This window comes from Phyllobates terribilis, unplaced genomic scaffold (assembly GCF_046119375.1).
Source record: "Phyllobates terribilis strain yellow unplaced genomic scaffold, ASM4611937v1 Scaffold_4__5_contigs__length_816908805, whole genome shotgun sequence".
In the NCBI taxonomy this organism is placed as follows: Eukaryota; Metazoa; Chordata; class Amphibia; order Anura; family Dendrobatidae; genus Phyllobates; species Phyllobates terribilis.
The window spans coordinates 547,863,037-547,935,125 of NW_027362764.1; positions in this window are offsets into that span (position 1 = coordinate 547,863,037).

Below are 72,089 nucleotides of genomic sequence, written 5' to 3' on the forward strand. Positions count from 1 at the left end.
CATTGTAAATTTACTGTACTTGGCAGATGAAATGTTGGGTTTCCTATGAAACGGGTCCTTAAAAATTGCACAGCAATTTATGGGACCGAGGGCACCACCATGATAAAGGTAGGGATCAGCCAATAGCACACCAGAAAAATATTAGGAAAGGAAAAAGAAAGAAGCCGTGTGCAAAAAAAACTGGGATCGCCACAATAAACCATGATGTAATTTTATTGAAAAAAACGAGCATGAACAATTAAAAACATTTAAAAAACAGAACATGCTTTAGTCAATCCATTCCATAAGATGTGTCCATAATCGGACAAAACACTTCTCCTCCAACCTCAGACTAAAAAACTATATAAGTTTACCCAAAATGTCAGGTAAATTTACGTAGACAAAGGTAATCGGGTATGGATCATGACCTAAAGAGATATCAAAAAAGACCTTCCTAGAAAAGGAGAAAAAAAATCTTAGAAAATAAACACCACAAAGATAACAAAGAATTCTTCTAGTGGAAAACAATATGAACAATATGCCCAGATATACATTAAAATCAATACTTCATATTATTTTCAAATGCATCTCTCTCTTTCTAGATGGAATGATAAGTATTATTTTTTACTTTTCATTTTACTTAAAGAATATTATTATAGGATGTATAGAATAAAATGTGTATTATTCTACTCAATTTTCAAATAGGTCTCCAATAATGTTTAAATCTAGTGATATTTTTCCAAATTACTTTCTTTCTTCAAGAATTTTTCATACTGTTTTTTTTCCATCTTATCTTTCTTTGGGGATTATATTCGCAATCCAATTTCTGCCAAGTAAATAAAGTGCCTAAATAATGTTTTAAATAAATCCTTGACATTTTCTGCAATTGTATTAATCTATTTTCCAACCAGTTTATAAATTGATGATGCTTATTAGGTGTAACTTGCGCACAGATGTGCACCAAAACATAACTGACCACATCAATCTTTGTGACCATGAATGATTTAGGTGATGACTACCAAGATGATCACTTTGGATCATGATTATTTCTATGGTGAAAGGGAAATAAGCTGCTGCCAGACTGATTGAAACATTTGATTTCAGTATACAGTCATCAGGTCGTTATGCTTCAGCTAGTCGTTCGATTTTGCCGATATTGCTTCCTAAGACTTTTTTCTCATGTGCATGGCTATTTTAATGTCTATTTTTAGTAGCATTAAAATTTTATTGGGTGAGAATTTATGGAAATAGGTCAAATTCTCCCCCTGCTTGTTTGCTTTAGAATAGTAAATGTGCTTGTTGACTAACTTTAATATAACAAACAATATTGCAAAATCTTATTATAAACTACCAGATACCATGTAGTAAATACAGTACTAATATATGTCATAATTGCGAATGTGATTGCACATCAGTTGAAAGAATCTTTCTTATACTGTACTTCTATTCTTTGACTTATATATGACACAGTATCTATTAACATCTCGAAGCAGCCTAGCACTTATACACAGTATACAAAGGTCGGCTATTTTGTCTGCTAATGGCAAATCTCCAATGCTGTGAAACAACATGATTCCTATTATCATAGAACATTTAGATGGTGGAGTTGTAATGATTTCCAGAGAGCAAGCTAAGTCAGGAACATTACATTCCCGCTGTTAATTCATTAATTCTTCTATAAATAATAATGAAGCTTTGTCATTTCTTTAATTCTGGCCCTCTTCTATCCAATGAAGTTAACCTGTAATTGGAATTTATGGCATGTTTTACATTTTCATAATTTTAGTTATAATGCATTATTTTTATACGAGCGCACGTTTTTACAAGGTATTGCGAGTTCATTTATTGTGCTGATAATGAGTTTCAAAGTTTTTAACTTAGTATTTTTTTTCTTTTCATACTTTATACATCAAGGAATAAAGCTCTGTATATTATATTACGACAACTGTTACAAAATATTAAGTATATAAACAGGGCTTAACATAAACGAGTACACCCCAACAGATTTGTCAGAAAATCTTTATCTTCATTTCAAAATCAACTTTTTCTATGGGATACCATACTATTATGGTACTACATTCAGCCTTCAGCCTTGCTCAATGGTCTTCCCCAGCCACTCACAAAGATGGCCACACACTGGACCTCATCTTCACCCGCCTCTGTTCCCTATCTAACCTCTCCAACTAACCTCTCCCGCTATCTGACCACAACCTACTCACATTCTCTTCCCTCTCCTCCCCAGGTGCAAAATCATCACTCCACAAACTTGCATACCCTCGCAGAAATCTCAAATACCTCGACCTACACACACTCTCCGAATTCCTTCTCCCTCTTACAGACATAAACTCTTTGCATGATACAGATGTTGCTGCCACTTTAAATTACACCACAACAGCTGCAGCCCTCAATTCGGTCACCCCACCACACATATCAAAGCTCGCACAATCAACAGGCAACCCTGGCACACCAGCCTGACTAAAGAACTGAGAAGGACCTCCAAGGTTGCTGAGCGGAGATGGAAAAAGTCTGACTCCAATGAGCACTTCATCGCATTCAAACAGTTAATCACTACTTTCAAGTCCACACTCACTGCAGCAAAACAAACCTACTTCTCATCTCTCATTTCCTCCCTGTCACAGCCCTAAACAGCTATTCAACACTTTCAATTCTCTCCTCCCTCTCCTCTCAGCTCAGCCAAGGACTTTGCCTCATTCTTCAAGCAGAAGATTGATACGATCAGACAAAGCTTTTGTCTAAAGTCTCCACAGCCCCTTCTCATATGTACTCAATCCTCCTCCTCCAAAACCAGCTTCTCCGCCATAATGGAAGATCAACTTTCCTCCTTACTCTCCAAGTCACACCTCACCACCTGTGAACTTGACCCTATCTTGTCCCACCTCATCCCTAACCTTACTACAGTCTTCATCCCAACCCTTACCCACCTCTTCAACCTGTCACTAACAACTGGTGTCTTCCCCTCATGCGTCAAACAGGCCTCGATTACACCCATCCTCAAAAAACCCTCCTTTGACCCATTCTCTCTGACTAGCTATCGCCCCATATCACTTCTCTCCTATGCCTCAAAACTACTCAAACAACACGTCCATTTTGAACTGTCCTCCCACCTCTCCTCCTGCTCCCTCTTTGACCACTTACAATCTGGCTTTCAACCACACAATTCTACTGAAACTGCCTTTAATAAAGTAAACAACGACCTACTAACTGCTAAATCCAAGCAACACTATTCCGTCCTTATCCTCCTGGATCTGTCATCAGCCTTTGACACAGTGGATCATTCTCTTTTACTACAGATTCTCTCATCTCTTGGCATCAAAGAATTGGCCCTATCTTGGATCTCCTCATACTTAACAGACAGGACCTTCAGTGTTTCTCACTCACACACATCTTCCTCTCACCCCCTCTCTGTCGGTGTCTCCAAAGATTCAGTCCTACGACCTCTGCTCTTCTCAATCTACACCCTCAGCCTGGGACAGGTCCTAGAGTCCCACAGCTTTCATTATCATCTCTATATGGACGACACACAGATTTATCTCTCTGGACCTGATATCACCACTAGTGTTGAGCCACCCCCGTAGTGTTCGAGTTCGGTTCGGTTCGTCGAACACCCGTGTGTTCGCCGAACAGTTCATCGAACTGTTCGTCGAACACCTTCGAACACCGTTAAAACCAATGGCAGGCAAACAAAAACACATAGAAACACATAGAAAACACCTTCAAAGGTGTCCAAAAGCTGACAAACTGCTCAGAAGACACAACTAACACATGGAAAAGTGACAAGTACATATAGTCATGCGAAAAGAAAAGAGGTGGAGGAGTAAAAGGAGGGGGAGACACAGATATAGGCATGTCATGCCCTTCTAAAATCCAAAAAGTGAGAAGCCGAGACGGCCAGTCCGCTCCTGCCCGTGCCACCTCCGTGTCGCCGGGTTTGTGCCAGAGCCGCGGTGAACCCTGACGGCCAGCCCCCCTCTCCCAATACTGGTGCCTGTCCGCTGGTGGGTCGAGAGAGCCCCCCTGTGGTGGAGGCAGCTCTAAGCTTTTTAATTTAAATTGTCCCTCTAATTTGAATGAATACACTTTAAATCCATTTACAAGGATCTATTGGAGGGCAAGTCTCATGCCAGCAGCCGCGTAATTCCAGCTCCAGTAGCGTCCACTAAAGCTGCTGCAGTTAAAAAGCTTTTATAAGGATCGAGCTCGGCTGTCCACCGCAAGGCATCCTAGTGCCAGTCCCAGCCCCTATGCCTTGGGGTGCCTCCTGATGCTCTTCACTAAGTATCCCGTGGTCCCGAAGCATTTCCTTTGAAAAAATTAAGTGTCCAAACTACAGGTGGTGTAGCTTGCTTAACAGCCGGGATAATCCGCTGACTAGCAGACACTGCTACTAGGCACAAAGTATTTCCTGGGCTAGATGCAGTTAAAAATTTGTAAGTAGATACTCTCGTTGGATGCTGAGAAAGCATTCCATAGAGTCTCCTGGCACGCCATATATGATTCTCTTAAAAAGCTTGGGGTAGGGGTCTAGGGGACCCTTTTATAGCCAAAATCACGGCCCTGTATCACAATACGTCACCTAGGCTGAAGATAAATGGAACTGTAGCACCGAGGGCTCGGTTGCTACAGACGTATTGCACCTCACCCAGAGGTGTGATATCTCACTCTCAGATAAGGATGGAGTGTGGATCAGGACCCGACACCTGCATGCATTACACCACATTGCCGTGGGGCAGGGCGACCAATATGCCCCTGAGATGGGCACGACAGTCCCTGTCCCTGGCTGGAGTGGGGGGAGGGAACACTGAGGAAGGGGAACCCTGCAGTGCAGGAGCAGGGAGGAAGCAGTTCCTGGGTGCATTGAGAAGGGAGTATAAAAGGTGGGCACCATCTTAGTTCAGTGCAGAGAAGTCTGAGCAGAAGTGGCAGGGAGCAGGGGCTCTGCATGAGCTCTGCTCCGGAGGCGGGCCTAGTAACAGAGGCCCAGGCCTGCAAGAGGGAGAAGGAAGGAAGAGGAGCGGAGAAGGCTCCAGGAACGAGGAATGAAGGGATCCCAGGGGTGCGGACGGGCGAGTCGCCACCGCACGCCCGAATCCACCTGCGTGGAGGGGTCAGGCCAAAGGGGGAGACCGGTCCCCGAACTAGTGGAGGCAGGAAACGACCCTCAGCTAGAAACCGGAGGCTCTGACATTTTATGTGGCGCAGCCCCTTGCTCCACCCGCTAGGAAGGCACCACATAGGGTCAGGGAAACTGGCGCCAAGTTTACCAAGAGGAGGCCCGAGGCAGCCGGACAGAAGTGTTGGTAAGAAAGGCCAGACAAAGGACACACAAAGGGGGTCCTGTGAAGCGCTCCAAAGTTATCTGGGAGTTGTCTGAGCCCCTCACCTGGTGAGCACAGTACGACGTGGGCAGCCGTTACCTGCAGACGTGGTCTGGATAATAAGAACTGTGAGTAAAGGCCCTGAACTGCATCACTGAATCCGTGTCGTTACTGCTGCTGCCCTGCACCATCACCCCCATCCTCCGCATACACTGCCCTGAGGCTATACTCCTCCCGTGGGGAGTTATGCTACGCTCTGCTGCACCCACAACACCAGCCTTAGCGGTCTGCCCTGTAGCGGCGGTTCACTCTGACCGCATTCCACGGGTGGCGTAGTCGGACATTTAAACATCAAAACCACATAAATAGTTCCGCCACTGGTTTGACCGCCCTGAGCCACGGAACCGGATCGCCGCCACGAAGACTACAACCACCAGCATCCACCAAAAAGGGTCCGGCTCCGGGTGTCCCAAGGCCCAGGGGGTGCGTCAGAACATTTTCATCACCTTTCACAATCACCAATGGGACAAGGCAGGGATGTCCTCTGTCCCCTCTCTTGTACATCCTAGTGACGGAGCACCTGCTCTCATCAATTCGCCATAACCCCAATATTAGGTGGATTGAGGTGGTAGGCACCGAGTACAAGTGTTCTCTATTTGCTGATGATGTCCTAGTATATATCACTCAATCACATATATCCATCCCTGCTGTTATGGCTGAAATAGATCACTTTGTTACATGGTAAAATTTTAAAATCAATGCAGCGAAGTCTGAGGCCCTCGATGTCTCCCTCCCTAAATCCATATAGGATTCCATCCAGTCCAACTTTCCCTTTGCCTGGCCCTCACAGGGTATCAAATACTTAGGAATTCCTATTCATAGAGACCTCTCCCATCTATGTTATCTTAATTTTGGGCCCTTTATTGAACAATTCCATACAGACCACGGTTGGCAAGTTAGAACTGTAAGATTCACTACGTGAACCACAGGTGTTTTGTGGAAAAGCACATGTACACCGCGTTCCAAATTATTATGCAAAAAGTGTTTAGGAGTGATAAGGGAAGAATTTGTTTGTTTGTCAGTTAAACTCATTGATGGTGATGTGTGTCAGGGCTCTTTATATCACTGTAAGCAATTGCAGACACCTGTGCTAATTAGTTTGGCAGGTGTGTCCAATGAAAGGCAAGACTACTTAAGAAGGCTCTCTCACATTATTAAGCAGCCTACATTTTCTGCCAAAATGGGAAAGAAAAAGGATGTGTCAGCTGCTGAGAAGCAACAAATTGTGGAGTGTTTAGGTCAAGGCATGACTACAATCAACATTGTGCGATGATCAGGATGAAGTGTCTTGGCAATCAAGAAGTATGTAGCTGATTCACAGTACACACGTGTGCGTGCTGATAAGGGCAAATTGAGGACTCTTTCCTACAGGCAATTACGTCAGGTTGAAAGAGCAGCGGCAAAAAAGCCTTGTCATAGCAGCAGACAAGTTTTTGAAGCTGCTTGTGCCTCCAACGTCCCCCGAACAACAAGATGCAGGGTCCTTCAGAGGTTTGCAGCTGTGCATACGCCATCCTGTCGACCTCCTCTATCCACTTCACACAAGCAGAAACGGCTCCAGTGGGCCAAACATTACATGAAGACTGATTTCAAAACTGTTTTGTTCACGGATGAGTGCCGTGCAGCGCTCGATGGTCCAGATGAATGGAGTGGAGGATGGCTGGTTGATGGACACCCCACGCAAACACGGCTACAGCGCCAACAAGGAGGAGGTGGAGTAATGTTTTGGGCTGGAATCATGGGGAGAGAGATTGTCGGCCCCTTTAGGATCCCTGAAGGCGCTAAAGATGAACTCCATAATGTATGTGGATTTTCTCAAACAGCACTTCCTGCCATGGTTCAAGAAGAAGAACCGTGTATTTCACAGCAAGATCATTTTTCTGCATGATAATGCACCATCTCATGCTGCACATAAAACATCTGCATCTCTGGCTGATATGGGCATAAAAGGGGACAAACTTATGGTGTGACCCCCATGCTCCCCTGACCTCTACCCCATTCAGAACCTTTGGAGCATCATTAAAAGGAGTGTCTATGATGGCGGGAGGCAGTTCACATCTAAGCAACAGCTCTGGGAGGGTATTCTGTCCTCATGCAAAACAATTGAAGCAGAAACCATCCAAAACCTGACAAATTCAATGGACGAGAGAGTTCAGAAGCTCCTTTCGAACAAGGGGTCCTATGTGAAAATGTAACATCACCTAGAATAAAGTTTTGAGTTGAAAACTGTTTGATTTCAGTTTCTAACAACCTGCTAATGCTTATAATTTCAAAAATGACCATTTTTTTGGTCTTTATTAAAATGAAAAGGTTGATCGAAAAGTTTGGGGGATCTAAGAGTGTGGCAACCCAGTAGTCATGATTACTTCGAATTCTGACAATATGAGGGTCATGCTGCAGGTAGTGCAGCAAGAAGGCACTTATGTGTCTTGCGCATCTCGGAGCCCCAAAATTATTTTCCGGGCTAGATGCAGCTAAAAATTATTTTTAATTTTAAATCTGGTGAAGCTTATTATAGATGGCCTAATAGGATCAGTGCTGCACACTGCTACAAAGCCCAAATTATTTTCCAGTCAAGATACAGATAAACATGATTAGTAATTTGAAAGCTTAAAACGGTTGGTAGGGTGATTTTAACCAATCATCAAGCTTTTACTCTCCCCAGGATGACACAGGGGTAGAAAAGTCATTTCGGATCCATGATTTGTTCATCTTTATGAACGTGAGTCTGTCTACACACCACCAGCAGCGCTGAACACACGTTCAGACAGAACGCTGGCTGCGGGGCATGACAAGATCTCCAAGGCGTAAGTGGCTAGCTCCGGCCATTTATCCAGATTGGAATCCCAAAAAGAGCAAGGGTCCAGTGACACAGTCGTGGCTTCAATGTTTACTTGGAGATACTCCTGTACCATCGTCTCTAGGCGTTGACTATGTGTCAGACTTCTTGTCTCCTGTGGCCTTGCAAAGGATGGGCTAAAAAAGTGGTGAAATGATTCCGCAAAATTGATGTTACCAGCAGATACTGTGGTTCTGTTACGGTTTGAGTGCTGAACACTTGACGGTCCCACGGTTGGCAAGTTGGAACTGTGAGATTCACTACGTGCACCACTGGTATTTTGTGGAAAAGCACATGTAAGATTCTGCAACAGTCTCTGCTGATACTCCTGCATGCGTGCATCCCTTTCTATGGCAGGAATAATTTCTGCAAATTTACTTTTGTACCGGGGATCTAACAGTGTGGCAACCCAGTAGTCAGGATTATTTCTAATTCTCACAATTCGAGGGTCATGTTGCAGGTAGTGCAGCAAGAAGGCACTCATGTGTGTTGCGCATCCAGGAGCACCAAGTCCCTGTTGTGTTGGTGGCGAGGTAACAATCATGCTTCCTTCCTCTGTCCTCTCCCCCCAACATCGCACAACAGAAATGTGATCAAGGTCTCCCTCATCTGATGAGTCTTCCATCAGTTCGTCCTCCACTTCTTCCTGGGCTCCTGCACCTTCCTCACTAGTTTGGCTGCTACCATGCGCCCTGGTTAAACCATCTCCCCCACCCTCACATGCCTGCCGCCTTGGTGCTGCCGACCGTCTGGACCTTGCAGATGTTAGCCCTTCCGCATACAACTCCTCCTCCTCTACTTCCTCCACCTCCTCTTGTGCCACCACCTGACTCCGAATTCTGTTTAACATGTGCTCCAGCATGTAAATCACCGGAATAGTCATGCTGATAATGGCATCGTCAGCACTAAACATCTTCGTCGCCATTTCAAAACTGTGCAGAAGGGTGCATAGGTCCCTGATCTGAGACCACTCCTCCAGCGTGATTTGCCCCACCTCTGAATCTCGTTGGCCCAGGCTATACGTCAGAACGTATTGCACCAGGGCTTGTCGGTGCTGCCACAGTCGCTGCAACATGTGCAGAGTTGAATTCCACCGGGTAGGCACATCGCATTTTAGCCGGTGAAGTGGCAGGCCCAACGACTTCTGTAGAGATGTAAGTCGCTGAGCTGCGGGATGCGAACGGCGGAAGTGAGCACACAGCGACCATGCCCTCTGCAGAAGGCCATCTAGTCTGGGATAGTGGGCTAAAAATTGCTGGACAACCAGGTTCAACACGTGAGCCATACAAGGCACGTGTGTGACATTGCCCCGGCGAAGGGCCGCACCCAGGTTTGCAGCATTGTCGCACACGGCCTTCCCTGGTTTCAGGTCCAGTGGAGACAACCATTCATGAAATTGGTTCTCCAGAGCTGACCACAACTCCTCAGCTGTGTGACTCACATTTCCCAGACATTTCAATGTAAAAACCGCCTGATGACGTTGAGCCCTACTGCCAGCATAGTAAGGAGGTGTGCAGGATCCCTTCTGCGCAGTTAGAAAGCTTGTGGCATGACCAGACAGGCTTTGGGTGCAGGTGGAAGACCGAGAGGAGGTTGAGGAGGCAGAAGCAGTGGAGGAAAAATGACATAAAGAGGATTGACGCACAACTCGTGGGGACGGCAAGACTTGGACAGCAGCCCCTTGTCCTGCTGTCACCATAGTTACCCAGTGCCCAGTCAGCGACATGTAACGCCCCTGTCCATGCCTACTCGTCCAAGTGTCTGTGGTGAAATGCACCCTGTCACACACAGAGTTTCTCAAAGAAGCGGTGATGTTGTGTGCGACATGCTGGTGGAGCGCAGGCACACCTTTCTTTGAGAAGTAGTGCCGACTAGGCATCTGGTACTGGGGCACTGCGACCGACATAAGGTCTCGAAAATCCTCTGTGTCCACCAGGCGGAAAGGCAGCATTTCTGTAGCCAAGAGCTTGCAGATGGTGAAATTCAACCTCTTAGCTTTCTCATGGCTAGGAGGAAATGGTCTTTTACTTGTCCACATCTGAGGGACCGAGGGCTGTCTATTGTGCTTAGACGGGGTTGATAAGGGTTTCCCCGGCAAACTGCCGGTCTGTGAGGAAGATGCAGGCGGACATGTTAGGTTGCCTTGATCCAAAGGTGGTGCTATCGATGTCGGACAGCGCTCAAGACCAGCTGGTGTTACCACCTCCAAAGAAAATGATGACCTGCCAATCACGCTGGCTGTTGCGGGTAAAGAGGTGGCAGGTCTGCGCCCCAAAACAGGTGTGACTGCTGTCCCCCCAGTCACAGAGGATGAAGAGGCCGCGGATGCACAAGATATGGCAGACGGTGGTTGGCCCGGCCGGCTAGACCGCATTGTAGCACACTGAGCTTCCCACTGCAACTTATGCTTCATGTCCATGTGCCGGTTCATGCATGAAGTACTCAAACTATGTATTTTTTGGCCTCTACTTAGCTTTTGCTGACAAATGTTACAGATAACACGAGTTGGGTCATCTTTATCGATCTGAAAAAATGCCCAGGCTATGCAAGGCTTAGCACCCATGCGACCTGAAGAGCCACCACGACTTGTGGTGAGAGGCAGAGTTGTGTTTGAGGATGCAGTTGTTGACGTGCTTCCAGTACTACGTCTCTGTCCAGGAAGGCGCAACCTGACCTCGTCGTCACTAGCATCTTCCTCCACCTCCTCTGCTGACCTCATCTCTTGGCTGACTGTGGGTTGACAGTAAGTGGGATCTCCGACCTCATCATCATCACCCTGTGCGTTATCACACCCGTCGTCCTCAGAACCAACCTGTTCCTGCCCTGACAAAAAACTAAAGTTGTCGCTCCAATCAGGTATTTGAGTCTTATCATTGTCTTCCTCATTGTCTCCACCAACAGGAGTTACAGTTTGGGAATGAGGGTCTACATTATGGTCAGAACCTTCTGCGTCTGGTCCTGGATCCGACTCATAAAGATTCTGGGCATCAGTGCAGATCATTTCCTCGTCTGGATTCACAGAAGCGCTGGAGTCGACCTCTGATTCCCAGGCTATAGTATGAGTAAACAGCTCTGCAGACTCAACCATCTGTTCTACCTCATACTCAGACGGGCAGCTGGAGATTTGGGAGCTGTGAGGAAGCAAGTGCGATTTGGGTGACACCTTTGAGGACTGGAGTATTTGTGATGTTGAAGTTGATGTGGAGGAGAGCCCACTTAAAGGAGCACTTGATATCCGTTGAAGCACCTGCTGTTTTTGTGCCTCATCTGGAATTTGTAGCGATTGGCGTGGCCGTAAGAAAGGGATCTTATCACATTGTCCGCTAAAGATAGTAGACATTTTAGTTTGGCTGGAAGATGGTCTTTCTTCTGCACCTACCCCACGGACACAACCTTTTTTCCCCTTCCCAACACGCCTATTCCCCTTTCCACCAGCAGCAGGCCTTTTTCCACTCATTTTGGTGGTTAACTAATTCACTACTCTGGAGTTATTCGCACAAAAAAACAATGGATGGTAACCGAGCAGAGCTGAGTGGCCAAACTGTGGTATTAGGCCAAAACTATTGGCTGGGTTAGATTCAGAAAAAAATTATTTTTAATTTGCAACCTGATGGAGGTCAGTATAGATGGACTAATAGACCAAGTCCCACACACCGCTAGAAGCCCAAATATTTTTTCAGAGCTAGATGCAGAAATTTTTTTTATTCAATTTGCAACCTGATGGAGGTCAGTATAGATGGACTAATAGACCAAGTCCCACACACTGCTAGAAGCCCAAATATTTTTTCAGAGCTAGATGCAGAAAAAAATTATTTTTAATTTGCAACCTGATGGAGGTCAGTATAGATGGACTAATAGACCATGTCCCACACACTGCTAGAAGCCCAAATATTTTTTCAGAGCTAGATGCAGAAAAAAATTATTTTTAATTTGCAACCTGATGGAGGTCAGTATAGATGGACTAATAGACCAAGTCCCACACACTGCTAGAAGCCCAAATATTTTTTCAGAGCTAGATGCAGAAAAAAATTATTTTCAATTTGCAACCTGATGGAGGTCAGTATAGATGGACTAATAGACCAAGTCCCACACACTGCTAGAAGCCCAAATATTTTTTCAGAGCTAGATGCAGAAAAAAATTATTTTTAATTTGCAACCTGATGGAGGTCAGTATAGATGGACTAATAGACCAAGTCCCACACACTGCTAGAAGCCCAAATATTTTTTCAGAGCTAGATGCAGAAAAAAATTATTTTTAATTTGCAACCTGATGGAGGTCAGTATAGATGGACTAATAGACCAAGTCCCACACACCGCTAGAAGCCCAAATATTTTTTCAGAGCTAGATGCAGAAAATTTTTTTATTCAATTTGCAACCTGATGGAGGTCAGTATAGATGGACTAATAGACCAAGTCACACACACTGCTAGAAGCCCAAATATTTTTTCAGAGCTAGATGCAGAAAAAAATTATTTTTAATTTGCAACCTGATGGAGGTCAGTATAGATGGACTAATAGACAAAGTCCCACACACCGCTAGAAGCCCAAATATTTTTTCAGAGCTAGATGCAGAAAAAAATTATATTCAATTTGCAACCTGCTGGACGTCAGTATAGAAGGACTAATAGAACAAGTCCCACACACTGCTAGAAGCCCAAATATTTTTTCAGAGCTAAATGAAGAAAAAAAATATTTTTAATTTGCAACCTGATGGAGGTCAGTAGAGATGGACTAATAGACCAAGTCCCACACAATGCTAGAAGCCCAAATATTTTTTCAGAGCTAGATGCAGAAAAAAATTATTTTTAATTTGCAACCTGATGGAGGTCAGTATAGATGGACTAATAGACCAAGTCCCACACACTGCTAGAAGCCCAAATATTTTTTCAGAGCTAGATGCAGAAAAAAATTATTTTTAATTTGCAACCTGATGGAGGTCAGTATAGATGGACTAATAGAACAAGTCCCACACGCTGCTAGAAGCCCAAATATTTTTTCAGAGATAAATGAAGAAAAAAATTATTTTTAATTTGCAACCTGATGGAGGTCAGTATAGATGGACTAATAGACCAAGTCCCACACACTGCTAGAAGCCCAAATATTTTTTCAGAGCTAGATGCAGAAAAAAATTATTTTTAATTTGCAACCTGATGGAGGTCAGTATAGATGGACTAATAGACCAAGTCCCACACACCGCTAGAAGCCCAAATATTTTTTCAGAGCTAGATGCAGAAAATTTTTTTATTCAATTTGCAACCTGATGGAGGTCAGTATAGATGGACTAATAGACCAAGTCACACACACTGCTAGAAGCCCAAATATTTTTTCAGAGCTAGATGCAGAAAAAAAATATTTTTAATTTGCAACCTGATGGAGGTCAGTATAGATGGACTAATAGACCAAGTCCCACACACCGCTAGAAGCCCAAATATTTTTTCAGAGCTAGATGCAGAAAAAAATTATATTCAATTTGCAACCTGCTGGACGTCAGTATAGAAGGACTAATAGAACAAGTCCCACACACTGCTAGAAGCCCAAATATTTTTTCAGAGCTAAATGAAGAAAAAAATTATTTTTAATTTGCAACCTGATGGAGGTCAGTATAGATGGACTAAAAGACCAAGTCCCACACACTGCTAGAAGCCCAAATATTTTTTCAGAGCTAGATGCAGAAAAAAATTATTTTTAATTTGCAACCTGATGGAGGTCAGTATAGATTTACTAATAGACCAAGTCCCACACACTGCTAGAAGCCCAAATATTTTTTCACAGATAGATGCAGAAAAAAATTATTTTTAATTTGCAACCTGATGGAGGTCAGTATAGATGGACTAATAGAACAAGTCCCACACGCTGCTAGAAGCCCAAATATTTTTTCAGAGATAAATGAAGAAAAAAATTATTTTTAATTTGCAACCTGATGGAGGTCAGTATAGATGGACTAATAGACCAAGTCCCACACACTGCTAGAAGCCCAAATATTTTTTCAGAGCTAGATGCAGAAAAAAATTATTTTTAATTTGCAACCTGATGGAGGTCAGTATAGATGGACTAATAGACCAAGTCCCACACACCGCTAGAAGCCCAAATATTTTTTCAGAGCTAGATGCAGAAAAAAATTATATTCAGTTTGCAACCTGATGGAGGTCAGTATAGATGGACTAATAGAATGATGCTATGCCCAAAAGATTTTACTTCACTAGGTGCAGTAAAAAAATTGGTATTCTATACACAGGTGGTATATCTTGCAACACAGATAGGCTACTCCACTGACTAACACACTCTGCAATAGGCCAAAAAGGATTAGCTTTGCTAGATTCAGCCAAATGCTGTGAAAAAAACTTGCACAGCACTGGCACAGACCTGCCTGGCAAAAACTGATAGGAACTGATGTAACCTAGTCCTGAAAAGGACTCCAATTACAATTAGTCTTTACTCCCACAATCTATCTATTTAAGAGCACAGACCTGCCTGATAAAAGTCGTAGGAAATGCTGTAACCTAGTCCTTAAAAGGACTGCAATCACAACTATTCCCTACTCCCAAGCTATCTGTATATTTGTGCGAAAATTGGCTTGAAATTAACAAGGTATAGCGCACACAGCAACAGCGGTGCCGTCTAACACGCAGCTGCAGCAGTGAGAAAATGGTGGCGACGGGGAAAATGGCTTGGTCTTATAGGGCAAGGACATGTGACATACACTGCCAATCACACATGCCCTTGCTTGTGTGAAAAAAAGCACTTCGCTCCGTGTGTGCGCTGCTGATAGGCTGACAGATTGCACCTCCCCACTGCAAATGCGGGAAAGAGAAAAAAAAATGGAGATCTTCATTGTTCCTGCAGAGATCCATCCCCTGCCCCTCCCCCCGCCCCGCTGTACACTCAAACTGCGTATTAACATTAATTTTCATCATTACTGAGAAAAAATCCAGTTATGATTTTGGTGCACGAACAGTTATCGAACATAACCTCGAACAGCCGAATTTTTCTCAAATTGTTCGTGTTCGCCGACCGGCTCGAACACCGCCCAAAACAGCTCGAATTTGAGATTGGCGAACAGTTCGAGTAGAACAACGCTCATCTCTAGTCTGCATCTAGCTCTGAAAAAATATTTGGCCTTCTAGCAGTGTGTGGGACTTTCTCTATTAGTCCATCTATACTGACCTCCATCAGGCTGCAAATTAAAAATAATTTTTATCTGCATCTACCTCTGAAATAATATTTGGCCTTCTAGCTGTGTGTGGGACTTGTTCTATTAGTCCATCTATACTGACCTCCATCAGGTTGCAAACTGAATATAATTTTTTTCTGCATCTAGCTCTGAAAAAATATTTGGCCTTCTAGCAGTGTGTTGGACTTTCTCTATTAGTCCATCTATACTGACCTCCATCAGGTTGCAAATTAAAAATAATTTATATCTGCATCTAGCTCTGAAAAAATATTTGACCTTCTATCAGTGTGTGGGACTTTCTCTATTAGTCCATCTATACTGACCTCCATCAGGTTGCAAACTGAATATATTTTTTTTCTGCATCTACCTCTGAAAAAATATTGGGCTTCTAGCTGTGTGTGGGACTTGTTCTATTAATCCATCTATACAGACCTCCATCAGGTTGCAAACTGAATATAATTTTTTTCTGCATCTAGCTCTGAAAAAATATTTGGGCTTCTAGCTGTGTGTGGGACTTGTTCTATTAGACCAACTATACTGACCTCCATCAGGTTGCAAACTGAATATAATTTTTTTCTGCATCTAGCTCTGAAAAAATATTTGGCCTTCTAGCAGTGTGTGGGACTTGTTCTATTAGTTCACCTATACTGACCTCCATCTGGTTGCAAATTCAAAATAATTTTTTGTCTGCATCTAGCTCTGAAAAAATATTTGGCCTTCTAGCAGTGTGTGGGACTTTCTCTATTAGTCCATCTATACTGACCTCCATCAGGTTGCAAACTGAATATATTTTTTTCTGCATCTACCTCTGAAAAAATATTTGGGCTTCTAGCTGTGTGTGGGACTTGTTCTATTAGTCCATCTATACTGACCTCCATCAGGTTGCAAACTGAATATAATTTTTTTCTGCATCTACCTCTGAAAAATTATTTGGGCTTCTAGCTGTGTGTGGGACTTGTTCTATTAGTCCATCTATACTGACCTCCATCAGGTGGCAAACTGAATATAATTTTTTTCTGCATCTAACCCAGCCAATAGTTTTGGCCTAATACCACAGTTTGGCCACTCAGCTCTGCTCGGTTCCCATCCATTGTTTTTTTGTGCAAACAACTCCAGAGTTGTGAATTAGTTAACCACCAAAATGAGTGGAAAAAGGCCTGCTGCTGGTGGAAAGGGGAATAGGCATGTTGGGAAGGGGAAAAAAGGTTGTATCCGTGGGGTAGGTGTTAAAGCAACAGTAACATCTGCAGAAGAAAGACCATCTTCCAGCCAAACTAAAATGTCTACTTCTTTTAGCGGACAATGTGATAAGATCCCTTTCTTACGGCCACGCCAATCGCTACAAATTCCAGATGAGGCACAAAAGCAGCAGGTGCTTCAACGGATATCAAGTGCTCCTTTAAGTGGGCTCTCCTCCACATCAACTTCAACATCACAAATACTCCAGTCCTCAAAGGTGTCACCCCAATCGCACTTGCTTCCTCACAGCTCCCAAATCTCCAGCTGCCCGTCTGAGTATGAGGTAGAACAGATGGTTGAGTCTGCAGAGCTGTTTACTCATACTATAGCCTGGGAATCAGAGGTCGACTCCAGCGCTTCTGTGAATCCAGACGAGGAAATGATCTGCACTGATGCCTAGAATCTTTATGAGTCGGATCCAGGACCAGACGCAGAAGGTTCTGACCATAATGTAGACCCTCATTCCCAAACTGTAACTCCTGTTGGTGGAGACAATGAGGAAGACGATGATGAAACTCAAATACCCGATTGGAGCAACAACTTTAGTTTTTTGTCAGGGCAGGAACAGGTTGGCTCTGAGGACGACGGGTGTGATAACGCACAGGGTGATGATGATGAGGTTGGAGATCCCACTTACTGTCAACCCACAGTCAGCCAAGAGATGAGGTCAGCAGAGGAGGTGGAGGAAGATGCTAGTGACGACGAGGTCAGGTTGCGCCTTCCTGGACAGAGACGTAGTACTGGAAGCACCTCAACAACTGCATCATCAAACACAACTCTGCCTCTCACCACAAGTCGTGGTGGCTCTTCAGGTCGCATGGGTGCTAAGCCTTGCATAGCCTGGGCATTTTTTCAGATCGATAAAGATGACCCAACTCGTGTTATCTGTAACATTTGTCAGCAAAAGCTAAGTAAAGGCCAAAAAATACATAGTTTGAGTACTTCATGCATGAACCGGCACATGGACATGAAGCATAAGATGCAGTGGGAAGCTCAGTGTGCTACAATGCGGCCTAGCCGGCCGGGCCAACCACCGTCTGCCATATCTTGTGCATCCGCGGCCTCTTCATCCTCTGTGACTGGGGGGACAGCAGTCACACCTGTTATGGGGCGCAGACCTGCCACCTCTTTACCCGCAACAGCCAGTGTGATTGGCAGGTCATCATTTTCTTTGGAGGTGGTAACACCAGCTGGTGTTGAGCGCTGTCCGACATCGATAGCACCACCTTTGGATCAAGGCAACCTAACATGTCCGCCTGCATCACCCTCACAGACCGGCAGTTTGCTGGGGACACCCTTATCAACCCCGTCTAAGCACAATAGCCAGCCCTCGGTCCCTCAGATGTGAACAAGTAAAAGACCATTTCCTCCTAGCCATGAGAAAGCTAAGAGGTTGAATTTCACCATCTGCAAGCTCTTGGCTACAGAAATGCTGCCTTTCCGCCTGGTGGACACAGAGGATTTTCGAGACCTTATGTCCGTCTCAGTGCCCCAGTACCAGATGCCCAGTTGGCACTACTTCTCAAAGAAAGGTGTGCCTGCGCTCCACCAGCATGTCGCACACAACATCACTGCTTCTTTGAGAAACTCTGTGTGTGACAGGGTGCATTTCACCACAGACACTTGGACGAGTAGGCATGGACAGGGGCGTTACATGTCGCTGACTGGGCACTGGGTAACTATGGTGACAGCAGGACAAGGGGCTGCTGTCCAAGTCTTTCCGTCCCCACGAGTTGTGCGTCAATCCTCTTTATGTCAAAGTTCCTCCACTGCTTCTGCCTCCTCAACCTCCTCTCGGTCTTCCACCTGCACCCAAAGCCTGTCTGGTCATGCCACAAGCTTTCTAACTGCGCAGAAGGGATCCTGCACACCTCCTTACTATGCTGGCAGTAGGGCTCAACGTCATCAAGCGGCTTTTACTTTGAAATGTCTGGGAAATGTGAGTCACACAGCTGAGGAGTTGTGGTCAGCTCTGGAGAACCAATTTCATGAATGGCTGTCTCCACTGGACCTGAAACCTGGGAAGGCCGTGTGGGACAATGCTACAAACCTGGGTGCGGCCCTTCGCCGGGGCAATGTCACACACGTGCCTTGTATGGCTCACGTGTTGAACCTGGTTGTCCAGCAATTTTTAGCCCACTATCCCAGACTAGATGGCCTTCTGCAGAGGGCACGGTCGCTGTGTGCTCACTTCCGCCGTTCACATCCCGCAGCTCAGCGACTTACATCTCTACAGAAGTTGTTGGGCCTGCCACTTCACTGGCTAAAATGCGATGTGCCTACCCGGTGGAATTCAACTCTGCACATGTTGCAGCGACTGTGTTAGCACCGACAAGCCCTGGTGCAATACGTTCTGACGTATAGCCTGGGCCAACGAGATCCAGAGGTGGGGCAAATCACGCTGGAGGGGTGGTCTCAGATCAGGGACCTATGCACCCTTCTGCACAGTTTTGAAATGGCGACGAAGATGTTTAGTGCTGACGATGCCATTATCAGCATGACTATTCCGGTGATTTACATGCTGGAGCACATGTTAAACAGAATTCGGAGTCAGGTGGTGGCACAAGAGGAGGTGGAGGAAGTAGAGGAGGAGGAGTTGTATGCGGAAGGGCTAACATCTGCAAGGTCCAGACGGTCGGCAGCACCAAGGCGGCAGGCATGAGAGGGTGGGGGAGATGGTTTTACCAGGGCGCATGGTAGCAGCCAAACTAGTGAGGAAGGTGCAGGAGCCCAGGAAGAAGTGGAGGACGAACTGATGGAAGACTCATCAGTAGTGTTGAGCCACCCCCGTAGTGTTCGAGTTCGGTTCGGTTCGTCGAACACCCGTGTGTTCGCCGAACTGTTCGTCGAACTGTTCGTCGAACACCTTCGAACACCGTTAAAACCAATGGCAGGCAAACAAAAACACATAGAAACACATAGAAAACACCTTCAAAGGTGTCCAAAAGCTGACAAACTGCTCAGAAGACACAACTAACACATGGAAAAGTGACAAGTACATATAGTCATGCGAAAAGAAAAGAGGTGGAGGAGTAAAAGGAGGGGGAGACACAGATATAGGCATGTCATGCCCTTCTAAAATCCAAAAAGTGAGAAGCCGAGACGGCCAGTCCGCTCCTGCCCGTGCCACCTCCGTGTCGCCGGGTTTGTGCCAGAGCCGCGGTGAACCCTGACGGCCAGCCCCCCTCTCCCAATACTGGTGCCTGTCCGCTGGTGGGTCGAGAGAGCCCCCCTGTGGTGGAGGCAGCTCTAAGCTTTTTAATTTAAATTGTTCCTCTAATTTGAATGAATACACTTTAAATCCATTTACAAGGATCTATTGGAGGGCAAGTCTCATGCCAGAAGCCGCGTAATTCCAGCTCCAGTAGCGTCCACTAAAGCTGCTGCAGTTAAAAAGCTTTTATAAGGATCGAGCTCGGCTGTCCACCGCAAGGCATCCTAGTGCCAGTCCCAGCCCCTATGCCTTGGGGTGCCTCCTGATGCTCTTCACTAAGTATCCCGTGGTCCCGAAGCATTTCCTTTGAAAAAATTAAGTGTCCAAACTACAGGTGGTGTAGCTTGCTTAACAGCCGGGATAATCCGCTGACTAGCAGACACTGCTACTAGGCACAAAGTATTTCCTGGGCTAGATGCAGTTAAAAATTTGTAAGTAGATACTCTCGTTGGATGCTGAGAAAGCATTCCATATAGTCTCCTGGCACGCCATATATGATTCTCTTAAAAAGCTTGGGGTAGGGGTCTAGGGGACCCTTTTATAGCCAAAATCACGGCCCTGTATCACAATACGTCACCTAGGCTGAAGATAAATGGAACTGTAGCACCGAGGGCTCGGTTGCTACAGACGTATTGCACCTCACCCAGAGGTGTGATATCTCACTCTCAGATAAGGATGGAGTGTGGATCAGGACCCGACACCTGCATGCATTACACCACATTGCCGTGGGGCAGGGCGACCAATATGCCCCTGAGATGGGCACGACAGTCCCTGTCCCTGGCTGGAGTGGGGGGAGGGAACACTGAGGAAGGGGAACCCTGCAGTGCAGGAGCAGGGAGGAAGCAGTTCCTGGGTGCATTGAGACGGGAGTATAAAAGGTGGGCACCATCTTAGTTCATTGCAGAGAAGTCTGAGCAGAAGTGGCAGGGAGCAGGGGCTCTGCATGAGCTCTGCTCCGGAGGCGGGCCTAGTAACAGAGGCCCAGGCCTGCAAGAGGGAGAAGGAAGGAAGAGGAGCGGAGAAGGCTCCAGGAACGAGGAATGAAGGGATCCCAGGGGTGCGGACGGGCGAGTCGCCACCGCACGCCCGAATCCACCTGCGTGGAGGGGTCAGGCCAAAGGGGGAGACCGGTCCCCGAACTAGTGGAGGCAGGAAACGACCCTCAGCTAGAAACCGGAGGCTCTGACATTTTATGTGGCGCAGCCCCTTGCTCCATCCACTAGGAAGGCACCACATAGGGTCAGGGAAACTGGCGCCAAGTTTACCAAGAGGAGGCCCGAGGCAGCCGGACAGAAGTGTTGGTAAGAAAGGCCAGACAAAGGACACACAAAGGGGGTCCTGTGAAGCGCTCCAAAGTTATCTGGGAGTTGTCTGAGCCCCTCACCTGGTGAGCACAGTACGACGTGGGCAGCCGTTACCTGCAGACGTGGTCTGGATAATAAGAACTGTGAGTAAAGGCCCTGAACTGCATCACTGACTCCGTGTCATTACTGCTGCTGCCCTGCACCATCACCCCCATCCTCCGCATACACTGCCCTGAGGCTATACTCCTCCCGTGGGGAGTTATGCTACGCTCTGCTGCACCCACAACACCAGCCTTAGCGGTCTGCCCTGTAGCGGCGGTTCACTCTGACCGCAATCCACGGGTGGCGTAGTCGGACATTTAAACATCAAAACCACATAAATAGTTCCGCCACTGGTTTGACCGCCCTGAGCCACGGAACCGGATCGCCGCCACGAAGACTACAACCACCAGCATCCACCAAAAAGGGTCCGGCTCCGGGTGTCCCAAGGCCCAGGGGGTGCGTCAGAACATTTTCATCATCTTTCACAATCACCAATGGGACAAGGCAGGGATGTCCTCTGTCCCCTCTCTTATACATCCTAGTGACGGAGCACCTGCTCTCATCAATTCGCCATAACCCCAATATTAGGTGGATTGAGGTGGGAGGCACCGAGTACAAGTGCTCTCTATTTGCTGATGATGTCCTAGTATATATCACTCAATCACATATATCCATCCCTGCTGTTATGGCTGAAATAGATCACTTTGTTACATGGTAAAATTTTAAAATCAATGCAGCGAAGTCTGAGGCCCTCGATGTCTCCCTCCATAAAATCCATATAGGATTCCATCCAGTCCAACTTTCCCTTTGCCTGGCCCTCACAGGGTATCAAATACTTAGGAATTCCTATTCATAGAGACCTCTCCCATCTATGTTATCTTAATTTTGGGCCCTTTATTGAACAATTCCATACAGACCACGGTTGGCAAGTTAGAACTGTAAGATTCACTACGTGAACCACTGGTGTTTTGTGGAAAAGCACATGTAAGATTCTGCAACAGTCTCTGCTGATACTCCTGCATGCGTGCATCCCTTTCTATGGCAGGAATAATTTCTGCAAATTTACTTTTGTACCGGGGATCTAACAGTGTGGCAACCCAGTAGTCAGGATTATTTCTAATTCTCACAATTCGAGGGTCATGTTGCAGGTAGTGCAGCAAGAAGGCACTCATGTGTGTTGCGCATCCAGGAGCACCAAGTCCCTGTTGTGTTGGTGGCGAGGTAACAATCATGCTTCCTTCCTCTGTCCTCTCCCCCCAACCTCGCACAACAGAAATGTGATCAAGGTCTCCCTCATCTGATGAGTCTTCCATCAGTTCGTCCTCCACTTCTTCCTGGGCTCCTGCACCTTCCTCACTAGTTTGGCTGCTACCATGCGCCCTGGTAAAATCATCTCCCCCACCCTCACATGCCTGCCGCCCTGGTGCTGCCGACCGTCTGGACCTTGCAGATGTTAGCCCTTCCGCATACAACTCCTCCTCCTCTACTTCCTCCACCTCCTCTTGTGCCACCACCTGACTCCGAATTCTGTTTAACATGTGCTCCAGCATGTAAATCACCGGAATAGTCATGCTGATAATGGCATCGTCAGCACTAAACATCTTCGTCGCCATTTCAAAACTGTGCAGAAGGGTGCATAGGTCCCTGATCTGAGACCACTCCTCCAGCGTGATTTGCCCCACCTCTGAATCTCGTTGGCCCAGGCTATACGTCAGAACGTATTGCACCAGGGCTTGTCGGTGCTGCCACAGTCGCTGCAACATGTGCAGAGTTGAATTCCACCGGGTAGGCACATCGCATTTTAGCCGGTGAAGTGGCAGGCCCAACGACTTCTGTAGAGATGTAAGTCGCTGAGCTGCGGGATGCGAACGGCGGAAGTGAGCACACAGCGACCGTGCCCTCTGCAGAAGGCCATCTAGTCTGGGATAGTGGGCTAAAAATTGCTGGACAACCAGGTTCAACACGTGAGCCATACAAGGCACGTGTGTGACATTGCCCCGGCGAAGGGCCGCACCCAGGTTTGCAGCATTGTCGCACACGGCCTTCCCTGGTTTCAGGTCCAGTGGAGACAACCATTCATGAAATTGGTTCTCCAGAGCTGACCACAACTCCTCAGCTGTGTGACTCACATTTCCCAGACATTTCAATGTAAAAACCGCCTGATGACGTTGAGCCCTACTGCCAGCATAGTAAGGAGGTGTGCAGGATCCCTTCTGCGCAGTTAGAAAGCTTGTGGCATGACCAGACAGGCTTTGGGTGCAGGTGGAAGACCGAGAGGAGGTTGAGGAGGCTGAAGCAGTGGAGGAAAAATGACATAAAGAGGATTGACGCACAACTCGTGGGGACGGCAAGACTTGGACAGCAGCCCCTTGTCCTGCTGTCACCATAGTTACCCAGTGCCCAGTCAGCGACATGTAACGCCCCTGTCCATGCCTACTCGTCCAAGTGTCTGTGGTGAAATGCACCCTGTCACACACAGAGTTTCTCAAAGAAGCGGTGATGTTGTGTGCGACATGCTGGTGGAGCGCAGGCACACCTTTCTTTGAGAAGTAGTGCCGACTGGGCATCTGGTACTGGGGCACTGCGACGGACATAAGGTCTCGAAAATCCTCTGTGTCCACCAGGCGGAAAGGCAGCATTTCTGTAGCCAAGAGCTTGCAGATGGTGAAATTCAACCTCTTAGCTTTCTCATGGCTAGGAGGAAATGGTCTTTTACTTGTCCACATCTGAGGGACCGAGGGCTGGCTATTGTGCTTAGACGGGGTTGATAAGGGTGTCCCCGGCAAACTGCCGGTCTGTGAGGAAGATGCAGGCGGACATGTTAGGTTGCCTTGATCCAAAGGTGGTGCTATCGATGTCGGACAGCGCTCAAGACCAGCTGGTGTTACCACCTCCAAAGAAAATGATGACCTGCCAATCACGCTGGCTGTTGCGGGTAAAGAGGTAGCAGGTCTGCGCCCCAAAACAGGTGTGACTGCTGTCCCCCCAGTCACAGAGGATGAAGAGGCCGCGGATGCACAAGATATGGCAGACGGTGGTTGGCCCGGCCGGCTAGACCGCATTGTAGCACACTGAGCTTCCCACTGCAACTTATGCTTCATGTCCATGTGCCGGTTCATGCATGAAGTACTCAAACTATGTATTTTTTGGCCTCTACTTAGCTTTTGCTGACAAATGTTACAGATAACACGAGTTGGGTCATCTTTATCGATCTGAAAAAATGCCCAGGCTATGCAAGGCTTAGCACCCATGCGACCTGAAGAGCCACCACGACTTGTGGTGAGAGGCAGAGTTGTGTTTGAGGATGCAGTTGTTGACGTGCTTCCAGTACTACGTCTCTGTCCAGGAAGGCGCAACCTGACCTCGTCGTCACTAGCATCTTCCTCCACCTCCTCTGCTGACCTCATCTCTTGGCTGACTGTGGGTTGACAGTAAGTGGGATCTCCGACCTCATCATCATCACCCTGTGCGTTATCACACCCGTCGTCCTCAGAGCCAACCTGTTCCTGCCCTGACAAAAAACTAAAGTTGTCGCTCCAATCAGGTATTTGAGTCTTATCATCGTCTTCCTCATTGTCTCCACCAACAGGAGTTACAGTTTGGGAATGAGGGTCTACATTATGGTCAGAACCTTCTGCGTCTGGTCCTGGATCCGACTCATAAAGATTCTGGGCATCAGTGCAGATCATTTCCTCGTCTGGATTCACAGAAGCGCTGGAGTTGACCTCTGATTCCCAGGCTATAGTATGAGTAAACAGCTCTGCAGACTCAACCATCTGTTCTACCTCATACTCAGATGGGCAGCTGGAGATTTGGGAGCTGTGAGGAAGCAAGTGCGATTTGGGTGACACCTTTGAGGACTGGAGTATTTGTGATGTTGAAGTTGATGTGGAGGAGAGCCCACTTAAAGGAGCACTTGATATCCGTTGAAGCACCTGCTGTTTTTGTGCCTCATCTGGAATTTGTAGCGATTGGCGTGGCCGTAAGAAAGGGATCTTATCACATTGTCCGCTAAAAGAAGTAGACATTTTAGTTTGGCTGGAAGATGGTCTTTCTTCTGCACCTACCCCACGGACACAACCTTTTTTCCCCTTCCCAACATGCCTATTCCCCTTTCCACCAGCAGCAGGCCTTTTTCCACTCATTTTGGTGGTTAACTAATTCACAACTCTGGAGTTGTTTGCACAAAAAAACAATGGATGGTAACCGAGCAGAGCTGAGTGGCCAAACTGTGGTATTAGGCCAAAACTATTGGCTGGGTTAGATGCAGAAAAAACTTATTTTTAATTTGCAACCTGATGGAGGTCAGTATAGATGGACTAATAGACCAAGTCCCACACACCGCTAGAAGCCTAAATATTTTTTCAGAGCTAGATGCAGAAAAAAATTATATTCAATTTGCAACCTGCTGGACGTCAGTATAGAAGGACTAATAGAACAAGTCCCACACACTGCTAGAAGCCCAAATATTTTTTCAGAGCTAAATGAAGAAAAAAATTATTTTTAATTTGCAACCTGATGGAGGTCAGTATAGATGGACTAATAGACCAAGTCCCACACACTGCTAGAAGCCCAAATATTTTTTCAGAGCTAAATGAAGAAAAAAATTATTTTTAATTTGCAACCTGATGGAGGTCAGTATAGATGGACTAATAGACCAAGTCCCACACACTGCTAGAAGCCCAAATATTTTTTCAGAGCTAGATGCAGAAAAAAATTATTTTTAATTTGCAACCTGATGGAGGTCAGTATAGATGGACTAATAGACCAAGTCCCACACACTGCTAGAAGCCCAAATATTTTTTCAGAGCTAAATGAAGAAAAAAATTATTTTTAATTTGCAACCTGATGGAGGTCAGTATAGATGGACTAATAGACCAAGTCCCACACACTGCTAGAAGCCCAAATATTTTTTCAGAGCTAGATGCAGAAAAAAATTATTTTTAATTTGCAACCTGATGGAGGTCAGTATAGATGGACTAATAGACCAATTCCCACACACCGCTAGAAGCCCAAATATTTTTTCAGAGCTAGATGCAGAAAATTTTTTTATTCAATTTGCAACCTGATGGAGGTCAGTATAGATGGACTAATAGACCAAGTCCCACACACTGCTAGAAGCCCAAATATTTTTTCAGAGCTAGATGCAGAAAAAAATTATTTTTAATTTGCAACCTGATGGAGGTCAGTATAGATGGACTAATAGACCAAGTCCCACACACTGCTAGAAGCCCAAATATTTTTTCAGAGCTAGATGCAGAAAAAAATTATTTTTAATTTGCAACCTGATGGAGGTCAGTATAGATGGACTAATAGAACAAGTCCCACACGCTGCTAGAAGCCCAAATATTTTTTCAGAGATAAATGAAGAAAAAAATTATTTTTAATTTGCAACCTGATGGAGGTCAGTATAGATGGACTAATAGACCAAGTCCCACACACTGCTAGAAGCCCAAATATTTTTTCAGAGCTAGATGCAGAAAAAAATTATTTTTAATTTGCAACCTGATGGAGGTCAGTATAGATGGACTAATAGACCAAGTCCCACACACCGCTAGAAGCCCAAATATTTTTTCAGAGCTAGATGCAGAAAAAAATTATATTCAATTTGCAACCTGCTGGAGGTCAGTATAGAAGGACTAATAGAACAAGTCCCACACACTGCTAGAAGCCCAAATATTTTTTCAGAGCTAAATGAAGAAAAAAATTATTTTTAATTTGCAACCTGATGGAGGTCAGTATAGATGGACTAATAGACCAAGTCCCACACACTGCTAGAAGCCCAAATATTTTTTCAGAGCTAGATGCAGAAAAAAATTATATTCAGTTTGCAACCTGATGGAGGTCAGTATAGATGGACTAATAGAATGATGCTATGCCCAAAAGATTTTACTTCACTAGGTGCAGTAAAAAAATTGGTATTCTATACACAGGTGGTATATCTTGCAACACAGATAGGCTACTCCACTGACTAACACACTCTGCAATAGGCCAAAAAGGATTAGCTTTGCTAGATTCAGCCAAATGCTGTGAAAAAAACTTGCACAGCACTGGCACAGACCTGCCTGGCAAAAACTGATAGGAACTGATGTAACCTAGTCCTGAAAAGGACTCCAATTACAATTAGTCTTTACTCCCACAATCTATCTATTTAAGAGCACAGACCTGCCTGATAAAAGTCGTAGGAAATGCTGTAACCTAGTCCTTAAAAGGACTGCAATCACAACTATTCCCTACTCCCAAGCTATCTGTATATTTGTGCGAAAATTGGCTTGAAATTAACAAGGTATAGCGCACACAGCAACAGCGGTGCCGTCTAACACGCAGCTGCAGCAGTGAGAAAATGGTGGCGACGGGGAAAATGGCTTGGTCTTATAGGGCAAGGACATGTGACATACACTGCCAATCACACATGCCCTTGCTTGTGTGAAAAAAAGCACTTCGCTCCGTGTGTGCGCTGCTGATAGGCTGACAGATTGCACCTCCCCACTGCAAATGCGGGAAAGAGAAAAAAAAATGGAGATCTTCATTGTTCCTGCAGAGATCCATCCCCTGCCCCTCCCCCCGCCCCACTGTACACTCAAACTGCGTATTAACATTAATTTTCATCATTACTGAGAAAAAATCCAGTTATGATTTTGGTGCACGAACAGTTATCGAACATAACCTCGAACAGCCGAATTTTTCTCAAATTGTTCGTGTTCGCCGACCGGCTCGAACACCGCCCAAAACAGCTCGAATTTGAGATTGGCGAACAGTTCGAGTACAACAACGCTCATCTCTACTCATCAGATGAGGGAGACCTTGATCACATTTCTGTTGTGCGAGGTTGGGGGGAGAGGACAGAGGAAGGAAGCATGATTGTTACCTCGCCACCAACACAACAGGGACTTGGTGCTCCTGGATGCGCAACACACATGAGTGCCTTCTTGCTGCACTACCTGCAACTTGACCCTCGAATTGTGAGAATTAGAAATAATCCTGACTACTGGGTTTCCACACTGTTAGATCCCCGGTTCAAAAGTAAATTTGCAGAAATTATTCCTGCCATAGAAAGGGATGCACGCATGCAAGAGTATCAGCAGAGACTGTTGCAGAATCTTACATGTGCTTTTCCACAAAACACCAGTGGTGCACGTAGTGAATCTCACAGTTCCAACTTGCCAACCGTGGGACCGTCAAGTGTTCAGCACTCAAACCGTAACAGAACCACAGTATCTGCTGGTAACATCAATTTTGCGGAATCATTTCACCACTTTTTATCCCATCCTTTGCAAGGCCACAGGAGACAAGAAGTCTGACACATAGTCAACGCCTAGAGACGATGGTACAGGAGTATCTCCAAGTAAACATTGAAGCCATGACTGTGTCACTGGACCCTTGCACTTTTTGGGCTTCCAATCTGGATAAATGGCCGGAGCTAGCCACTTACGTCTTGGAGATCTTGTCATGCCCCGCAGCCAGCGTTCTGTCTGAACGTGTGTTCAGCGCTGCTGGTGGTGTGCTGACAGATAAGCGCACGCGGCTCTCCACTGATAATGTAGACAGACTCACGTTCATAAAGATGAACAAATCATGGATCCGAAACGACTTTTCTACCCCTGTGTCATCCTGGGGAGAGTAAAAGCTTGATGATTGGTTAAAATCACCCTACCAACCGTTTTAAGCTTTCAAATTAATAATCATGTTTATCTGTATCTTGGCTGGAAAATAATTTGGGCTTTGTAGCAGTGTGCAGCACTGATTCTATTAGGCCATCTATAATAAGCTCCACCAGATTTAAAATTACTAATCATGTTTATCTGTATCTTGACTGGAAAATAATTTGGGCTTTGTAGCAGTGTGCAGCACTGATCCTATTAGGCCATCTATACTAAAGCTTCACCAGATTTAAAATTAATAATAATTTTTAGCTGCATCTAGCCCGGAAAATAATTTTGGGGCTCCGAGATGCGCAAGACACATAAGTGCCTTCTTGCTGCACTACCTGCAGCATGACCCTCATATTGTCAGAATTCGAAGTAATCATGACTACTGGGTTGCCACACTCTTAGATCCCCCAAACTTTTCGATCAACCTTTTCATTTTAATAAAGACCAAAAAAATGGTCATTTTTGAAATTATAAGCATTAGCAGGTTGTTAGAAACTGAAATCAAACAGTTTTCAACTCAAAACTTTATTCTAGGTGATGTTACATTTTCACATAGGACCCCTTGTTCGAAAGGAGCTTCTGAACTCTCTCGTCCATTGAATTTGTCAGGTTTTGGATGGTTTCTGCTTCAATTGTTTTGCATGAGGACAGAATACCCTCCCAGAGCTGTTGCTTAGATGTGAACTGCCTCCCGCCATCATAGACACTCCTTTTAATGATGCTCCAAAGGTTCTGAATGGGGTAGAGGTCAGGGGAGCATGGGGGTCACACCATAAGTTTGTCCCCTTTTATGCCCATATCAGCCAGAGATGCAGATGTTTTATGTGCAGCATGAGATGGTGCATTATCATGCAGAAAAATGATCTTGCTGTGAAATACATGGTTCTTCTTCTTGAACCATGGCAGGAAGTGCTGTTTGAGAAAATCCACATACATTATGAAGTTCATCTTTAGCGCCTTCAGGGATCCTAAAGGGGCCGACAATCTCTCTCCCCATGATTCCAGCCCAAAACATTACTCCACCTCCTCCTTGTTGGCGCTGTAGCCGTGTTTGCGTGGGGTGTCCATCCACCAGCCATCCTCCACTCCATCCATCTGGACCATCGAGCGCTGCACGGCACTCATCCGTGAACAAAACAGTTTTGAAATCAGTCTTCATGTAATGTTTGGCCCACTGGAGCCGTTTCTGCTTGTGTGAAGTGGACAGAGGAGGTTGACAGGATGGCGTATGCACAGCTGCAAACCTCTGAAGGACCCTGCATCTTGTTGTTCGGGGGACGTTGGAGGCACAAGCAGCTTCAAAAACTTGTCTGCTGCTATGACAAGGCTTTTTTGCCGCTGCTCTTTCAACCTGACGTAATTGCCTGTAGGAAAGAGTCCTCAATTTGCCCTTATCAGCACGCACACGTGTGTACTGTGAATCAGCTACATACTTCTTGATTGCCAAGACACTTCATCCTGATCATCGCACAATGTTGATTGTAGTCATGCCTTGACCTAAACACTCCACAATTTGTTGCTTCTCAGCAGCCGACACATCCTTTTTCTTTCCCATTTTGGCAGAAAATGTAGGCTGCTTAATAATGTGAGACAACCTTCTTAAGTAGTCTTGCCTTTCATTGGACACACCTGCCAAACTAATTAGCACAGGTGTCTGCAATTGCTTACAGTGATATAAAGAGCCCTGACACACATCACCATCAATGAGTTTAACTGACAAACAAACAAATTCTTCCCTTATCACTCCTAAACACTTTTTGCATAATAATTTGGAACACAGTGTACATGTGCTTTTCCACAAAACACCAGTGGTTCACGTAGTGAATCTTACAGTTCTAACTTGCCAACCGTGGTCTGTATGGAGTTGTTCAATAAAGGGCCCAAAATTAAGATAACATAGATGGGAGAGGAATTCCTAAGTATTTGATACCCTGTGAGGGCCAGGCAAAGGGAAAGTTGGACTGGATGGAATCCTATATGGATTTGGGGAGGGAGACATCGAGGGCCTCAGACTTCGCTGCATTGATTTTAAAATTTGACCATGTAACAAAGTGATCTATTTCAGCCATAACAGCATGGATAGATATATGTGATTGAGTGATATATACTAGGACATCATCAGCAAATAGAGAGCACTTGTTCTCGGTGCCTCCCACCTCAATCCACCTAATATTGGGGTTATGGCTAGAGATGAGTGTTGTTCTACTCGAACTTTTCGCCAATCTCAAATTCGAGCTGTTTTCGGCGGTGTTCGAGCCGTTCGGCGAACACGAACGATTTGAGAAAAATTAGGCTGTTCGAGGTTCTGTTCGATAACTGTTCGTGTACCAAAATCATAACTGGATTTTTTCTCAGTAATGATGAAAATTAATGTTAATACGCAGTTTGAGTGTACAGCGGGGTGGGGGGAGGGGCAGAGGATGGATCTCTGCAGGAATAGTGAAGATCTCCATTTTTTTTTCTCTTTCCCGCATTTACAGTGGGGAGGTGCAATCTGTCAGCCTATCAGCAGCGCACACACGGAGCGAAGTGCTTTTTTCACACAAGCAAGGGCATGTGTGATTGGCAGTGTATGTCACATGTTCTTGCCCTATAAGACCAAGCCATTTTCCCCGTCGCCACCATTTTCTCACTGCTGCAGCTGCGTGTTAGACGGCACCGCTGTTGCTGTGTGCGCTATACCTTGTTAATTTCAAGCCAATTTTCGCACAAATCTACAGATAGCTTGGGAGTAGGGAATAGTTGTGATTGCAGTCCTTTTAAGAACTAGGTTACAGCATTTCCTATGACTTTTATCAGGCAGGTCTGTGCTCTTAAATAGATAGATTGTGGGAGTAAAGACTAATTGTAATTGCAGTCCTTTTCAGGACTAGGTTACATCAGTTCCTATCAGTTTTTGCCAGGCAGGTATGTGCCAGTGCTGTGCAAGTTTTTTTCACAGAATTTGGCTGAATCTAGCAAAACTAATCCTTTATGGCCTATTGCAGAGTGTGTTAGTCAGTGGAGTAGCCTATCTGTGTTGCAAGATATACCACCTGTGTATAGAATACCAATTTTTTTACTGCACCTAGTGAAGTAAAATCTTTTGGGCATAGCATCATTCTATTAGTCCATCTATACTGACCTCCATCAGGTTGCAAACTGAATATATTTTTTTTCTGCATCTACCTCTGAAAAAATATTGGGCTTCTAGCTGTGTGTGGGACTTGTTCTATTAATCCATCTATACAGACCTCCATCAGGTTACAAACTGAATATAATTTTTTTCTGCATCTACCTTTGAAAAAATATTTGGGCTTCTAGCTGTGTGTGGGACTTATTCTATTAGTCCATCTATACTGACCTCCATCAGGTTGCAAACTGAATATAATTTTTTTCTGCATCTAGCTCTGAAAAAATATTTGGCCGTCTAGCAGTGTGTGGGACTTGTTCTATTAATCCATCTATACAGACCTCCATCAGGTTGCAAACTGAATATAATTTTTTTCTGCATCTACCTCTGAAAAAATATTTGGCCGTCTAGCAGTGTGTGGGACTTGTTCTATTAATCCATCTATACAGACCTCCATCAGGTTGCAAACTGAATATAATTTTTTTCTGCATCTACCTCTGAAAAAATATTTGGGCTTCTAGCTGTGTGTGGGACTTGTTCTATTAGTCCATCTATACTGACCTCCATCAGGTTGCAAACGGAATATAATTTTTTTCTACATCTAGCTCTGAAAAAATATTTGGCTTTCTAGCAGTGTGTGGGACTTTCTCTATTAGTCCATCTATACTGACCTCCATCAGGTTGCAAACTGAATATCTTTTTTTTCTGCATCTACCTCTGAAAAAATATTGGGCTTCTAGCTGTGTGTGGGATTGTTCTATTAATCCATCTATACAGACCTCCATCAGGTTGCAAACTGAATATAATTTTTTTCTGCATCTACCTCTGAAAAATTATTTGGGCTTCTAGCTGTGTGTGGGACTTGTTCTATTAGTCCATCTATACTGACCTCCATCAGGTTGCAAACTGAATATAATTTTTTTCTGCATCTAGCTCTGAAAAAATATTTGGCCTTCTAGCAGTGTGTGGGACTTGTTCTATCAATCCATCTATAAAGACCTCCATCAGGTTGCAAACTGAATATAATTTTTTTCTGCATCTACCTCTGAAAAAATATTTGGGCTTCTAGCTGTGTGTGGGACTTGTTCTATCAGTCCATCTATACTGACCTCCATCAGGTTGCAAACTGAATATAATTTTTATCTGCATCTAGCTCTGAAAAAATATTTGGCCTTCTAGCAGTGTGTGGGACTTGTTCTATTAATCCATCTATACAGACCTCCATCAGGTTGTAAACTGAATATAATTTTTCTCTGCATCTACCTCTGAAAAAATATTTGGCCTTCTAGCAGTATGTGGGACTTTCTCTATTAGTCCATCTATACTGACCTCCATCAGGTTGCAAACTGAATATATTTTTTTTCTGCATCTACCTCTGAAAAAATATTGGGCTTCTAGCTGTGTGTGGGACTTGTTCTCTTAATCCCTCTATACAGACCTCCATCAGGTTGCAAACTGAATATAATTTTTTTCTGCATCTACCTCTGAAAAAATATTTGGGCTTCTAGCTGTGTGTGGGACTTGTTCTATTAGTCCATCTATACTGACCTCCATCAGGTTGCAAACTGAAAATAATTTTTTGTCTGCATCTAGCTCTGAAAAAATATTTGGCCTTCTACCAGTGTGTGGGACTTTCTCTATTAGTCCATCTATACTGACCTCCATCAGGTTGCAAATTAAAAATAATTTTTATCTGCATCTACCTCTGAAAACATATTTGAGCTTCTAGCTGTGTGTGGGATTTGTTCTATTTGTCCATCTATACTGACCTCCATCAGGTTGCAAACTGAATATAATTTTTTTCTGCATCTAGCTCTGAAAAAATATTTGGCATTCTAGCAGTGTGTGGGACTTTCTCTATTTGTCCATCTATACTGACCTCCATCAGGTTGCAAATTAAAAATAATTTTTATCTGCATCCAGCTCTGAAAAATTATTTGGCCTTCTAGCAGTGTGTGGGACTTTCACTATTAGTCCATCTATACTGACCTCCATCAGGTTGCACATTAAAAATTTTTTTTATCTGCATCCAGCTCTGAAAAAATATTTGGCCTTCTACCAGTGTGTGGGACTTTCTCTATTAGTCCATCTATACTGACCTCCATCAGGTTGCAAATTAAAAATAATTTTTATCTGCATCTACCTCTGAAAAAATATTTGAGCTTCTAGCTGTGTGTGGGATTTGTTCTATTTGTCCATCTATACTGACCTCCATCAGGTTGCAAACTGAATATAATTTTTTTCTGCATCTAGCTCTGAAAAAATATTTGGCCTTCTAGCAGTGTGTGGGACTTTCTCTATTTGTCCATCTATACTGACCTCCATCAGGTTGCAAATTAAAAATAATTTTTATCTGTATCCAGCTCTGAAAAAATATTTGGCCTTCTGGCAGTGTGTGGGACTTTCACTATTAGTCCATCTATACTGACCTCCATCAGGTTGCACATTAAAAAATTTTTTTATCTGCATCCAGCTCTGAAAAAATATTTGGCCTTCTAGCAGTGTGTGGGACTTTCTCTATTAGTCCATCTATACTGACCTCCATCAGGTTGCAAATTAAAAATAATTTTTTGTCTGCATCTAGCTCTGAAAAAATATTTGGCCTTCTAGCAGTGTGTGGGACTTTCTCTATTAGTCCATCTATACTGACCTCCATCAGGTTGCAAACTGAATATGTTTTTTTTCTGCATCTACCTCTGAAAAAATATTTGGGCTTCTAGCTGTGTGTGGGACTTGTTCTATTAGTCCATCTATACTGACCTCCATCAGGTTGCAAACTGAAAAAAATTTTTTGTCTGCATCTACCTCCGAAAAAATATTTGGCCTTCTAGCAGTGTGTGGGACTTTCTCTATTAGTCCATCTATACTGACCTCCATCAGGTTGCAAATTAAAAATAATTTTTATCTGCATCTACCTCTGAAAAAATATTTGGGCTTCTAGCTGTGTGTGGGACTTGTTCTATTAGTCCATCGATACTGACCTCCATCAGGTTGCAAACTGAAAATAATTTTTTGTCTGCATCTAGCTCTGAAAAAATATTTGACTTTCTAGCGGTGTGTGGGACTTTCTCTATTAGTCCATCTATACTGACCTCCATCAGGTTGCAAATTAAAAATAATTTTTATCTGCATCTACCTCTGAAAAAATATTTGGGCTTCTAGCTGTGTGTGGGACTTGTTCTATTAGTCCATCTATACTGACCTCAATCAGGTTGCAAACTGAATATAATTTTTTTCTTCATCTAGCTCTGAAAAAATATTTGGCCTTCTAGCAGTGTGTGGGACTTTCTCTATTAGTCCATCTATACTGACCTCCATCAGGTTGCAAATTAAAAATAATTTTTATCTGCATCCAGCTCTGAAAAAATATTTGGCCTTCTAGCAGTGTGTGGGACTTTCTCTATTAGTCCATCTATACTGACCTCCATCAGGTTGCAAATGAAAAATAAATTTTTATCTGCATCTAGCTCTGAAAAAATATTTGGCCTTCTAGCAGTGTGTGGGACTTTCTCTATTAGTCCATCTATACTGACCTCCATCAGGTTGCAAATTCAAAATAATTTTTTGTCTGCATCTAGCTCTGAAAAAATATTTGGCCTTCTAGCAGTGTGTGGGACTTTCTCTATTACTCCATCTAAACTGACCTCCATCAGGTTGCAAATTAAAAATAATTTTTATCTGCATCTAGCTCTGAAAAAATATTTGGCCTTCTAGCTGTGTGTGGGACTTGGTCTATTAGTCCATCTATACTGACCTCCATCAGGTTGCAAATGAAAAATAATTTTTATCTGCATCTAGCTCTGAAAAAATATTTGGCCTTCTAGCAGTGTGTGGGACTCATTGTATTAGTCCATCTATACCAAGCTCCACCAGCTTTTAAATTAATAATAATTTTTAGCTGCATCTAGCCCTGAAAATAATTTTTCTTCCCAATAGTGGTAGCAATAGAAATATGGGGCGCTCGCCTGGCTTACAAAAATATACGCTTCATAACAAAAAACACCAGCCTAGCGCACTGCATTAATAAGATGGCATCATCGTCTCCCCCAGTGCTAGGCCTACTACCCAGGCTAGCATTCCTGTGCCTAAAACACAATGTATGGGTCCGCGCTAGCCACTATGCTGAGGGGTCTAAAGCTGCTGCTATCGCTTTATAACAATTCAATTGGCAGATTTTCACAGAGCTCTTCCACAACGCCCACCCATCGGGCAACAGTTGCCCACCTTCCCTATGGGATCTAGTGGCGAATAGTTGATGCCATTAATCAGAGCGTCAGTTGCCCCGTCGACGTGGCAAGCATACGGTAAGGCATGGGAAGAGTGGACACGCCTAGTAGCAGGCAGACGGGTTGACCAATGTGAACAAGCCAGATCACAAGTCACCATAGAATTTCTCCACCAGCTAATTATGAGGGGCATATCAGGGGCGTCAGCGCAGCGGTGTCTGACCGGAGTAGCATTTCACTTCCAACTACTGAATTGGGGAGATGTGTCAAAGGTTCATCATCAGACAATCCATAAAAGGGTGGAAAAGGGGTCAGCCAAGTCAGGAGTGTAGACGTCCCGTCCCGTGTCACTAAAACTGATTTCTCACATCATATCCCTAACACCATTAACATGACTCTCACAATTTGAAGCAGCACTACTGTCTACTGCATTTGTGATCGCCTTCTTCGGGGCGCTATGCATAAGCGAATTAGTCCCTCAATCTAAAATTACCACCAGTGGAGGCTTATTACACCAGGACGTAGTCATAGCCAATAATGCAATACGTCTACGCATACACAAATCGAAAACGGTTCCAGCGGGCAGGGGCACTTGGGTACTTCTACAACCCACAAACGGTACACTGAGTTGGGTAACAATAGTAAAAACATATCTAACCATCAGATCACAAAGTAATTTCTTCCTATCACACATTGATGGAATGCCATTATCAAGATACCAGTTCCAAGCTATATTTAATAAATGCATAACATTGGCAGGGAACCACCCCAAAGATTACGGGACACACTCATTCCTCATAGGCGCGGCCACGGAAGCTGCAAGAGCAGGACTGTCAGAAACGGAAGTTCAGAGGATAGGGAGATGGCGATCCACGTGTTTGGCAAGATACATAAGACCGGACTTGTTATCCTAACGTGGTTTGTTTCTTTTACAGGTGACGCTAAGCCAACAGTGTGGGTGATAGGCCACTCGTATATGTATTGGGCAGAAAAAAGGGCGAAAGTCTGCCCAGGCGGGAGGAAATTAGAGTTTCATAACACATATTTCAACTAGAGAGGTATTAGAGGCCTGCTATGGCCACAGGTACTAATGGAGGTAATCAAGGTAGGGAGAGAGGCAAGATGTCCGGTCATCTTAGTTATACAGGCCGGGGGAAACAACCTAGGTCATCATAACAGCGCATAACTAATGGCAATAATGAAACTAGACACTGAGCGCTTCAGAGAATTTTTCACAAAACTAGCGATAGTATGGTCAGAGATTGTGCCGATAGCGGTATGGCAAGGTGCGCGAGACATCACGGCCATCGAACGGACAAGGCGGGTAATAAATATTCGGATGGTAAAATTTAGAAAAGACAGAGGCGGTGTAGTGGTACGACACCGACAACTGGAAGGAGATAAAGCAGGCCTCATACGGCCCGACGTTGTTCACTTAATGAATATTGAACTGGACATATTCCTGTCAGGACTCCAGTACGGAGTGGAACAAGCGTTAAGAGTGATGGGTGGGGGTCAGAGTCCTGCATACGAGTACGCAGGATCCTCCGTGGCCTGGAAATAGAAAGGACATGTTGGAGAGTTACACTTGTTGGCCAACTTGCCGGAGTGGAGACCCAGGGCATGCTGCAACAAGCTAAATTAATTTAGAAATAAAATGCCTTTCTAATGGAATGAGTATAAAGAGTTAATAAAGCTGTGACCGATCCTCACCCATCCAGTTGTAAGAGTTACATTATTGTATTGTCAAGGAAAGGGGGGCGGTAGGGGGGCTGAGCGTCTGGGTTTGGTTGGGGGTCCCCACAGTCTGCCTAGGCTAGATGCATTTAAAAATTCTTATTAGATACACAGGCGGTGCAGCTTGCTTCGCAGCTGGGCTACTACGCCCAAAGTATTGCCTAGGCTAGATGCAGTTAAAAATTCTACGCTGACTAGCAGACACTGAAGATTTGGAGCAGACCTCTGAGCTCTTCAGACTCAACCATCTGTGTTACCCCAAGCCATAGTGTATCTAGTTTCTTACAGTTAAAAAGGGGGGGAGCGACCCAACCCACCTGGAATTGACGATGCCAACGTCACGTAAGACACAGCAAGGGGACTCCAAAAAGAGTCTCCATTTTTTCCCAAAATTGTGGCACAGACACCACTTAACCCTAGAACGCATACCTGGGGCCTCGCAGGCCCGCCCTGTTAATTGTTTTCTATTTTCTGCAAGATTACTTTAGTTAGAATTTTGAAACTCTAGGTATTCTTCATGTATAAAGTTGTTTGTCATTTGAGTTTGAGTTATTCCATGTTATTTGCACACGAGCCTAAAAGGCCCCAGGTATATGAAAGTGTAGATTTTTATGGTCATGCGTTCTAGGGTTAAGTGGCATCAATTGCCCCACAGTTGCTTAAAACGGTTGCTGAGGTGATTTTACCAAATCCTCAAGGTTTTAGTCTCCCAAGGATAACACAGGGGTAGAAAAGTCCTTGCGAATCCATGATTTGTTCATCTTTATGAACGTGAGTCTGTCTACATTCTCAGTGGACAGACGCGTGCGCTTATCTGTCAGCACACCACCAGCAGCGCTGAACACACGTTCAGAGAGAACACTGGCTGCAGGGCATGACAAGATCTCCAAGGCATGAGTGGCGAGCTCCGGCCATTTTTCCAGATTGGAATACCAAAATGAGCAAGGGTCCAGTGACACAGTCATGGCTTTGATGTTCACTTGGAGATACTCCTGCACCATCCTCTCTAGGCGTTGACTATGTGTCAGACTTCTTGTCTCCTGTGGCCTTGCAAAGGATGGTCTAAAAAAGTGGTGAAACGATTCCACAAAATTGCTGTTACCAGCAGATACTGTGTTACTGTTACGGTTTAAGTGATGAAGACTCGACAGTCCCACGGTTGGCAAGTTAGAACTGTGAGATTCACTACGTGCACCACTGGTGTTTTGTGGAAAAGCACATGTAAGATTCTGCAACAGAGTCTGCAGATACTCCTGCATGCGTCAATCCCTTTTTATGGCATTAATTATTTCGGCAAATTTACTTTTGTACCGGGGATCTAAGAGTGTGGCAACCCAGTAGTCGGGATTACTTCGAATTCTGACAATCTGAGGGTCATGTTGCAGGTAGTGCAGCAAGAAGGCACTCATGAGTCTTGCGCATCCAGGAGGACCAAGTACTTGTTGTGTTGGTAGCGAGGTAAGAATCATGCTTCCTTCCTCTGACCTCTCGCCTCAACCTCGCACAACAGAAATGTGATCAAGGTCTCCCTCATCTGATGAGCAGTGTTGAGCCACCCCCGTAGTGTTCGAGTTCGGTTCGGTTTGTCGAACACCCGTGTGTTCGCCGAACTGTTCGTCGAACTGTTCGTCGAACACCTTCGAACACCGTTAAAACCAATGGCAGGTAAACAAAAACACATAGAAACACATAGAAAACACCTTCAAAGGTGTCCAAAAGCTGACAAACTGCTCAGAAGACACAACTAACACATGGAAAAGTGACAAGTACATATAGTCATGCGAAAAGAAAAGAGGTGGAGGAGTAAAAGGAGGGGGAGACACAGATATAGGCATGTCATGCCCTTCTAAAATCCAAAAAGTGAGAAGCCGACACGTTCAGTCCGCTTCTGCCCGTGCCACCTCCGTGTCGCCGGGTTTGTGCCAGAGCCGCGGTGAACCCTGACGGCCAGCCCCCCTCTCCCAATACTGGTGCCTGTCCGCTGGTGGGTCGAGTGAGCCCCCCTGTGGTGGAGGCAGCTCTAAGCTTTTTAATTTAAATTGTCTCTCTAATTTGAATAAATACACTTTAAATCCATTTACAAGAATCTATTGGAGGGCAAGTCTCATGCCAGCAGCCGCGTAATTCCAGCTACAGTAGCGTCCACTAAAGCTGCTGCAGTTAAAAAGCTTTTATAAGGATCGAGCTCGGCTGTCCACCGCAAGGCATCCTACTGCCAGTCCAAGCCCCTATGCCTTGGGGTGCCTCCTGATGCTCTTCACTGAGTATCCCATGGTCCCGAAGCATTTCCTTTGAAAAAATGAAGTGTCCAAACTACAGGTGGTGTAGCTTGCTTAACAGCCGGGATAATCCGCTGACTAGCAGACCCTGCTACTAGGCACAAAGTATTTCCTGGGCTAGATGCAGTTAAAAATTTGTAATTAGATACTCTCGTTGGATGCTGAGAAAGCATTCCATAGAGTCTCCTGGCACGCCATATATGATTCTCTTAAAAAGCTTGGGGTAGGGGTCTAGGGGACCCTTTTATAGCCAAAATCACGGCCCTGTATCGCAATACGTCACCTAGGCTGAAGATAAATGGAACTGTAGCACCCTGAGGGCTCGGTTGCTACAGAGGTATTGCACCTCACCTAGAGGTGTGATATCTCACTCTCAGGTAAGGATGTAGTGTGGATCAGGACCCGACACCTGCATGCATTACACCACATTGCCGTGGGGCAGGGCGACCAATATGCCCCTGAGATGGGCACGACAGTCCCTGTCCCTGGCTGGAGTGGGGGGAGGGAACACTGAGGAAGGGGAACCCTGTAGTGCAGGAGCAGGGAGGAAGCAGTTCCTGGGTGCATTGAGAAGAAAGTATAAAAGGTGGGCACCATCTTAGTTCAGTGCAGAGAAGTCTGAGCAGAAGTGGCAGGGAGCAGGGGCTCTGCATGAGCTCTGCTCCGGAGGCGGGCCTAGTAACAGAGGCCCAGGCCTGGAAGAGGGAGAAGGAAGGAAGAGGAGCGGAGAAGGCTCCAGGAACGAGGAACGAAGGGATCTCAGGGGTGCGGATGGGCCAGTCGCCACCGCACGCCCGAATCCACCTGCGTGGAGGGGTCAGGCAAAAGGGGGAGACCGGTCCCCGAAACTAGTGGAGGCAGGAAACGACCCTCATCTAGAAACAGGAGGCTGTGACATTTTATGTGGCGCAGCCCCTCGCTACACCCGCTAGGAAGGCACCACATAGGGTCAGGGAAACTGGCGCCAAGTTTACCAAGAGGAGGCCCGAGGCAGCCGGACAGAAGGGTTGGTAAGAAAGGCCAGACAAAGGACACACAAAGGGGGTCCAGTGAAGCACTCCAAAGTTATCTGGGAGTTGTCTGAGCCCCTCACCAGGTGAGCACAGTACGACGTGGGCAGCCGTTACCTGCTGACGTGGTCTGGATAATAAGAACTGTGAGTAAAGGCCCTGGACTGCATCACTGACTCCGTGTCATTACTGCTGCTGCCCTGCACCATCACCCCCATCCTCCGCATACACTGCCCTGAGGCTATACTCCTCCCGTGGGGAGTTATGCTACGCTCTGCTGCACCCACAACACCAGCCTCAGCGGTCTGCCCTGCAGCGGCGGTTCACTCTGACCGCAATCCACGGGTGGCGTAGTCGGACATTTAAACATCAAAACCACATAAATAGTTCCGCCACTGGTTTGACCGCCCTGAGCCACAGAACCGGGTTGCCGCCACGGAGACTACAACCACCAGCATCCACCAAAAAGGGTCCGGCTCCGGGTGTCCCAAGGCCCAGGGGGCGCGTCAGAACATTTTCATCACCTTTCACAATCACCAATGGGACAAGGCAGGGATGTTCTCTGTCCCATCTCTTATACATCCTAGTGACGGAGCACCTGCTCTCATCAATTCGCCATAACCCCAATATTAGGTGGATTGAGGTGGGAGCCACCAAGTACAAGTGCTCTCTATATGCTGATGATGTCCTAGTATATATCACTCAATCACATATATCCATCCATGCTGTTATGGCTGAAATAGATCACTTTGTTACATGGTCAAATTTTAAAATCAATGCAGCGAAGTCTGAGGCCCTCGATGTCTCCCTCCCCAAATCCATATAGGATTCCATCCAGTCCAACTTTCCCTTTGCCTGGCCCTCACAGGGTATCAATTACTTAGGAATTCCTATTCATAGAGACCTCTCCCATCTATGTTATCTTAATTTTGGGCCCTTTATTGAACAACTCCATACAGACCACGGTTGGCAAGTTAGAACTGTAAGATTCACTACGTGAACCACTGGTGTTTTGTGGAAAAGCACATGTACACTGTGTTCCAAATTATTATGCAAAAAGTGTTTAGGAGTGATAAGGGAAGAATTTGTTTGTTTGTCAGTTAAACTCATTGATGGTGATGTGTGTCAGGGCTCTTTATATCACTGTAAGCAATTGCAGACACCTGTGGTAATTAGTTTGGCAGGTGTGTCCAATGAAAGGCAAGACTACTTAAGAAGGTTGTCTCACATTATTAAGCAGCCTACATTTTCTGCCAAAATGGGAAAGAAAAAGGATGTGTCGGCTGCTGAGAAGCAACAAATTGTGGAGTGTTTAGGTCAAGGCATGACTACAATCAACATTGTGCGATGATCAGGATGAAGTGTCTTGGCAATCAAGAAGTATGTAGCTGATTCACAGTACACACGTGTGCGTGCTGATAAGGGCAAATTGAGGACTCTTTCCTACAGGCAATTACGTCAGGTTGAAAGAGCAGCGGCAAAAAAGCCTTGTCATAGCAGCAGACAAGTTTTTGAAGCTGCTTGTGCCTCCAACGTCCCCCGAACAACAAGATGCAGGGTCCTTCAGAGGTTTGCAGCTGTGCATACGCCATCCTGTCGACCTCCTCTATCCACTTCACACAAGCAGAAACGGCTCCAGTGGGCCAAACATTACATGAAGACTGATTTCAAAACTGTTTTGTTCACGGATGAGTGCCGTGCAGCGCTCGATAGTCCAGATGGATGGAGTGGAGGATGGCTGGTTGATGGACACCCCACGCAAACACGGCTACAGCGCCAACAAGGAGGAGGTGGAGTAATGTTTTGGGCTGGAATCATGGGGAGAGAGATTGTCGGCCCCTTTAGGATCCCTGAAGGCGCTAAAGATGAACTCCATAATGTATGTGGATTTTCTCAAACAGCACTTCCTGCCATGGTTCAAGAAGAAGAACCGTGTATTTCACAGCAAGATCATTTTTCTGCATGATAATGCACCATCTCATGCTGCACATAAAACATCTGCATCTCTGGCTGATATGGCCATAAAAGAGGACAAACTTATGGTGTGACCCCCATGCTCCCCTGACCTCTACCCCATTCAGAACCTTTGGAGCATCATTAAAAGGAGTGTCTATGATGGCGGGAGGCAGTTCACATCTAAGCAACAGCTCTGGGAGGGTATTCTGTCCTCATGCAAAACAATTGAAGCAGAAACCATCCAAAACCTGACAAATTCAATGGACGAGAGAGTTCAGAAGCTCCTTTCGAACAAGGGGTCCTATGTGAAAATGTAACATCACCTAGAATAAAGTTTTGAGTTGAAAACTGTTTGATTTCAGTTTCTAACAACCTGCTAATGCTTATAATTTCAAAAATGACCATTTTTTTGGTCTTTATTAAAATGAAAAGGTTGATCGAAAAGTTTGGGGGATCTAAGAGTGTGGCAACCCAGTAGTCATGATTACTTCGAATTCTGACAATATGAGGGTCATGCTGCAGGTAGTGCAGCAAGAAGGCACTTATGTGTCTTGCGCATCTCGGAGCCCCAAAATTATTTTCCGGGCTAGATGCAGCTAAAAATTATTATTAATTTTAAATCTGGTGAAGCTTTAGTATAGATGGCCTAATAGGATCAGTGCTGCACACTGCTACAAAGCCCAAATTATTTTCCAGTCAAGATACAGATAAACATGATTAGTAATTTTAAATCTGGTGGAGCTTATTATAGATGGCCTAATAGAATTAGTGCTGCACACTGCTACAAAGCCCAAATTATTTTCCAGCCAAGATACAGATAAACATGATTAGTAATTTGAAAGCTTAAAACGGTTGGTAGGGTGATTTTAACCAATCATCAAGCTTTTACTCTCCCCAGGATGACACAGGGGTAGAAAAGTCGTTTCGGATCCATGATTTGTTCATCTTTATGAACGTGAGTCTGTCTACATTATCAGTGGAGAGCCGCGTGCGCTTATTTGTCAGCACACCACCAGCAGCGCTGAACACACGTTCAGACAGAACGCTGGCTACGGGGCATGACAAGATCTCCAAGGCGTAAGTGGCTAGCTCCGGCCATTTATCCAGATTGGAAGCCCAAAAAGAGCAAGGGTCCAGTGACACAGTCGTGGCTTCAATGTTTACTTGGAGATACTCCTGTACCATCGTCTCTAGGCGTTGACTATGTGTCAGACTTCTTGTCTCCTGTGGCATTGCAAAGGATGGGCTAAAAAAGTGGTGAAATGATTCCGCAAAATTGATGTTACCAGCAGATACTGTGGTTCTGTTACGGTTTGAGTGCTGAACACTTGACAGTCCCACGGTTGGCAAGTTGGAACTGTGAGATTCACTACGTGCACCACTGGTATTTTGTGGAAAAGCACATGTAAGATTCTGCAACAGTCTCTGCTGATACTCCTGCATGCGTGCATCCCTTTCTATGGCAGGAATAATTTCTGCAAATTTACTTTTGTACCGGGGATCTAACAGTGTGGCAACCCAGTAGTCAGGATTATTTCTAATTCTCACAATTCGAGAGTCATGTTGCAGGTAGTGCAGCAAGAAGGCACTCATGTGTGTTGCGCATCCAGGAGCACCAAGTCCCTGTTGTGTTGGTGGCGAGGTAACAATCATGCTTCCTTCCTCTGTCCTCTCCCCCCAACCTCGCACAACAGAAATGTGATCAAGGTCTCCCTCATCTGATGAGTCTTCCATCAGTTCGTCCTCCACTTCTTCCTGGGCTCCTGCACCTTCCTCACTAGTTTGGCTGCTACCATGCGCCCTGGTAAAACCATCTCCCCCACCCTCACATGCCTGCCGCCTTGGTGCTGCCGACCGTCTGGACCTTGCAGATGTTAGCTCTTCCGCATACAACTCCTCCTCCTCTACTTCCTCCACCTCCTATTGTGCCACCACCTGACTCCGAATTCTGTTTAACATGTGCTCCAGCATGTAAATCACCGGAATAGTCATGCTGATAATGGCATCGTCAGCACTAAACATCTTCGTCGCCATTTCAAAACTGTGCAGAAGGGTGCATAGGTCCCTGATCTGAGACCACTCCTCCAGCGTGATTTGCCCCACCTCTGGATCTCGTTGGCCCAGGCTATACGTCAGAACGTATTGCACCAGGGCTTGTCGGTGCTGCCACAGTCGCTGCAACATGTGCAGAGTTGAATTCCACCGGGTAGGCACATCGCATTTTAGCCGGTGAAGTGGCAGGCCCAATGACTTCTGTAGAGATGTAAGTCGCTGAGCTGCGGGATGCGAATGGCGAAAGTGAGCACACAGCGACCGTGCCCTCTGCAGAAGGCCATCTAGTCTGGGATAGTGGGCTAAAAATTGCTGGACAACCAGGTTCAACACGTGAGCCATGCAAGGCACGTGTGTGACATTGCCCCGGCGAAGGGTCGCACCCAGGTTTGCAGCATTGTCGCACACGGCCTTCCCTGGTTTCAGGTCCAGTGGAGACAACCATTCATGAAATTGGTTCTCCAGAGCTGACCACAACTCCTCAGCTGTGTGACTCACATTTCCCAGACATTTCAATGTAAAAACCGCCTGATGACGTTGAGCCCTACTGCCAGCATAGTAAGGAGGTGTGCAGGATCCCTTCTGCGCAGTTAGAAAGCTTGTGGCATGACCAGACAGGCTTTGGGTGCAGGTGGAAGACCGAGAGGAGGTTGAGGAGGCAGAAGCAGTGGAGGAACTTTGACATAAAGAGGATTGACGCACAACTCGTGGGGACGGCAAGACTTGGACAGCAGCCCCTTGTCCTGCTGTCACCATAGTTACCCAGTGCCCAGTCAGCGACATGTAACGCCCCTGTCCATGCCTACTCGTCCAAGTGTCTGTGGTGAAATGCACCCTGTCACACACAGAGTTTCTCAAAGAAGCGGTGATGTTGTGTGCGACATGCTGGTGGAGCGCAGGCACACCTTTCTTTGAGAAGTAGTGCCGACTGGGCATCTGGTACTGGGGCACTGAGACGGACATAAAGTCTCGAAAATCCACTGTGTCCACCAGTCGGAAAGGCAGCATTTCTGTAGCCAAGAACTTGCAGATGGTGAAATTCAACCTCTTAGCTTTCTCATGGCTAGGAGGAAATGATCTTTTTCTTGTCCACATCTGAGGGACCGAGGACTGGCTTTTGTGCTTAGACGGGGTTGATAAGGGTGTCCCCGGCAAACTGCCGGTCTGTGAGGAAGATGCAGGCAGACATGCTAGGTTGCCTTGATCCAAAGGTGGTGCTATCGATGTCGGACAGCGCTCAACACCAGCTGGTGTTACCACCTCCAAAGAAAATGATGACCTGCCAATCACGCTGGCTGTTGCGGGTAAAGAGGTGGCAGGTCTGCGCCCCAAAACAGGTGTGACTGCTGTCCCCCCAGTCACAGAGGATGAAGAGGCCGCGGATGCACAAGATATGGCAGACGGTGGTTGGCCCGGCCGGCTAGGCCGCATTGTAGCACACTGAGCTTCCCACTGCAACTTATGCTTCATGTCCATGTGCCGGTTCATGCATGAAGTACTCAAACTATGTATTTTTTGGCCTCTACTTAGCTTTTGCTGACAAATGTTACAGATAACACGAGTTGGGTCATCTTTATCAATCTGAAAAAATGCCCAGGCTATGCAAGGCTTAGCACCCATGCGACCTGAAGAGCCACCACGACTTGTGGTGAGAGGCAGAGTTGTGTTTGAGGATGCAGTTGTTGACGTGCTTCCAGTACTACGTCTCTGTCCAGGAAGGCGCAACCTGACCTCGTCGTCACTAGCATCTTCCTCCACCTCCTCTGCTGACCTCATCTCTTGGCTGACTGTGGTTTGACAGTAAGTGGGATCTCCAACCTCATCATCATCACCCTGTGCGTTATCACACCCGTCGTCCTCAGAGCCAACCTGTTCCTGCCCTGACAAAAAACTAAAGTTGTCGCTCCAATCAGGTATTTGAGTCTTATCATCGTCTTCCTCATTGTCTCCACCAACAGGAGTTACAGTTTGGGAATGAGGGTCTACATTATGGTCAGAACCTTCTGCGTCTGGTCCTGGATCCGACTCATAAAGATTCTGGGCATCAGTGCAGATCATTTCCTCGTCTGGATTCACAGAAGCGCTGGAGTCGACCTCTGATTCCCAGGCTATAGTATGAGTAAACAGCTCTGCAGACTCAACCATCTGTTCTACCTCATACTCAGACGGGCAGCTGGAGATTTGGGAGCTGTGAGGAAGCAAGTGCGATTGGGGTGACACCTTTGAGGACTGGAGTATTTGTGATGTTGAAGTTGATGTGGAGGAGAGCCCACTTAAAGGAGCACTTGATATCGTTGAAGCACCTGCTGTTTTTTAGCCTAATCTGGAATTTGTAGCGATTGGCGTGGCCGTAAGAAAGGGATCTTATCACATTGTCCGCTAAAAGAAGTAGACAATTTAGTTTGGCTGGAAGATGGTCTTTCTTCTGCAGATGTTACTGTTGCTTTAACACCTACCCCACGGACACAACCTTTTTTCCCCTTCCCAACACGCCTATTCCCCTTTCCACCAGCAGCAGGCCTTTTTCCACTCATTTTGGTGGTTAACTAATTAACAACTCTGGAGTTGTTTGCACAAAAAAACAATGGATGGGAACCGAGCAGAGCTGAGTGGCCAAACTGTGGTATTAGGCCAAAACTATTGGCTGGGTTAGATGCAGAAAAAAATTATATTCAATTTGCAACCTGATGGAGGTCAGTATAGATGGACTAATAGAGAAAGTCCCACACACTGCTAGAAGGCCAAATATTTTTTCAGAGCTAGATGCAGATAAAAATTATTTTTAATTTGCAACCTGATGGAGGTCAGTATAGATGGACTAATAGAGAAAGTCCCACACACTGCTAGAAGGCCAAATATTTTTTCAGAGCTAGATGCAGATAAAAATTATTTTTAATTTGCAACCTGATGGAGGTCAGTATAGATGGACTAATAGAGAAAGTCCCACACACTGCTAGAAGGCCAAATATTTTTTTCAGAGGTAGATGCAGAAAAAAATATATTCAGTTTGCAACCTGATGGAGGTCTGTATAGATGGATTAATAGAACAAGTCCCACACACAGCTAGAAGCCCAATATTTTTTCAGAGGTAGATGCAGAAAAAAATATATTCAGTTTGCAACCTGATGGAGGTCAGTATAGATGGACTAATACAACAAATCCCACACACAGCTAGAAGCCCAATATTTTTTCAGAGGTAGATGCAGAAAAAAATATATTCAGTTTGCAACCTGATGGAGGTCTGTATAGATGGATTAATAGAACAAGTCCCACACACAGCTAGAAGCCCAATATTTTTTCAGAGGTAGATGCAGAAAAAAATATATTCAGTTTGCAACCTGATGGGGGTCAGTATAGATGGACTAATACAACAAGTCCCATACACAGCTAGAAGCCCAATATTTTTTCAGAGGTAGATGCAGAAAAAAATATATTCAGTTTGCAACCTGATGGAGGTCTGTATAGATGCATTAATAGAACAAGTCCCACACACAGCTAGAAGCCCAATATTTTTTCAGAGGTAGATGCAGAAAAAAATATATTCAGTTTGCAACCTGATGGAGGTCAGTATAGATGGACTAATACAACAAGTCCCACACACAGCTAGAAGCCCAATATTTTTTCAGAGGTAGATGCAGAAAAAAATATATTCAGTTTGCAACCTGATGGAGGTCTGTATAGATGGACTAATACAACAAGTCCCACACACAGCTAGAAGCCAAATATTTTTTCAGAGGTAGATGCAGAAAAAAATATATTCATTTTGCAACCTGATGGAGGTCAGTATAGATGGACTAATACAACAACTCCCACACACAGCTAGAAGCCCAATATTTTTTCAGAGGTAGATGCAGAAAAAAATATATTCAGTTTGCAACCTGATGGAGGTCTGTATAGATGTATTAATAGAACAAGTCCCAAACACAGCTAGAAGCCCAATATTTTTTCAGAGGTAGATGAAGAAAAAAATATATGCAGTTTGCAACCTGATGGAGGTCAGTATAGATGGACTAATACAACAAGTCCCACACACAGCTAGAAGCCCAATATTTTTTCAGAGCTAGATGCAGAAAAAAATTATATTCAATTTGCAACCTGATGGAGGTCAGTATAGATGGACTAATAGAATGATGCTATGCCCAAAAGATTTTACTTCACTAGGTGCAGCAAAAACATTGGTATTCTATACACAGGTGGTATATCTTGCAACACAGATAGGCTACTCCACTGACTAACACACTCTGCAATACGCCAAAAAGGATGAGCTTTGCTAGATTCAGCCAAATGCTGTGAAAAAAACTTGCACAGCACTGGCACAGACCTGCCTGGCAAAAACTGATAGGAACTGATGTAACCTAGTCCTGAAAAGGACTCCAATTACAATTAGTCTTTACTCCCACAATCTATCTATTTAAGAGCACAGACCTGCCTGATAAAAGTCGTAGGAAATGCTGTAACCTAGTCCTGAAAAGGACTGCAATCACAACTATTCCCTACTCCCAAGCTATCTGTAGATTTGTGCGAAAATTGGCTTGAAATTAACAAGGTATAGCGCACATAGCAACAGCGGTGCCGTCTAACACGCAGCTGCAGCAGTGAGAAAATGGTGGCGACGGGGAAAATGGCTTGGTCTTATAGGGCAAGGACATGTGACATACACTGCCAATCACACATGCCCTTGCTTGTGTGAAGAAAAGCACTTCGCTCTGTGTGTGCGCTGCTGATAGGCTGACAGATTGCACCTCCCCACTGTAAATGCGGGAAAGAGAAAAAAAAAATGGAGATCTTCATTGTTCCTGCAGAGATCCGTCCCCTGCCCCTCCCCCCACCCCGCTGTACACTCAAACTGCGTATTAACATTAATTTTCATCATTACTGAGAAAAAATCCAGTTATGATTTTGGTGCACGAACAGTTATCGAACATAACCTCGAACAGCCGAATTTTTCTCAAATTGTTCGTGTTCGCCGAACAGCTCGAACACCGCCCAAAACAGCTCGAATTTGAGATTGGCGAACAGTTCGAGTAGAACAACGCTCATCTCTACTTGTTGCGGGCGCAGGACACACAGGCAGAAACAAAGTCTATTACGTCCTTGTGCAGGGTAGGCCACCAGTAGTGCCGGGTAATAAGCTGGAGGGTCTTTTTCTGACCGGCGTGGCCAGCTAGTTTAGACGAGTGACCCCAGTGTAGGATCTTCTCCCGATCAGGTACTGATACGAACGTCTTACCGGGAGGGAGACGATTTAGACTCACAGGAGCCACCTGCATTACTCTGGCGGGATCGATGATGTGTTTCGGTTCCTCCTCGAGATCAGACACCAGAAAGGATCGGGACAAGGCGTCCGCCTTGATGTTTTTGTCAGCCGGGCGAAAATGAAGAATAAAATCAAAGCGAGCAAAAAACAAGGACCACCGAGCTTGGCGCGGGTTAAGTCTCTGGGCATGCTGGAGGCAAGCCAAGTTCTTGTGGTCAGTGTAAATTATTACCGGGTGAAGAGCCCCTTCGAGCAGGTAACGCCACTCCTCCAATGCCAGTTTGATGGCCAATAACTCTCGATCTCCTATGGAATAGTTGCGCTCAGAAGAGGAGAAGAGTTTGGAGAAGAAGCCACAAGTTACCATTCTCCCGGAAGATGATTTTTGGGTAAGTACCGCTCCGGATCCAGAGGAGGAGGCGTCAACCTCCAGGAAGAACTGCTTGTTGCCATCTGGGCGATGCAGCACCGGGGCGGAAGAGAAGGCCTGTTTTAAGGAAAGAAAGGCCTCCTCTGCTTCGGGCGGCCACTCTCTGGGATTAGTGCCTTTACGGGTGAGTGCGGAAATTGGGGCAGTCCGGGAAGAGAAGTGCGGTATGAAGAGGCGGTAGTAGTTGGCGAAGCCCAGGAACCGCTGAATGGCCTTCAACCCCTCCGGTCGGGGCCATTTCTCGATGGCAGACAGTTTCTCTGGATCCATTCGTAGGCCGGTCTGAGAAATAATGTAGCCCAAAAACGGAAGCGAGGTCTGCTCAAAGAGGCACTTCTCATATTTAGCGAAGAGGTGATTCTGCCTGAGCCTGAGCAGGACCTGACGAACATCCCTCCGGTGAGTCTGGAGATCCAGAGAGAAGACCAAGATGTCGTCCAGGTACACCACTACGCAGGAGTAGAGAAGGTCCCGGAAGATGTCATTGACCAACTCTTGAAAGACGGCAGGAGCGTTACAGAGACCAAAGGGCATTACCAGATATTCATAGTGGCCATCCCGGGTGTTGAATGCAGTCTTCCATTCATCCCCTTGACGGATACGGACCAGGTTGTACGCCCCACGGAGGTCCAGTTTGGTGAAGATTCTAGCCCCCCTCAGACGATCAAATAATTCTGGAATGAGCGGAAGGGGGTACTTATTCTTCACCGTGATCTGGTTAAGGCCTCTATAGTCTATACAGGGACGGAGAGAGCCGTCCTTCTTTTTTACGAAAAAGAAGCCTGCTCCCGACGGGGAGGTAGATTTCCGGATGAATCCCCTGGCCAAATTCTCCTCAATATATTCGGACATCGACCGTGGTCTCAGCAGAGGACAATGGGTAAATACGCCCACGGGGAGGCGTAGTACCGGGTAACAGGTCGATAGGACAGTCGTATGGTCTATGAGGGGGTAATGTCTCTGCCTCCTTTTTATTAAAGACATCAGCAAATGACCAATAGGGAATCGGAAGTCCAGGTAGATAAGTTGGGGTAGGAGAAGGACGGGTGGGATGAACAGTAACCAAACAAGTCTTATGAGCGTCCTGTCCCCAGCGAAGGACCTCTCCGGTCTGCCAGTCAAGCACGGGTGCATGTCTCTGGAGCCAAGGTAGACCTAGTAAGAGGGCGTGAGAGAGTCCAGGCAGAACATGAAAAGAGATGCTCTCAGAATGCAGCATTCCCACCTGCAGAGTTATGGATTCGGTGATGAGTTGGATGGGACGTGGTAAGAGGCCCCCATCCACAGCAGCGACAGATAATGGTATAGCCAGAGGTTTGGTGGGAATGCGGTATTTTTCTACCAGGGCCTGTGAAATAAGATTCCCGGCCGCTCCAGAGTCAAGTTGGGCTAGTTCGAAATAACGATTCTCCCCGCAGATAATTGAGACTGACAGCAGCAGAGATGGAGAGGATTTATTCTTGTCTAGGTCGACCTCTCTGAGCGAACCTAGACACAGGCGTTTCCCGACCTCTCCGGGCAGGTACGGATCCGGTGCTCCTTACTGCCACAGTAGAAGCAGCTCCCCTCGGCACGGCGTAAGTCCTGCCGGGTTTTGACCATCTTGGTCTGGTCAACCTGCATAGGCTCAGGAGAGTGTACCTGGGGAGAAACGGAGGGAATGACGGGTTTCTGAAAAGTAGGAGCTAGACGTGGAAACCTCCTCTCACGGGTGACTTCTTTGGCACGCTCCTGGAACCGTAGGTCAATCCGGGTGGCAAGAGTTATTAGGACATCGAGAGTGGTTGGAATGTCTCAACCGGCGAGTTCATCTTTAATACGGCCGAACAGACCCTCCCAGAAGACAGATACCAGAGCGTCGCTATCCAAGGCCAGCTCCTAGGCAAGGGTACGGAACCGTATGGCATATTGGCCCACGGTGAGACTTCCCTGACGGAGGCGTAGCAGAGATGATGCGGATGAGGTCTTCCGTCCGGGTTCGTCGAAGACTTTCCGGAAAGCCGTGAGAAAGGCAGGCAAGTCGGACACCAGGGGTCTCCTCTCTCCCATAGAGGATTTAGCCAAGCCAGGGCCTCCCCGGTGAGATGGGGCATGATGAAGGCAATTTTGGCCCGGTCGGAGTTAAACTGGTGGGACAGGAGTTCAAAGTGCAGGGTGCACTGATTTATAAACCCCCGAGCCTGAGCGGAGTCGCCTCCGAAGCGAGGAGGTGCAGAAAGCCGGGGTCCGGGGTAGGGTACCATAGTATTGGTGGGCAGCGGAGCTGCCGGATTGCGAGTCATGGCACGGGCGGTGGTTGCTGGTGGAGCAGTCAGAGTGTCCAGGCGAGAATTGACATTCCACAGGTGACCCAGGATGGACTCCTGTTGGGACCTCTGACGGGACAGTTCATGACTAGAGATGAGCGGTGTTCGACTAGAACTGTTCGCCAATCTCAAATTCGAGCTGTTTTGGGCGGTGTTCGAGTTGTTCGACGAACCCGAACGATTTGCAAAAAATTCGGCTGTTCGAGGTTATGTTCGATAACTGTTCGTGCACCAAAAGCTTGTCCTGCATGTCTGGCGCTATTTAGAGCACCAATCATGCAGGGATTGTCTGTCACTCACTGTAATGCCACAGCCATGGTGGTTGTGGCATTACAGTGATTGCCCAAATCGATGGGAACAGTGTCAACAGTGAAACATGAAAAGCCGGCAATTCAGCAGCGGCATACACCGGTACCCGACAATTTAGAACCGAAAGAATAGAGCTTCACACATAGATTAGATAGATATAAACATGTCAGCCACATATATACGAAGTACAGTGAAAGTGCTGCTTACTGTACTTGTCATTTAGCGTAAAGGATTTATCAAAAAAAATAATAGTGTTTTCATGCACCGTCTCTTTAAAAAAGCCGGCCGGCAATTCAGCAGCGGTACCCGACAATTTATAACAGACAGAATAGAGCTTCACACATAGATTAGATAGATAGAAACATGTCAGTCACATATATATGAAGTACAGTGATAGTGTTGGTTACTGTACTTGTCATTTAGTATTAAAATAAAGGATTTATTATTAAAAAAAATGGCGTGGGGTTCCCCTTAATTTTAGGCTCTAGCGGAGGTTAAGCAGACGGCTGGGGCAGATGTTTGAAGCCTGGGAAGGGGGTAATACCCACGGAGCTTCCCAGGCTACTAATATCAGCCCCCAGCTGAATACATAGCCTTTACTAGCTATTAAAATGGGGGACCCCCCAAAAAAAATGACGTGGGGTCCCCCCTAATTTAATAGCTAGCAAAGGCTAGGCAGACAGCTGGGGGCTGATATTAATAGCCCAGGAAGGGAGCCATGAATATTGGCCCCCTCCCAGGCTAGAAACACCAGCCGTCAGCCGCCCCAGAAATGGCGCATTCATAGGATGCGCCAATTCTGGCACTTAGCCTCGCTCTTCCACGCTGCCCTGGTGCGGTGGCAGGGGGTAATAGGGTTGGGGTTGATGTCAGCTTATAATGCCAGCTGACATCAAGCCCAGGTTAGTAATGGAGAGGCGTCTATAAGACACCCCCATTACTAACCCCATAGTCAAAGTTAAAAAAAACACAAACACCCAGAATAAAGTCCTTTAATTGAAATAAAGACACAATCCTTTATTGTTCTAAATTAAACCATACTTACCGTCACGCCCATTCCAGCTGAAGCCAACGATCTCCTGCAATAAAAGAAAAATAATAAAGCAACCTCATCCTTACCTTTCCATGGTTCCCACGACAGCTTCAGCTCTGCTACATCGAGATGACAGGCTGGACCGCAGCAGAACGCTGCCATCCAGCCTCTCATCCCGCAGACACTGAGAAGCGCAGGCTTACTTGCGCTGCTCAGCGTCTCTCTGTGACGACATCCAGATGAGCCGAGTTCATGTCCAATGAACTCAGCTCACCTCCTGCACGTCACTGACAGCGTGGGAGAATTCTCCTGCACTCAGTGCTTCAGCGTGAGAATTCTCCCGCTGAAGCGCTGAGTGCAGGAGAATTTTCCCACGCTGTCAGTGACGTGCATAAGGTGAGCTCATGTCCAATGAACTCAGCTCACCTCCTGCACGTCACTGACAGCGTGGGAGAATTCTCCTGCACTCAGCGCTTCAGTGTGAGAATTCTCCCACGCTGAAGCGGTGAGTGCAGGAGAATTTTCCCACGCTGTCAGTGACGTGCATGAGGTGAGCCGAGTTCATTGGACATTAACTCGGCTCATCTGGATGCCCTCACAGAGAGACACTGTGGAGCGCAAGCAAGCCTGCGCTTCTCAGTGTCTGCGGGATGACAGACTGGATGGCAGCGTTCTGCTGCGGTCCAGCCTGTCATCTCGATGTAGCAGAGCTGAAGCTGTCATGGGAACCATGGAAAGGTAAGGATGATGTTGCTTTATTATTTTTCTTTTATTTCAGGAGATCGTTGGCTTCAGCTGGAATGGGCGTGATGGTAAGTATGGTTTAATTTAGAACAATAAAGAATTGTGTGTTTATTTCAATTAAAGGACTTTTTTCTGGGTGTTGTGTTTTTTTTAAATACTTTACTAGAAATTCATGGTGGTCATGTCTAATATTGGCGTGACCCCATGAATTTCGGGCTTAGGGCCAGCTGATAATGCCAAGCTGGCCCTAACCCCTTTATTACCCAGTGAGCCACCGCATCAGGGCCCTGGATGAGTTGGGTACAGCGCCAGAAGATGGCGCTTCTATGAACGCGCCATTTTCCGGGGTGGCTGCGGACTGCAATTTGCAGCGGGGGTGGCCCAGAAAGCTTGGGCCTCCCTGCGCTGCGGATTCCAGCCCCCAGCTGCCTAGTTGTACCTGGCTGGACACAAAAACAGGGCGAAGCCCCACGTCAATTTTCTTTAAATTATTTCATGAAATAATTAAGAAAAAAAGGGCTTCCCTATATTGTTGTGTCCGGCCAGGTACAAATAGGCAGCTGGTGGTTGGGGGCAGCCCGTTCCTGCCTGCTGTACCTGACTGGACACAAATATAGTGCAAAGCCCCACGTCAATTTTTTTTAAATTATTTCATGAAATAATTAAGAAAAAAGGGCTTCCCTATATTGTTGTGTCCGGCCAGGTACAAATAGGCAGCTGGTGGATGGGGGCAGCCCGTTCCTGCCTGCTGTACCTGGCTGGACACAAATATAGTGCGAAGCCCCACGTCAATTTTTTTTAAATTATTTCATGAATTTCCTGAAATAATTTAAAAAAATTGAAGTGGGGCTTCGCACTATATTTGTGTCCAGCCAGGTACAGCAGGCAGGAACGGGCTGCCCCCATCCACCAGCTGCCTATTTGTACCTGGCCGGACACAACAATATAGGGAAGCCCTTTTTTTCTTAATTATTTCATGAATTTCATGAAATAATTAAAAAAAATTGAAGTGGGGCTTCGCACTATATTTGTGTCCAGCCAGGTACAGCAGGCAGGAACGGGCTGCCCCCATCCACCAGCTGCCTATTTGCACCTGGCCGGACACAACAATATAGGGAAGCCCTTTTTTTCTTAATTATTTCATGAATTTCATGAAATAATTAAAAAAAATTGAAGTGGGGCTTCGCACTATATTTGTGTCCAGCCAGGTACAGCAGGCAGGAACGGGCTGCCCCCAACCACCAGCTGCCTATTTGTACCTGGCCGGACACAACAATATAGGGAAGGCCTTTTTTTCTTAATTATTTCATGAATTTCATGAAATAATTAAAAAAAAAGTACGTGGGGCTTCGCCCTATTTTTGTGTCCAGCCAGGTACAACTAGGCAGCTGGGGGCTGGAATCTGCAGCGCAGGGAGGCCCAAGCTTTCTGGGCCCCCCCCCGCTACAAATTGCAGTCCGCAGCCACCCCGGAAAATGGCGCGTTCATAGAAGCGCCATCTTCTGGCGCTGTACCCAACTCATCCAGGGCCCTGGTGCGGTGGCTCACTGGGTAATAAAGGGGTTAGGGCCAGCTTGGTATTATCAGCTGGCCCCAAGCCCAAAATTCATGGGGTCACGCCAGTATTAGACATGACCGCCATGAATTTCTAGTAAAGTATTTAAAAAAAACACAACACCCAGAATAAAGTCCTTTAATTGAAATAAAGACACAATTCTTTATTGTTCTAAATTAAACCATACTTACCATCACACCCATTCCAGCTGAAGCCAACGATCTCCTGCAATAAAAGAAAAATAATAAACCAACCTCATCCTTACCTTTCCATGGTTCCCACGACAGCTTCAGCTCTGCTACATCGAGATGACTGGCTGGACCGCAGCAGAACGCTGCCATCCAGTCTGTCATCCCGCAGACACTGAGAAGCGCAGGCATGCTTGCGCTCCTCACTGTCTCGCTGTGACGGCATCCAGATGAGCCGAGGTCATGTCCAATGAACTCGGCTCACCTCATGCACGTCACTGACAGCGTGGGAAAATTCTCACGCTGAAGTGCTGAGTGCAGGAGAATACTCCCACGCTGTCAGTGATGTGCATGAGGTGAGCTCATGTCCAATGAACTCAGCTCACCTCCTGCACGTCACAGAGAGTGTCTGCGGGATGACAGGCTGGATGGCAGCGTTCTGCTGCGGTCCAGCCTGTCATCTCGATGTAGCAGAGCTGAAGCTGTCGTGGGAACCATGGAAAGGTAAGGATGAGGTTGCTTTATTATTTTTCTTTTATTGCAGGAGATCGTTGGCTTCAGCTGGAATGGGCGTGATGGTAAGTATGGTTTAATTTAGAACAATAAAGGATTGTGTCTTTATTTCAATTAAAGGACTTTATTCTGGGTGTTTGTGTTTTTTTTAACTTTGACTATGGGGTTAGTAATGGGGGTGTCTTATAGACGCCTCTCCATTACTAACCTGGGCTTGATGTCAGCTGGCATTATAAGCTGACATCAACCCCAACCCTATTACCCCCTGCCACCGCACCAGGGCAGCGTGGAAGAGCGAGGCTAAGTGCCAGAATTGGCGCATCCTATGAATGCGCCATTTCTGGGGCGGCTGACGGCTGGTGTTTCTAGCCTGGGAGGGGGCCAAAATTCATGGCTCCCTTCCTGGGCTATTAATATCAGCCCCCAGCTGTCTGCCTAGCCTTTGCTAGCTATTAAATTAGGGGGGACCCCACGTCATTTTTTTTGGGGGGTCCCCCATTTTAATAGCTAGTAAAGGCTATGTATTCAGCTGGAGGCTGATATTAGTAGCCTGGGAAGCTCCGTGGGTATTACCCCCTTCCCAGGCTTCAAACATCTGCCCCAGCCGTCTGCTTAACCTCCGCTAGAGCCTAAAATTAAGGGGAACCCCACGCCAATTTTTTTAATAATAAATCCTTTATTTTAATACTAAATGACAAGTACAGTAACCAACACTATCACTGTACTTCATAAATATGTGACTGACATGTTTCTATCTATCTAATCTATGTGTGATGCTCTATCTTTCTGTTCTAAATTGTCGGGTACCGCTGCTGAATTGCCGGCCGGCTTTTTTAAAGAGACAGTGCATGAAAACACTATTATTTTTTTAAATAAATCCTTTACACTAAATGACAAGTACAGTAAGCAACACTATCACTGTACTTATTATATATGTGACTGACATGTTTCTATCTATCTAATCTATGTGTGAAGCTCTATTCTTTCTGTTCTAAATTGTCGGGTACAGATGCTGAATTGCCGGCCGGCTTTTTTAAAGAGACGGTGCACGAAAACACTAATATTTTTTTTAATAAATCCTTTACACTAAATGACAAGTGCAGTAACCAACACTGTCACTGTGCTTCTTATATGTGTGACTGACATGTTTCTATCTATCTAATCTATGTGTGATGCTCTATTCCTTCTTGTCTAAATTGTCGGGTACCGGTGTATGCCGCTGCTGAATTTGCCGGCCGGCTTTTTTAAAGAGAGTGTCTTCTGAGCAGTTTGTCAGCTTTTGGACACCTTTGCAGGTGTTTTCTATGTGTTTCTATGTGTTTTTGTTTGCCTGCCATTGGTTTTAACGGTGTTCGACGGTGTTCTAAGGTGTTCGACGAACAGTTCGACGAACAGTTCCTCGAACATCCCGGTGTTCGACGAACCGAACCGAACCCGAACACTACGGGGGTGGCTCAACACTATTCATGACACAGGTCCGAGAGTGAGGGAGCTTGGGTGCCACCGGGTTCCATGGCCCGAGCAAACTGTAACGGGTCTGGGAGGCGGAACCTCTGAGCTACTATACAAGGGGGCGGTCCTTGTAAGGGAGCGGGTGGCGACCAGGGAAGACGGGCAGGCAGTCACAGCAGGTGACCGGGACAGTCTCTGAGTGAGCAGACAGGAGGTCACGGCAAGTGACCGGGGCAGTCTCTGGATGAACGGGCAGGAGGTCACGGCAAGTGACCGGGGCAGTCTCTGGATGAACGGGCAGGAGGTCACGGCAAGTGACCGGGGCAGTCTCTGGATGAACGGGCAGGAGGTCACGGCAAGTGACCGGGGCAGTCTCTGGATGAACGGGCAGGAGGTCACGGCAAGTGACCGGGGCAGTCTCTGGGTAAAGGGTTGGTACGACCTGTGACGGCTGAGCCTCCAGGTAGGCTAGAAGGCAGATGGTAGACGTGAGCTCCCAGGTGAGCAGGCGAGAGTCTCTGGATAAGCGGGTGGTCACAGCATGTGACGGCGGAGAATCCAGGTAGACCAACAGACAGGCAGCAGATGAGCGCTCCCAGGTGAGCGGGCAGGAGTCTCTGGACAGGCGGGTGGTCACAGCACGTGACGGCGGAGCCTCCAGGTAGGCTAGCAGGCAGGTAGCAGATGTGCGCTCCCAGGTGAGTGGGCAAGCTGGTCCATAGACAGACTGACAGGAGTTGGAGGGCAGACCGTCGGACCTCAGGCTAGCAGGCAGGTAAGCGGAATATCAGGCAGGAATCAGACAGCAAACTGGCAGGAATCTGGCAGGTAACTGGCAACGGGACCTGAGGGCTGAAGCAGAGTAGTGAACAGTGCAACAACATTGCTCGGGCACCTCCATTTTGGAGGAGGTGCCTTATATATGGTGAAGTCCGCGCGCCCTAAGCACAGTGGCCGGGAAGGAGCGCGCGCTGCCAGCAGAGCGGGAGGAGGACGCCGGGCTCGGATCAGAGGGGTGAGGGGAACAGCGTCCCTGCCTAGCAGAGGGCAGGGACGCCGGCGCTACACTTTGGGTGCAGGTGGAGGACCAAGAGGAGGTTGAGGAGGCAGAAGCAGTGGAGGAACTTCGAGATAAAGAGGATTGATGCACAACTCGTGGGGACGGTAAGACTTGGACAGCAGCCCCTTGTCCTGCTGTCACCATAGTTACCCAGTGCCCAGTCAGCGACATGAAATGCACCCTGTCACACACAGAGTTTCTCAAAGAAGCGGTGATGTTGTGTGCGACATGCTGGTGGAGCGCAGGCACACCTTTCTTTGAGAAGTAGTGCCGACTGAGCATCTGGTACTGGGGCACTGAGACGGACATAAGGTCTCGAAAATCCACTGTGTCCTCCAGGCGGAAAGGCAGCATTTCTGTAGCCAAGAGCTTGCAGATGGTGAAATTCAACCTCTTAGCTTTCTCATGGCTAGGAGGAAATGGTCTTTTACTTTTCCACATCTGAGGGACCGAGGGCTGGCTGTTGTGCTTAGACGGGGTTGAGTAGGACGTCCCCGGCAAACTGCCGGTCTGTGAGGAAGATGCAGGCGGACATGTTAGATTGCCTTGATCCAAAGCTGGTGCTCTCGATGTCAGAGAGCGCTCAACACCAGCAGGTGTTTCCACTTCCCAATGAACTGATGACCTGCCAATCACACTGGCTGTTGCAGGTAAAGAGGTGGCAGGTCTGCGTCCAAAAACATGTGTGACTGCTGTCCCCCCAGTCACAGAGGATGAAGAGGCCGCGGATGCACAAGATGGGGCAGACGGTGGTTGGTCCAGCCTGCTAGGCCGCATTGTAGCACAGTGAGGTTCCCACTGCAACTTATGCTTCATATCCATGTGCCGGTTCATGCATGAAGTACTCAAACTATGGATTTTTTGGCCTCTACTTATGTTTTGGTTACAAATATTACAGATAACACGAGTTGGGTCATCCTTATCATTCTGAATAAATGCCCAGGCTATGCAATGCTTAGAGCCCATGCGACCTGAAGAGCCACTACGACTTGTGGTCAGAGGCAGAGTTGTGGTTGAGGATGCAGTTGTTGACGTGCTTCCAGTACTACATCTGTGTCCAGGAAGGCGCAACCTAACCTCGTCGTCAATAGCATCTGTGACGCCCCGCTGTGCTTGGTATCACATATCCTAGAAGAGTGTATTGATGGAATCCTCCACAAGAGGCCCCCATAAACATTCACACATCTCCACCTTCCACCTCAGACCAGCAGAGGGAGCCCGTTAGGGATATAAATAGGGAAGGTGGAGCTAGGCAGTTCAGTTCCTCTGAAGAGTTCCTGCAGTAGAGAAGCCTAAGAGAGGTCAGTCTGCAGTGGAGCTCAGTCTAGTCTAGAGAACTCAGTTAATAGTTCAGCAGTGGAGCACGAGGCTCCTGCTGACTAGATTCAGTAAGGCATAACCGGAATCCCTGGAGAACTACAAGTCCCAGGATGGCTAAGGTGCTGATACGTAACAGAGCCAGGAGATGCTTAGGCCCCGCATAGTGGGAGCGTGAACTCCAAGAGAAGGCCCTACCACAAGGTCAGCCAGCGCAGGACAGAGACAAAGTTAGGCCTAGCTCCAGGCAGGTCAGAAACTTACTACGCAGAGGCAAGAAACAGGAGGCCCTACACCCGCTCATTGGGGAGGATCCTGATATTCACCCTTCACCCTACAGTGCTCCGGGATGTGCCTGAATTTCCTCCAGTAAAAGGTACTGAAGTGACTACCGTGTCCGTTCCCGTTCTTGCTCTGACCCAGCTGGGTCTCGCCTGTCCTGCATTCCCCCTGCATACGCTGCCCTGAGACCTAGCTCCACCTGTGGGGAGCTATACCATCGAGCAGCCTTATCACGGGTCTCAGTGGACTGCTGCAGCGCTGGTGCTTCTCACCAGATACCACAGGTGGCGTTACAAACTCTTATAAAATTAACAATTATCCACTCTTTTAAAGAGTGACCCCAGGGTACGGGCCAGGGAGCCGACCACCGCGACATCCCCAAGGCCAGGCAAAGGCCCGGGTACCGAGTCAGCCCCATCCCCTGGGCTAGAAACATCCTCCTCCACCTCCTCCGTTGACCTCATCGACTGGCTGACTGTGGGTTGACAGTAAGTGGGATCTCCAACCTCGTCATCTTCACCCTGTGTGTTATCACACCCGTCGTCCTCAAAGCCAACCTCTTCCTGCCCTGACCGAAAAGTCAAGTTATCGCTCCAATCAGGTATTTGAGTCTCAACATCATCTTCATCATTGTCTCCACCAACAGGAGTGACAGTTTGGGAATGAGGGTCTACATTATGCTCAGAACCTTCTTCATCTGGTCCTGGATCCGACTTATAAAGATTCTGGGCATCAGTGCAGATCATTTCCTCGTCTGGATTAACAGAAGCTCTGGAGCAGACTTACGTTTCCCAGGCTATAGTATGAGTAAACAGCTCTGCAGATTCAACCATCTGTGTTACCCCATACTCAGACGGGCAGCTGGAGACTTGGGAGCTGTGAGGAAGCAAGTGCGATTGGGGTGACACCTTTGAGGACTGGAATATTTGTGATGTTGAAATTGAGGTGGAGGAGAGCCCACTTGAAGGAGCACTTGATATCCGCTGAAGCACCTGCTGCTTTTGTGCCTCATCTGGAATTTGTAGCGATGGGCGTGTCCGTAAGAAAGGGATCGTATCACATTGTCCACGAAAAGAAATCGACATCTTAGCTTGGCTGGAAGATGGTCTTTCTTCTGCAGATGTTACCCCCCCCCCCACTGCGGGGGTGCTCGACCCACCAGCGGACAGGCACCAGTATTGGGAGAGGGGGGCTGGCCGTCAGGGTCCACCGCGGCTCTGGCACAAACCCGGCGACACGGAGGTGGCACGGGCAGGAACGAACTGGCCGTGTCGGCTTCTCACTTTTTGGATTTTAGAAGGGCATGACATGCCTATATCTGTGTCTCCCCCTCCTTTTACTCCTCCACCTCTTTTCTTTTCGCATGACTATATGTACTTGTCACTTTTCCATGTGTTAGTTATGTCTTCTGAGCAGTTTGTCAGCTTTTGGACACCTTTGAAGGTGTTTTCTATGTGTTTCTATGTGTTTTTGTTTGCCTGCCATTGGATTTAACGGTGTTCGAAGGTGTTCGACGAACAGTTCGACGAACAGTTCGGCGAACACACGGGTGTTCGACGAACCGAACTCGAACACTACGGGGGTGGCTCAACACTAGTTATGGCGAATTGATGAGAGCAGGTGCTCCGTCACTAGTATGTATAAGAGAGGGGACAGAGGACATCCCTGCCTTGTCCCATTGGTGATTGTGAAAGGTGATGAAAATGTTCTGATGCACCCCCTGGGCCTTGGGACACCCGGAGCCGGACCCTTTTTGGTGGATGCTGGTGGTTGTAGTCTTCGTGGCGGCGACCCGGTTCCGTGACTCAGGGTGATCAAACCAGTGGCGGAACTATTTATGTGGTTTTGATGTTTAAATGTCCGACTACGCCACCCGTGGATTGCGGTCAGAGTGAACCGCCGCTGCAGGGCAGACCGCTGAGGCTGGTGTTGTGGGTGCAGCAGAGCGTAGCATAACTCCCCAGGGGAGGAGTATAGCCTCAGGGCAGTGTATGCGGAGGATGGGGGTGATGGTGCAGGGCAGCAGCAGTAACGACACGGAGTCAGTGATGCAGTCCAGGGCCTTTACTCACAGTTCTTATTATCCAGACCACGTCTGCAGGTAACGGCTGCCCACGTCGTACTGTGCTCACCAGGTGAGGGGCTCAGACAACTCCCAGATAACTTTGGAGCGCTTCACAGGACCCCCTTTGTGTGTCCTTTGTCTGGCCTTTTTTACCAACCCTTCTGTCCGGCTGCCTCGGGCCTCCTCTTGGTAAACTTGGCGCCAGTTTCCCTGACCCTATGTGGTGCCTTCCTAGCGGGTGTAGCGAGGGGCTACGCCTCATAAAACGCCACAGCCTCCGGTTTCTAGCTGAGTGTCATTTCCTGCCTCCACTAGTTTCGGGGAACGGTCTCCCCCTTTGGCCTGACCCCTCCACGCAGGTGGATTCGGGCGTGCGGTGGCGACTTGCCCATCCGCACCCCTGGGATCCCTTCATTCCTCGTTCCTGGAGCCTTCTCCGCTCCTCTTCCTTCCTTCTCCCTCTTCCAGGCCTGGGCCTCTGTTACTAGGCCCGCCTCCGGAGCAGAGCTCATGCAGAGCCCCTGCTCCCTGCCACTTCTGCTCAGACTTCTCTGCACTGAACTAAGATGGTGCCCACCTTTTATACTCCCTTCTCAATGCACCCAGGAACTGCTTCCTCCCTGCTCCTGCACTACAGGGTCCCCCTTCCTCAGTGTTCGTTCCCACCACTCCAGCCAGGGACAGGGACTGTCGTGCCCATCTCAGAGGCATATTGGTCGCCCTGCCCCATGGCAATGTGGTGTAATGCATGCAGGTGTCGGTTCCTGATCCACACTCCATCCTTACCTGAGAGTGAGATATCACACCTCTGGGTGAGGTGCAATACCTCTGTAGCAACCGAGCCCTCAGGGTGCTACAGTTCCATTTATCTTCAGCCGAGGTGACGTATTGTGATACAGGGCCGTAATTTTGGCTATAAAAGGGTCCCCTAGACCCCTACCCCAAGCTTTTTAAGAGAATCATATATGGCGTGATAGGAGACTCTATGGAATGCTTTCTCAGCATCCAACGAGAGTATCTAATTACAAATTTTTAACTGCATCTAGCCCAGGAAATACTTTGTGCCTAGTAGCAGTGTCTGCTAGTGAGCGGATTATCCCGGCTGTTAAGCAAGCTACACCACCTGTAGTTTGGACACTTAATTTTTTCAAAGGAAATGCTTCGGGACCACGGGATACTCAGTGAAGAGCATCAGGAGGCACCCCAAGGCATAGGGGCTGGGACTGGCAGTAGGATGCCTTGCGGTGGACAGCCGAGCTCGATCCTTATAAAAGCTTTTTAACTGCAGCAGCTTTAGTGGACGCTACTGGAGCTGGAATTACCGCGGCTGCTGGCATGAGACTTGCCCTCCAATAGATCCTTGTAAATGGATTTAAAATGTATTCATTCAAATTAGAGAGACAATTTAAATTAAAAAGCTTAGAGCTGCCTCCACCACAGGGGGGCTCGCTCGACCCACCAGCGGACAGGCATCAGTATTGGGAGAGGGGGGCTTGCCGTCTGGGTTCACCGCGGCTCTGGCACAAACCCGGTGACACGGAGGTGGCACGGGCAGGAGCGGACTGAACGTGTCGGCTTCTCACTTTTTGGATTTTAGAAGGGCATGACATGCCTATATCTGTGTCTCCCCCTCCTTTTACTTCTCCACCTCTTTTCTTTTCGCATGACTATATGTACTTGTCACTTTTCCATGTGTTAGTTGTGTCTTCTGAGCAGTTTGTCAGCTTTTGGACACCTTTGAAGGTGTTTTCTATGTGTTTCTATGTGTTTTTGTTTGCCTGCCATTGGTTTTAACGGTGTTCGAACGTGTTCGACGAACAGTTCGACGAACAGTTCGGCGAACACACGGGTGTTCGACGAACCGAACCGCACTCGAACACTACGGGGGTGGCTCAACACTACTCCTGGCTCTGTTACGTATCAGCACCCTAGCGATCCTGGGACTTGAAGTTCTCCAGGGATTCCAGTTATGCCTTACTGGGTGATAGAGATCCCGGTAAGCTCGGATCCGGTGTCCGGTAAATGCTTCGGGGTGAGCTGGTTAAGCTGCTCTGCCCCTTATGTACTAACTCCTCACTCGCCTTCGGCCTACTCGGGCCCTCACTAGGCTATACACACTAACGGCAGCTTGCCGCGCTTCACCGATCTTATGGCGCCGGCACACCTTAAGCTCTATCTGGGCTCCCTGAATTTAGCTAGCAGGAGCTTCGTGCTCCACTGCTGAACTATTAACTGAGTTCTCTAGACTAGAGTGAGCTCCACTGCAGACTGACCTCTCTTAGGCTTCTCTACTGCAGGAACTTTTCAGAGGACCTGAACTGCCTAGCTCCACCTTCCCTATTTATATCCCTAACGGGCTCCCTCTGCTGGTCTGAGGTTGAAGGTGGAGATGTGTGAATGTTTATGGGGGCCTCTTGTGGAGGATTCCATCAATACACTCTTCTAGGATCTGTGATACCAAGCGCAGCGGGGCGACACAGATGCTATAGACGACGAGGTTAGGTTGCACCTTCCTGGACAGAGACGGAGTACTGGAAGCACGTCAACAACTGCATCCTCAACTACAACTCTGCCTCTGACCACAAGTCGTAGTGGCTCTTCAGGTCGCAAGGGCTCTAAGCCTTTCATAGCCTGGGCATTTATTCAGATCGATAAGGATGACCCAACTCGTGTTATCTGTAATATTTGTCACGAAAAGCTAAGTAGAGGTCAAAAAATCCATAGTTTGAGTACTTCATGCATGTACCGTCACATGGATATGAAGCATAAGTTGCAGTGGGAAGCTCACTGTGCTACAATGCGGCCTAGCCGGCTGGTCCAACCACCGTCTGCCCCATCTTGTGCATCCGCGGCCTCTTCATCCTCTGTGACTGGGGGACAGCAGTCACACATGTTTTTGGACGCAGACCTGCCACCTCTTTACCTGCAACAGCCAGTGTGATTGTCAGCGCGTCAGTTCATTGGGAAGTGGAAACACCTGCTGGTGTTGAGCGCTCTCTGACATTGAGAGCACCACCTTTGGATCAAGGCAACCTAACATGTCCACCTGCATCTTACTCACAGACCGGCAGTTTGCCGGGGACACCCTACTCAACCCCGTCAAAGCACAACAGCCAGCCCTCAGTCTCTCAGATGTGGAAAAGTAAAAGACCATTTCCTCCTAGCCATGAGAAAGCTAAGAGGTTGAATTTCACCGTCTGCAAGCTGTTGGCTACAGAAATGCTGTTTTTCCGCCTGGAGGACACAGTGGATTTTCGAGACCTTATGTCCGTCGCAGTGCCCCAGTACCAGATGCCCAGTCGGCACTACTTCTCAAAGAAAGGTGTGCCTGCTCTCCACCAGCATGTTGCACACAACATCACCGCTTCTTTGAGAAACTCTGTGTGTGACAGGGTGCATTTCACCACAGACACTTGGACGAGTAGGCATGGACAGGGGCGTTACATGTCGCTGACTGGGCACTGGGTAACTATGGTGACAGCAGGACAAGGGGCTGCTGTCCAAGTCTTACCGTCCCCACGAGTTTTGCGTCAATCCTCTTTATCTCGAAGTTCCTCCACTGCTTCTTCCTCCTAAACTTCCTCTCGGTTCTCCACCTGCACCCAAAGCCTGTCTGGTAATGCCACCTGCTTTCTAACTGCACACCTCCTTACTATGCTGGCAGCAGGGCTCAACGGCATCAGTGTTTACTTTGAAATGTCTGGGAAATGTGAGTCACACAGCTGAGGACTTGTGGTCAGCTCTGGAGACCCAGTTTCATGAATGGTTGTCTCCACTGGACCTGCAACCAGGGAAGGCCGTGTGCGACAATGCTGCAAACCTGGGTGCGGCCCTTCGCCGGGGCAATGTCACACACGTGCCTTGTATGGCTCACGTGTTGAACCTGGTTGTCCATAAATTTTTAGCCCACTATCCCGGACTAGATGGCCTTCTGCAGAGGGCACGGTCGCTGTGTGCTCACTTCCGCCCTTCGCATCCCGCAGCTCAACGACTTACATCTCTACAGAAGTCGTTGGGCCTGCCAGTTCACCGGCTGAAATGCGATGTGCCGACACGGTGGAATTCAACTCTGCATATGTTGCAGCGACTGTGGCAGCACCGACAAGCCCTGGTGCACTACGTTCTGACGTATAGCCTGGGCCAACGAGATCCAGAGGTGGGGCAAATCACGCTGCAGGAGTGGTCTCAGATCAGGGACCTATGAAGTTGACGCGCCCCCTGGGCCATGGGGTACCCTGAGCCAGGCCGGTAGACGCTGGGGGTTGTAGTCACTGTGGCAGTGACCCGGTCCGTGACCCAGGGCGGTCAATCCAACGGTAATTTGTATATATGGATTTTATAATGTCCGACTACGCCACCTGTGGAGTGCAGCCAAAGGGGCCGCCGCTGCGGAACAGTCCTCTGAAGCTGGTGGTTTTGCAGCAATGGTATTATTACTCACCACAGGAAGAGTGTAGCTTCAGGGCAGTGTGGGTGCATGATGGTGGTTGTAGTGCAGGGATTCAGTAATGAACACAGAGTCCGTGTGATGCAGTCCCACGATCTTTACTCACAGTTGTTGCAGTCCAGATTACAGGTACCAGAGCAATCTCACCCATCGTGCTGTGCGTACTCAGTGAGGGGCTCAGTCCACCCCCAGATAGCTCCGGAGTACTTAGCAGGACCCCCATCTGTGTGTCCTTTCTCTGGCCTTCTCCCTGCACCTCACACCCAGTGACACTTTTATCCGGTATCCTCGGTCCTTGGCGGGTGACTTGTGTTCCGTCCCCTGGGTCCTTTGTGGCTACCTTCTTAGTCAGACTGGTCTGGACTTTTGCCTGCAGTACATGAAATGCTGCAGCCTCCGGTTTCTAGTTGAGCCTTGCTGTTTCTCCTCTAGTTGAGGGACCGGTTCCCCTTATCTGGCCTGACCCCTCTACCTCCTGGTAGCAGCGGGAGTACGGGTGGCCTTCTTTACGGCCCGTAGCCCTAGGGTCCCTTCGGTTACTGGAGCCTTCCTGCTCCCACTCCTCTCTTCTCTCCTTCAGTCCTGAGCCTCTCAGGCTAGGCCCGCCTCCGGAGCAGAGCTCATGCCGAGCCTCTCCTCCTGTCACTTTTCCTCCTCTGACTGGCTTGCTCTTTCTAAGATGGCTTCCTATTTATACTCTCCCTGTCATGTGCTCCCCTAAGCTGCTCCCCTAAGCACCCACTACATAGGACCCTCCCACCAGCTAGGGACCTGGGACTGTGCTCTCCCTTAGGAGCAATCTCGCCCTACCCCCACTGCGGGTATGTGTTGGATGCAGGTGTTACGGTCCCGAGCCATACGCCTTCCTTACCTGAGGGTGAGATACCACACCTCTGGGTGAGATGCAGTAACTCTGTGGCGACTGAACCCTCAGGGGAGCCACACACCCTTCTGCACAGTTTTGAAATGGTGACGAAGATGTTTAGTGCTGACGACGATGCCATTATCAGCATGACTATTCCGGTGATTTACATGCTGGAGCACACATTAAACAGTATTTAGAGACAGGTGGTGGGACACGAGAAGGTGGAGGAAGTAGCGGAGGAGTCGTATGCGGAAGGGATAACATCTACAAGGTCCAGACGGTTGGCAGCACAAAGGCGAGCAGGCATGGGAGGGTGGGGGAGAGGGATTAACCAGGGCGCATGATAGCAGCCAAACTGTTGAGGAAGGTGCAGGAGCCGAGGAAGAAGTGGAGGATGAACTGGCGATGGGCATGGAAGGTTCATCAGATGAGGGAGACCTTGATCACATTTCTTTTGTGCGAGGTTGGGGGGAGAGGGCAGAGGAAGGAAGCATGATTCTTACCTCGCTACCAACACAACAAGGACTTGGTCCTCCTGGATGCGCAAGACACATGAGTACCTTCTTGCTGCACTACCTGCAACGTGACCCTCAGATTGCAGAATTCGAAGTAATCCCGACTACTGGGTTGCCACACTCTTAGATCCCCGGTACAAAAGTAAATTTGCCGAAATAATTCCTGCCATAAAAAGGGATTGACGCATGCAGGAGTATCTGCAGACGCTGATGCAGAATCTTACATGTGCTTTTCCACAAAACACAAGTGGTGCACGAAGTGAATCTCACAGTTCTTCCTTGCCAACCATGGGACTGTCGAGTCTTCATCACTCACACCGTAACAGTAACACAGTATGTGCTGGTAACAGCAATTTTGTGGAATTGTTTCACCACTTTTTTAGACCATCCTTTGCAAGGACACAGGAGACAAGAAGTCTGACACATAGTCAACGCCTAGAGAGGATGGTGCAGGAGTATCTCCAAGTGAACATCGAAGCCATGCCTGTGTCACTGGACCCTTGCTCATTTTAGGATTCCAATCTGAAAAAATGGCTAGAGCTCGCCACTCACGCCTTGGAGATCTTGTCATGCCCTGCAGCCTGTGTTCTCTCTGAACGTGTGTTCAGCGCTGCTGATGGTGTGCTGACAGATAAGCGCACGCGGCTGTCCACTGAGAATGTAGACAGACTCACGTTCATAAAGATGAACAAATCATGGATTCTCAAGGACTTTTCTAACCCTGTGTTATCCTTGGGAGACTAAAACCTTGAGGATTTGGTAATATCACCTCACCAACCGTTTTAAGCAACTGTGGGGCAATTGATGCCACTTAACCCTAGAACGCATGACCATAAAAATCTACACTTTCATATACCTGGGGCCTTTTAGGCCCGTGTGCAAATAACATGGAATAACTCAAACTCAAATGACAAACAACTATATACATGAAGAATACCTAGAGTTTCAATATTCTAACTAAAGTAATCTTGCAGAAAATAGAAAACAATTAACAGGGCGGGACTGCGAGGCCCCAGGTATGCGTTCTAGGGTTAAGTGATATCTGTGCCACATTTTTGGGAAAAAATGGAGACTCTTTTTGGAGTCCCCTTACTGTGTCTTACGTGACGTTGGCATCGTCAATTCCAGGTGGGTTGGGTCTCTCCCCCCCCTTTTAACTGTAAGAAACTACATACACTATGGCTTGGGGTAACACAGATGGTTGAGTCTGAAGAGCTGTTTACTAAGAGGTCTGCTCCAAATCTTCAGTGTCTGCTAGTCAGCGTAGAATTTTAACTGCATCTAGCCTAGGCAATACTTTGGGCGTAGTAGCCCAGCTGCGAAGCAAGCTGCACCGCCTGTGTATCTAATAAGAATTTTTAAATGCATCTAGCCTAGGCAGACTGTGGGGACCCCCAACCAAACCCAGAAGCTCAGCCCCCCTACCGCCCCCCTTTCCTTGACAATACAATAATGTAACTATTACAACTGGATGGGTGAGGATCGGTCACAACTTTATTAACTCTTTATACTCATTCCATTAGAAAGGCATTTTATTTCTAAAATAATTCAGCTTGTTGCAGCATGCCCTGGGTCTCCACTCCGGCTACTTGGCCAACAAGTGTAACTCTCCAACATGTCCTATCTATTTCCAGGCCACGGAGGATCCTGCGTACTCGTATGCAGGACTCTGACCCCCACCCATCACTCTTAACGCTTGTTCCACTCCATCCTGGAGTCCATACAGGAATATGTCCAGTCCAATATCCATTAAGTGAACACCGTCGGGATATATGAGGCCTGCTTTATCATCTTCCAGTTGTCGGTGTCGTACCACTACACCGCCTCTGTCTCTTCTAAATTTTGCCATCCGAATATTTACCGCCTTGTCCGTTCGATGGCCGTGATGTCTCGCGCACCTTGCCATACCGCTATCGGCACAATCTCTGACCATACTATAGCTAGTTTTGTGAAAAATTCTCTGAAGCGCTCAGTGTCTAGTTTCATTATTGCCATTAGTTATGCGCTCTTGTGATGACCTAGGTTGTTTCCCCCGGCCTGTATAACTAAGATGACCGGACATCTTGCCTCTCTCCCTACCTTGATTACCTCCATTAGTACCTGTGGCCACAGCAGGCCTCTAATACCTCTCCAGTTGAAATATGTGTTATGAAACTCTAATTTCCTCCCGCCTGGGCAGACTTTCGCCCTTTTTTCTGCCCAATATATATACGAGTGGCCTATCACCCACACTGTTGGCTTAGTGTCACCAGTAAAAGAAACAAACCACGTTAGGATAACAAGTCCGGTCTTATGTATCTTGCCAAACACGTGGATCGCCATCTCCCTATCCTCTGAACTTCCGTTTCTGACAGTCCTGCTCTTGCTGCTTCCGTGGCCGCACCTATGCGGAATGAGTGTGTCCCGTAATCTTTGGGGTGGTTCCCTGCCGATGTTATGCATTTATTAAATATAGCTTGGAACTGGTATCTTGATAATGGCGTTCCATCAATGTGTGATAGGAAGAAATTACTTTGTGATCTGATGGTTAGATATGTTTTTAC